At 34.3% G+C, this 70,833-nt stretch overlaps 8 protein-coding genes across 12 annotated transcripts in view; 4 read left to right on the top strand and 4 right to left on the bottom strand.

Annotated features, from left to right (window-relative positions):
* LOC105341207 (uncharacterized) overlaps positions 1-1,445 on the bottom strand; it is a 25,355-nt gene extending 23,910 nt beyond the window's left edge. The window contains exon 1 of the mRNA XM_034480460.2: positions 1,288-1,445. Coding sequence (XP_034336351.2) covers positions 1,288-1,426 — 139 coding nt within the window. The 5' untranslated portion in view covers positions 1,427-1,445. The remainder of the gene's footprint in view (positions 1-1,287) is intronic.
* Positions 1,446-11,143: 9,698 nt separating this feature from the next.
* On the top strand, positions 11,144-15,790 carry LOC105341210 (uncharacterized). 2 transcript variants are annotated; one of them, XM_011447603.4, is made up of 10 exons: positions 11,144-11,290; positions 12,121-12,307; positions 12,594-12,756; positions 12,884-13,768; positions 13,860-14,152; positions 14,242-14,379; positions 14,504-14,602; positions 14,695-14,783; positions 14,908-15,049; positions 15,272-15,790. In XM_011447603.4, exons 2-10 carry the CDS (start codon positions 12,121-12,123, stop codon positions 15,295-15,297), a joined length of 2,022 nt encoding a protein of 673 aa, XP_011445905.1. In that variant the 5' UTR covers positions 11,144-11,290; the 3' UTR covers positions 15,298-15,790. The 2 variants fall into 2 exon arrangements, with proteins under 2 accessions (XP_011445905.1, XP_011445897.1); XM_011447595.4 differs by having other exon boundaries at positions 14,695-14,792.
* Positions 15,791-17,201: 1,411 nt separating this feature from the next.
* On the top strand, positions 17,202-20,010 carry LOC105341222 (uncharacterized). The gene is made up of 5 exons (XM_011447616.4): positions 17,202-17,450; positions 17,938-18,083; positions 18,893-19,000; positions 19,115-19,218; positions 19,695-20,010. Exons 1-5 carry the CDS (start codon positions 17,313-17,315, stop codon positions 19,865-19,867), a joined length of 669 nt encoding a protein of 222 aa, XP_011445918.1. The 5' UTR covers positions 17,202-17,312; the 3' UTR covers positions 19,868-20,010.
* Positions 20,011-20,250: 240 nt separating this feature from the next.
* LOC105341227 (OTU domain-containing protein 3) lies at positions 20,251-28,236 on the bottom strand. 2 transcript variants are annotated; one of them, XM_011447637.4, is made up of 9 exons: positions 28,089-28,236; positions 27,484-27,737; positions 24,343-24,491; positions 24,141-24,253; positions 23,554-23,682; positions 23,277-23,411; positions 23,052-23,148; positions 22,647-22,849; positions 20,251-22,505 (listed from the first exon to the last, which is right to left on the bottom strand). In XM_011447637.4, exons 2-9 carry the CDS (start codon positions 27,711-27,713, stop codon positions 22,332-22,334), a joined length of 1,230 nt encoding a protein of 409 aa, XP_011445939.3. In that variant the 5' UTR covers positions 27,714-27,737; positions 28,089-28,236; the 3' UTR covers positions 20,251-22,331. The 2 variants fall into 2 exon arrangements, with proteins under 2 accessions (XP_011445939.3, XP_034336342.2); XM_034480451.2 differs by lacking the exon at positions 28,089-28,236 and having other exon boundaries at positions 27,484-27,961.
* A 1,372-nt stretch (positions 28,237-29,608) lies between these two features.
* On the top strand, positions 29,609-39,095 carry LOC105341236 (transmembrane and coiled-coil domain-containing protein 4). Of its 2 annotated transcripts, none has more exons than XM_011447661.4 (13): positions 29,609-29,693; positions 30,637-30,753; positions 31,220-31,422; positions 31,538-31,670; positions 34,334-34,431; positions 34,680-34,823; positions 34,978-35,100; positions 36,080-36,241; positions 36,467-36,603; positions 36,704-36,788; positions 36,927-37,044; positions 37,384-37,504; positions 37,727-39,095. In XM_011447661.4, the coding sequence occupies exons 2-13, from the start codon at positions 30,647-30,649 to the stop codon at positions 38,372-38,374; spliced, it is 2,079 nt and encodes a 692-aa protein (XP_011445963.3). In that variant the 5' UTR covers positions 29,609-29,693; positions 30,637-30,646; the 3' UTR covers positions 38,375-39,095. The 2 variants fall into 2 exon arrangements, with proteins under 2 accessions (XP_011445963.3, XP_065936482.1); XM_066080410.1 differs by having other exon boundaries at positions 29,638-29,731.
* A 1,550-nt stretch (positions 39,096-40,645) lies between these two features.
* LOC105341248 (succinate dehydrogenase [ubiquinone] iron-sulfur subunit, mitochondrial) lies at positions 40,646-45,523 on the bottom strand. The gene is made up of 8 exons (XM_011447673.4): positions 45,383-45,523; positions 43,164-43,238; positions 42,703-42,761; positions 42,059-42,202; positions 41,764-41,965; positions 41,400-41,509; positions 41,148-41,262; positions 40,646-41,056 (listed from the first exon to the last, which is right to left on the bottom strand). The coding sequence occupies exons 1-8, from the start codon at positions 45,443-45,445 to the stop codon at positions 40,967-40,969; spliced, it is 858 nt and encodes a 285-aa protein (XP_011445975.2). The 5' UTR covers positions 45,446-45,523; the 3' UTR covers positions 40,646-40,966.
* LOC105341255 (uncharacterized) lies at positions 45,469-49,628 on the top strand. The gene is made up of 4 exons (XM_011447685.4): positions 45,469-45,596; positions 47,350-48,425; positions 48,515-48,637; positions 49,333-49,628. Exons 2-4 carry the CDS (start codon positions 47,361-47,363, stop codon positions 49,525-49,527), a joined length of 1,383 nt encoding a protein of 460 aa, XP_011445987.2. The 5' UTR covers positions 45,469-45,596; positions 47,350-47,360; the 3' UTR covers positions 49,528-49,628.
* A 610-nt stretch (positions 49,629-50,238) lies between these two features.
* LOC105341262 (p53 apoptosis effector related to PMP-22) lies at positions 50,239-57,785 on the bottom strand. Of its 2 annotated transcripts, none has more exons than XM_020072499.3 (5): positions 57,551-57,785; positions 55,588-55,695; positions 54,640-54,805; positions 51,614-51,763; positions 50,239-51,041 (listed from the first exon to the last, which is right to left on the bottom strand). In XM_020072499.3, exons 2-5 carry the CDS (start codon positions 55,681-55,683, stop codon positions 50,815-50,817), a joined length of 639 nt encoding a protein of 212 aa, XP_019928058.1. In that variant the 5' UTR covers positions 55,684-55,695; positions 57,551-57,785; the 3' UTR covers positions 50,239-50,814. The 2 variants fall into 2 exon arrangements, with proteins under 2 accessions (XP_019928058.1, XP_019928059.1); XM_020072500.3 differs by lacking the exon at positions 57,551-57,785 and adding an exon at positions 55,964-56,518.
* Positions 57,786-70,833: the final 13,048 nt, after the last annotated feature.

Raw genomic sequence — 70,833 nt, 5'->3', positions numbered from 1 at the left:
TCTTCCGGAATTTTCAAATGGGTGTTTTTTAACAAGAAAACAACATCTTCAATTATTTTTTGAAGATCGGCCGATTGCATTTGAGGAACTGAAACAAAATAAAATACACATATAAAATTATTTTTACCAAGTTTTAAATTCATTTATTGTATTATTTTAATTGACATGATTTATACTGCCATCCAAACATAACATACATTTCCTATAGATAAAGGCAACTCCACAAACAATTAGATATCCTAGATGCTGGAAATCTTCATCTAAACGTAGCAGAGTTCTCTGTCCTTTCCGTTGGACAATTGGTCCTATGAACTGTATAAACCTTTTACACATATCAGGAGGGTTTGCTGACATCTAAAAAAAGAGGATACATTGAGTTTCCTTGATGTGGAATTATAATAACAAAATCTTTTTGAGGGGTTTGTTAACATGTTTACCTTTGACAAAATTCCAAACGTAACAACCAATTGCTCTGTAATACATCCTTTCTGCGCAATGTCTGACACAACCTTGTCATGTTTCGATAAAGAGAAACTGGCATCTACACATTTGAAGAGATCCTCAAATTGTATTCCAAATTTGAGTTTATTGAGGGTCGCAACAAGAGACATTGCGCCTTTAAGCAATTGATAGCATACTGGATCTTCTGTTTTCACACCTTTTCTAGACACTGCCTTAGTCCAGATTTTATTTATTAATGAAACGCTTTTGCTAATTTTGCTAAAAGAATCTTTCTTTGTTTTTTTATAAGCGCAGTAAAGTATGGCGGATGCAGCACAGCACCTAATCACTGTGTCAATGGTAACAATGTGTGTCTGAAGTGTGTCTTCGTCCTCCGAGTCCTTTAAATGCTGTATAACATAGACCAAGCACCTGTCAATGATATCCACTGTTGTTTCATCCAGGGTCATCTCTAACAATGATTCCTGAATGGCTCTGAACACACATTTTTTGAAGTTCTGGTCATTGATATTTAGTAAGGAAGAAAGAGATTCCAAGTCTTTCCTCATCTGTAACCTTTGAACATGAAGTGTCTCAGCACACCGAAGAAATCTAGTTTTTCCTTCGCCGTTTTGCCCAGCATAACATTTGTCAAAGGCTTCTTCAATTGGGCATTTGAAATTGTTAATATATTCTGTAACAAAAAAATTAAAAATCGGCATCGGTAAATGTATTGAACTTACGAAATGTATGTAGGATAATCTCTCTCTCTCTCTCTCTCTCTCTCTCTCTCTCTCTCTCTCTCTCTCTCTCTCTCTCTCTCTCTCTCTCTCTCTTACAACTCACCTCTTGCTGGTAAAAACTGACTTCTCAGTATCTGTAAATCTTTGGCTTGCGACTCTTTGCCCGTTTTCACGCTGACAAACGGGTCTTTTTCTGTTAGTTCCACCTCCACATTGTCGTAGGGATTTCTACTCGTCGCCATCGTTCACAGGTATACATTGGATGTCACACAATTTTAACATATCAATTACACGACGAAATTCACCAATTATTCAAACCTGGGTTTCTTGAGTTTCTGCATGGAGCATAAAGAAATAAGTTGTTGAACAGAGAAAAGCATACATGTGTATAGTTTGCATCAAAATACGAAATCTATACTATCAATTCTATTACTGAAAGACATACATAACTTGATTCCTATGCAGATTGTATCAAAATTTATGGATTAAAGGTACAGGGTAGAAAGTGTGTAGACCTGGAAAGAATTCTCAGTCATATTCTTTATGATTTATTAAAAGGCATCTTTGTCGTTAGAAATGTGCAAAAGTATATGTCACCCCTGCGAATGTGTTCGGAATGTTTTCTTTATCGTTGCTAAGTATATAATGAATCCAGAGGTGCTCGAATGAAAGTTCACGAGACTTCACGAAGATTTGTTCAGTTCCTGTGAATTTTCGAGCGGAAGTATATGTGTTCGGATGATATTCTAAAAATACGTAAGTAATAGTCGTTTTTCATATCATATCCTACTTTGATTTATGTTAAAACATGAAAACCGTGTTGGATGTATGTTTTATTTCACCATCTAGCGGTTATTTAAATTAAACGATGATATTCAGAACAGAGTTATCGTTCGTGTTCAGCCACGTGTAAAGTGGTTGAAAATCAGGCACGTAGCATCGGGGGGGGGGGGGGGGGGGGCAGGGAGGGGGGGGGCCTGCCCCCCCCCACTTTTTCTTGCAGCAACAAATTTTTTAAAATTTACATATAAAAAAATGAATTATAATGGAGTTGGCCCCCCACTTTTTTGGAAGTAAGTAAAAAATTGATATGAAGATAAGGAAATGAGGAGTCAAATTGAAGTTACCTCCCCCCCCCCCCCCCCCGGATTAGGAATTTCATGATTTGGAGGGAAAAAAAATTTTGGTAGGGATGAAATTTTTTTTTTGAAGTATAGTTTAGTCTACAATTTTTCCAGGGGGGGTCCGAAGGATAATTGTGTTTGCCAGGGGGGGTCCGAGGCATATTTTCGCGATAATTTTACTATGTAAATTTAATAAATTTTCATTTTCCAGGGGGGGTCGGGACCCCCCCGACCCCCCCTCTAGATCCGCGCATGAAAACAATGCACTGTTATGCAGAATATCATTTCTTACCGTCTTCTGTACCCCGAATCAAAAGACCAACCCGATAACGAACCAGGGTTGGCAAAAAAGCGGGAAATACTCATATTTCCCAGGACGGTGGGAAATACTGGTAATTCCCGGGAATTACTGGTATTTCCCGGGAAATACTGGGAAATAAAGTACAACTACATATTATAGTACTTCATACTTAAGACATTAGTCTTAATTAAATCTGTAGGGATGTAGACAATAGTACACCTTGTCAGCAATCATTTATGACATTTTATATTTATAATGTTCTTTGATTTTAACATGTTTTGACTGGTCAGTAATGCATTATTATCTCTTATGAATACTCAAAACATGGTTCATTCTTATACCATTGTAATTTGTTTTTAAGGCTTTAATCAGGTATAGGTGCATCTACACAGTTATCATAAACATGATATCAAAGGTTCCATTTCCTGGTTATTTGGTGAATATGAAAATGGGGCAAGAAAATTGTGAAAAATAAAGTGTGACTGTGTCACTACCTCCGTATGCAACACACCTAAGAAGAAGCCAATTAGCCCCACTCATAGTATATATCTCCCACAAACAGGAGCACAAAACTGTCAAGTGTAATTATTTATTAAAACAACAGGTGTGATTATTGAATTTTTACTTGCAACACCTACACTAATTATAACAGTTTATTTTGTGCTTTGAATTATAAATCTGTAAAACACAAAACTTGAAGTTAAAAAAAACTGGACTAAAATTTGTACATTTGCAGCTATAGAAATCTTTTGGAATAGATGATCTGGTGAATTTTAGATTTATAAACTAACAGTGAAATGGGGAAGTATAATAAATTGGTTTTTGATGCTTACTGTTAATATCTTTTATCATAAACATAAGTTTTACATTGAACAAACTAAAGAAATAAAGATTATAAATTTGTATTTCCCAGTATTCCCCAGTTTAGTGGAAAACAGTAGTATTTACCGGGACGGGAAATACCGGTATTTACCACCGGTAATTCCCAGCACTGGTATTTCCCGGCCAACCCTGTAACGAACCCGATTGTAATAATAAAAACAAGAGGCCCAGGGGCCACATCGCTCACCTGAGCAACAATTGCCTTAATTCTGATCAAATTAGCATTACAGTATCAAAATATCTTGACAAATAAGTACAATAGATCTTGCTAAAAAAAATGAAAATCTGCCAATTTTTATCCACCTCTTTTTTTTTTTGTATCTCTAAGAAGATTTTTCTCTATTCCTATATAGCCCCCCCCCCCCATTTCGTGGCCCCACTTTTCTCTAGGAAATCATGGTTTCATCAAACTTAAATCTGCATAACCTGTGCTTTCATACTAAGTACTGAGTTAAGGACTGAAAACTTTCCCAGAATATTTTGAAAGATTGTCTCTATATATTCCTATATAAAAATTCAAACCGCCAACACGGCCCCGCCCAACCACTAGGGACTGTGATCTTGCAAACTTGTATTTACACTACCCGAGGATGCCTCTACACAAGTTCAAGCTTTTTCTTGCCAACTAGTCTTTAAAAAGAAGATTTTTAAAGATTTTCTCTATATATTCCTATGTAAAAATTCATCCCCCATTGTGGCCTCACCATACCCCTGGACTATTATTTAAACAAACTTGAATCTATACGATCTGGGGATGCTTCCACTCAAATTTGGGCTTTCCTGGCCTAATAGTTTTGAGAAGAAGATTTTTAAAGATTTTCTCTATATATAAAAATTTATCCCCCATTGTGGCCCCGCCCTACCCCCAGGGACCATGATTTGAATAAACTTGACTCTTCATTATCTGAGGATGGTTACACGCCAATTTTAGCTTTCTTGCCCAAATAGTTTTTAAAAGAATTTTTTTTAAAGATTTTCTCTAGATATTCCTATGTAAAAATTGATCCCCCAATTGTGGCCCCACCCTACCCTCGGGGACCATGATTTGAACAAACTTGAATCTACACTATCTGAGGATGCTTCCACTCAAATTTGAGCTTTCCTGGCCTAATAGTTTTTAAGAAGAAGATTTTTAAAGATTTTCTCTTTATATTCCTACGTAAAACTTGATCCCCCTCTTGTGGCCCCTCCCTACCCCTGGTTACCATGATTTGAACAAACTTGAATCTACACTACCTAAGGATGCCTCCACTGAAGTTTAAGCTTTCAGGCCGAATAGTTTTTGAGAAGAAGATTTTTGAAAAATACCAACAAATTTTTAATAATTCTCAATTATCTCCCCTTTAAAGAGGGCGTGGCCCTTCGTTTGAACAAACTTGAATCCCCTTCACATAGTGGTGCTTTGTGCCAAATTTGGTTGAAATCTTCCCAGTGGTTCTTGAGAAGAAGATGAAAATGTGAAAAGTTTACAACGACGACGACAACGACGACGACATCGCCGACAACGACGACAACGACAGACAACAGACAAACTGTGATCAGAAAAGCTCACTTGAGCCTTTGGCCCAGGTGAGCTAAAAAAAAACCTGGCGATTAAATTTACAACACAATGCTTGACACTATTTTACAGAACTTATTTGTTTGTTAGAAACAATGAAAGGAATGGTCCAAGTAATGCACGATATTTTTACTGACTACACACATTCCTCATTTATTCAATACACACCCAACCCAATAACGAACCCGAACATTAAAAAATTTGAATATAAAAATATAATTTTCTCGAAAATATGTAAACCAGACGCTACAAAAGTGTAAACTTGATCTGTAGTTTGACATTTTGAAGCTGTTCAGCAAATTTCATATTATTCCTCAAACGCACAAAGAAAAAAAGTGTGGAAAACTTAAGTGGGACAGACAGACGGACGGACGGACGGACGCAGAGGAAAGCTATAGTCCCCTCCGGTGAAAACCGGTAGGGGACTAATAAAACATGACAGACATGTTTATTCCAGAAACAAAAATATTTCCCCTATCACATCGGAGCTGCTTCTTTAAGGAGATCCAGCTGCAGCGTCCATGAAAAATTCAGAACGCCGAGATGCGCACAGTATAGTCTCCTACAATTTTGCAACAACACAGCGGCATCTGCATTCTTTGCGGCAGGATCGTCTAGAACGCCATGCGACGGCGGCACTTCAGGCTCAAAGTGTAGGCGTCGTGGTTAAGGTCTCCGTTGGCGAACTAGTTCTATGTCCACAATAACAACTTTCGTATCGGCCAGAACTTCATTTTCTCTATTATCATTAACTTTATTTTAGGTATATCTTAATCAATTTCATTTCAAGTACTCTATGTATGTTACATGTAATTGATGCATAATAAATACTCTGGAATCAGCAGTCGCTGTTATATTTTTACTTACGCATTATTTTATTTTTCATCCGCCCCTTTCTAGAATCGCTGATTTTAGCTTATGTTTATGGCTGCTCAGGTCAGTCAGCTCATCGTTACTCCAAAAGGCTTTTTAAAAAACTTTCAAGACACGCAGTTCTGTTAAGAACAAATAAGGACCTCGCGTACGAACCTGGCGTTTTATAGTCCTTTTTAGTAAAGGATCATTAAATTATAAACCATTTGTAAATAAAGCAGACAATAAAACCATAAGGAAGTTAAATGAAATGTGAATTCCATATAGATTTTAGAATCTGCGATGGGGGCTTCTCGCGATTTTACGCGGATATAAATTCCTCGCTAATTAGGAATTTACAGTATCGCCACGCCCAGTATTAAACATCATTTTTATGTTGGTATATTCTATTTTTAAATATGATAAACAAGAATAACAAGTTTTCAATACATGAATAGGGCCGTGAAGAAATATATGATAATCAGGATGTTTAAACAGAATGCATTAAAACCAACCTGCAATAAACGGTTACGTATTCTTGCAGGTAAAAAGACCTATACTTAGAACTGAGAAAATCACTTTAAAAATGATTTCCTTAAACAATTAAAGCAATGTGAGCTGCAATTTTCATGTTGAATTTTTTTTTACGAACGTGTTTTTCTTCTTAAATGACCAAAAAAATCATGGTTTTAAATATCTGTAAGCTGTATTTTTGTGGGTAAAGCCTTTCTTCGTGCAAAATTGAATCATTGTCGTCCTGTACATAAATTGATTTGCTACATATGCCTTATAAGAGAAATCTTTCTTCTGACAAAAACTAATAAATTTTTCAAACTTAATTACCATAAAAGTTTAAATTAAATGCAGACTTATCATACTAGCATGTTTCTGCAACAAAATAAAATTTAAAAAATACAGCTCATATTGCTTTAAGTTTTAAAATGAAATTAGAAATAAAATTTCTGATTCTTAGTTGCAGATATAAAGCAGAGCATTCTCGTCCATTCCATTTCATTACACAACATTTGAAATATTTTAGAATGCACTAAGATTTAAATTTAATGTACTATCTCACGCAACAACAAAAATTACCTAGTACTATATTTTAATAATTTTAAATTTAGTATATGCATATACATGTATGTGTAACACTAAAATAATTCCGCTTATTCGCCCGTAATGATTTTAAATGTTGTACACGAGAATTTTTACATGTATATCTACGCATTAGGTAATTTTGACCGAAAACAAAAATCAAAGCAATTATGTTGTTGTGACATACCTGTTTCTTCGCACCGTACCGTACATCAATGTTCCTGGGTGAAAAACAGACTGGTCCAATTTGGGGATTTCTACTTTTGATTTTCAGTTTACTTCGGAATTATAAAAATATGAATAAGAATATGACTAGTGTAAAGACGATAAGGACACATTTTATATCTTTATGAACTACCATAAAGTCATTTATAAAGACATTTATTCCGTGAACATACCAACATCACAACTATACCGTATTTTCAACACATCTGTTAAATTTGTAAAATAGAAATCATATACATATATACACATGTTATCTGGTAACATTTAAATTGATAGAATATTTATTTCAAATAAAGAATTAATCCATAAAATAACATAGCTTAGTTTGTAAAATCAGGTTAAAGTTATACGCAACAATAAACATTGATAATTTAAATAAGCAAATGACCCACACACATTATGGAACAGGGGGTAATTTTTTATACAAAAAAAAATATTTTAAATAAAGACATGCGCCTGTCCACATCTGGTATCAATCGAAGAAAATCTTGTAAAAATTTAGAAGCTAAAATTAGGGTACTCGTGTGTATTTAGGTGATAAGTTACAGGTTGTTGACAGTTCTCCGTGGGATGTTTTTAAAACCATTCTTTTGTAACCATGAGTTGTTTATAGGTTAACAGGCGCGTAGCATCGGAGGGGAATGGGATGGGGCGGGCCTCCCAATTTTAAACAAATCAACTAAAAGGGGGTTTATTTTTGTTACATGTTGAGTACGTAATCCTGTTAGTTTTTGGAGGCAGACTAAAAGAGTATTTGTGATTGCGCGTAATTAAATAAAGGAGCTATATTTGTTGGATATTGATAATTGATCTACTATAATTTTTTTATTTAATTTCTCTTTCCAAATTTTTCGCTGTAGGATCCTTTTTAACATTAGGTCCTTCGCAATTGTCTTGTTAATTAATATTTTGTATTATATACCTATGAGCCACGTGGCCTCTTTGGTCAATAAAGAACTTGATACAGTGTATATAATGAGCTATATGCATGATGCTAATGTACACATCTTTTTTCATATATCTGTAATCGGGGTTTTTTTTCATAAAATGCAAAAACTCGATCTTTTTTCAATCATTTTGTTTAGAAAACGAATTGTTTGCGGTCCGTTCTGTGAACACTTGTGTCAATTATTTTCTTGTCCTCTCCTAATTTGGTTTTGATATTATTCCAAACTTGATTTCGCTGGCATTTTATCACGAATATACATATACTGTATATCAACTTTGCTCAATCCTTAATCCAGAAGAACGTAAAAAACAAACCCTATCTACCCTATACTTGGATAAATTAAACGAAACTGTCAGAAATATTGAATATTTACAAGGTAAACCCATTGTAGAACAGTACGATATAGACAAAATCACTAGTGAAGTCTGTAATATTTTTATTGCTTCAGCAGGAAAGACATTAAAAAATAAAACTCCCCCGAAGAAAAGACAAGACGATGCTAATAAACCATGCATGGTTCAATAAAACTTGTCGCACAGCCAGAAGAAAATACCACATTGCAAAACGTTTATATAATAAAGAAAAATCAAATGAAACTTTTAATAATTTTAAAATGTATGGCAAAGAATACAAGAAAACATTGGATAAAAGCATCAAGGACTACAATAATAGTATTTCAGACAAGCTTAAGGAACTCCATAAAGGGAAACCTAAAGAATACTGGGATATTTTAAATAGTACCAATAAGAAAGACAAAACTAGTGTAAATATAAATTTAGATAATGTTACACTTCTCAATCAGTCTATAACTTGTGAAGAAATTAGGAATGCTGTAAAAAAAATTAAAAAACAATAAAGCGCCTGGCGGTGACCATGTTATCAACGAATATATTAAGACAACAATGGAAACCTTCTTACCCTTATATGTAAACTTTTTCAATTTGGCTTTTGATAGTGGCCTAGTCCCAGACGATTGGCTATTAGGAATAATTAAGCCAATTTACAAAGGCAAGGGCGACAGGAGTCAGCCTGAAAATTATAGACCTATTACATTACTCAGTTGTTTAGGAAAACTTTTTACTAGTATAATATGTAACCGTTTAAACACCTTTGCTGACGAAATACACTTAATCAATGAAGCGCAAACAGGTTTTAGAAAGGGTTATTGTACATCAGATAATATGTTTGTTATTGATTTTCTTTGTAAATATGCACTAAACAATAAGAGGAAACTATTCTGTGATTTCATTGATTTTAAACAAGCTTTTGATACAGTTTGGCGAGATGGACTATGGACGAAAGTTCTTAAAAGTGGGATAGATGGAAAATGTTTGAGATTTATTATTAACATGTACAAGGGTATTAAATCAAAGGTAAAATTTGGTCAACATTTATCAGATTTTTTTTATGTGTAACATAGGTGTAAGACAAGGAGAAAATTTGTCATTATTTTTATTTTCTCTTTTTATTAACGATTTGGAAGATTATTTATTAAGAAACCAGATAGAGGGTTTTACTTGTCCTTCTCTTCAAATACAGGATGATTTATTTGCTATGTTGAAACTCTGTCTACTTTTTTATGCCGATGACACTGTCTTAATATCCGAATCTGCGCCTGATTTACAAAAGGCTTTAGATGTGTTTGCAAATTATTGTGATGTATGGAAACTTAATGTCAATATAGCCAAAAACAAAAATCCTCATTTTTTCAAAAGGTGCAATGTCAAAGCGTAAATTTTTGTATAAAGGAGTAACTATTGAAAACGTAAAATCATTTTGCTATTTGGGTATTGTTTTATCAAGAAGTGGAAAATTTAATAATGCTAAAAAGCATTTAGTAGAACAAGCGTCAAAGGCATTGTATGGTGTTTTACGTAAAATACGTTATTTTAGCCTACCAATTAATTGTCAGTTAGACCTATTTGACAAGGTCATTAACCCAATTTTACTTTACTCGTGCGAAGTGTGGGGTTACGAAAATTTAGATATTATTGAAAAGGTACATTTAAAATTTTTGAAATTTATTCTTAATCTTAAATCTAGTACTCCAAATTGTATGGTGTATGGAGAAACTGGATGGTATCCATTGTCACTCTTAGTTAAAATTAAAATGATAATGTACTGGGCAAAAGTTTTGACAGCCCACGATTGTAAACTCACTAATGTAATCTATTGTTATTTTTATAGATGTTACAAAAATGGATCTTTTATACATCCATGGATACAATGTATACATGATATACTCAACTCATGCGGGTTGTCATATATATGGGAAAATCAAACAATATGTAGTTATAACTGGCTTAAGTCAATAGTTAAAGAAATATTACAAAATCAATTTGTACAAGATTGGAGAAGTATTGTAGATAACTCACCAAAATGTATTAATTATAGAATTTTTAAAACAAATCTCAATTTAGAAAAGTACTTGTTGATTTTACCTACAGATCTACGGATCACGTTTACAAAATTACGAACATGTAATCATCGATTCCCCCATTGAAACAGGTAGATGGCATAATATTGAAAAACATTTAAGAAAATGTACAATGTGTGATTCTAATAGTATTGGGGATGAATTTCATTATATTTTAGAATGTACATATTTTGTAAACGACAGAAAAATGTTTTTACCCAAGAGATATTATGAAAACCCAAATATTATAAAATTTAACGAGCTCATGAATACTTTTAATGTAGAAAAACTAAAAAACTTGTCAATATTTATTAAGAAAATTTTCAAAGTCTGTTCTTCCAGAAACCAACTTTCACAACCTATTGTATTGTGATTTTAATTTTTTTTTTGCCATTATTACTTCTACTGTACATGTGATCCTTGACTGTATTCGTGTACATTTGTATATACTGATTTTGAACCTCAAATACCAGTGAACTGGTCTTGAGCGAATAAAGAATTGAATTGATCCTCAGAAAAAAGTCGTTCTTGTTAGATATTGTCTTTATCACCCTATTAGGCTATACCGTTTGATTGACTACAATCGACTGCTAATGGTCGTCCATTATAGTCTCATCTTGGCCATTTAGCGCCCTTAGACCCAGGCCCCCGACTCCAGTCTTACTTCAGTCTCCCTAGGATGTGTTAACAGATACAGCGTACAGGCAAGTATAGATCTTCTTTACATTCATTACATTATTCATTATTCATTACATACTTTCTAATACCAGTGCATAGCTTAGAACCAATAATGTTGAGACCCCTGAGTCTCCTGGCAATTTATTTTTGACATGGGTAGTTTGAAATATGTTGAGTAACTTTATGCCAACTATAGTTCTTTCCCCTCTCCTGACATGTATTTTACACGTTTGTGTAAAGCTTTGATTAAGGACTCTAATTAAAAGATCAGGACCTAAAATTCCCATTCCCCAAAAATGAACATCATATTGATACAGAACTAATATGTTTTCTTTTTACATATTTATATGTGAAGTTTTTTCATAACTTTTTTAATCAAGTGTCCTCAAGTCCGTAATTTTTCGGCATTCCATGCCTTTCTTTCAGAAAACGGTTTTTTAAATCACTTTCTCTTTCAAATAACATTGAGCGACGACTTAATCTAACAAAATATTTTCAAAGATTTGTCCATCCAAGACTTATAATTGTAATTTGCTTGTTCAAAGCCGCGCTCTTTATTTTCAATTTGAAGAAAAGATCAGAAAAATGCATTTTTTGATCGATTTTGACTGATTTTGATTAATTTAAACTGATTTTTATTGAAATTAATCTATGCATAGCGTCACTTTTTGACGCCATACTGCCAATGAGTGAAACAAAATTAAATAAATAAAGACATATCTTAATTATACAAACTCTTCCATAAAAATAATATTAGAAACACTTTAAAATTTATATTAAAGCATGAGGGCCAAATTTGACTCTTATCAATACATCTGAAGATTTCCATTTGTATCTTTCTTTTGGTGACAAATAGATGGCGGAAGTAAGCTCAAAGATGACGTGGCTGAAGCGTGGGGGTCGGGTTCGTCCCGGGGACGGCAAGAAGGAGCCCTCACTGGCCAGTTCCATGGAGTCCCTGACTCAGTCCCAACTCAATCTGGCCATTATGGACATGTTGAACCTGGGGCAGAACTGGAACAGGTGTGAGGAGGTGTGCAGAGGTAAGCTGTATATGAAAATTCAAATACACCATCGGCACCTGGCCTGGGGGCCATAAAAGTTAGACGAGCTCACTTTCGATCTCAGTCTCACTTTTCCACTATATCTTCCTTTGATAAAAGTGAGACTTAGATCAAAAGTGAGCTCATCTAACTTTTATGGCCCCCAGGCCTGATGTTAAAAATTGATCTCATACAAAAAAAAATTCATCCATTTCATTACAACCCACGTATTACTTGATAAAGTACACATATCACTAGGAAGGGTTATTTTTTATTTTTCTTTAAGGTAACCCTATCACTGATGCCGGGAAGAGACAGCAGATGGTCAAGATGTTGGCCGTGGTGCTGATCCCTGTGATAGTCCTGACGGGGATGACGGCCAACACGTTCATTGTCTCCCTGGAGAGCTACATCGTCTCCTCCAAAATCAGCAGAATTCTTTACTTCAGGTACCACATAGACTTTTATATATTCACGAACACTTTGTAATCAATACATTGTTGTTTTAAAACTGGTTTCGGGTGGGTTTTCCTATGTCGGTATGTGTCAATCAATCGACAACTGGTTCTTTTGTAGCATTGAGCTGGGTATACTACTGGGCAACATCCAGAGAGAGCGCGACATGAGTGCGCTGTACGTCAGTAATATAGAGCTGGAGACCAAGGACCTCCTCCTACAGCGCTACCCCGACACCGACATCGCCATCCAGAACCTGTCCTCCTGGCCCACCAGCGCCAACATCGTCAGAGACGAGTTTCAGACCCGAGAGAAGTTTCTGTCCTATCTCAACCGACACCGCTACCAGCTGGACTCGTACAACAGAACCATCAAGGAGGAGCTCCAGTTCTATTCCGACAGCATCGAAGTCTTCATCCAGTGGCTGTACGAAGCCATTGTGGAAACACAATCCGGATCGGTTTGGAAAAGTTTGGTGGCGTATCAGGAGATCATAGTTGCCAGCGAGTTTTTCGGGCGGGAGCGAGGACTTGGGGTGTCTTTCTACGCCGTTGGTCGATTCAATACAAGGGATGAGTATCTGTTGTTTGTAGAAAGCCAAGACATTGCCAACATCACGTTCCAGTCCTCCCGTCTCTACTCCGAACTGGCCTATGACATGTACGAAGCACAGTTGATGAGAAATGCAAACATCATAGAACCCATGCAGAAAATGAGAAACGAAATTCGCTCCAACAGAAGTTCGTCGTCACGTGGTTCTGTGGAGCGCGCCAAATGGTGGTTCAATAATATGACGGTGTATATGAATGCTCTCCGGGCCACACAAAGACAACTGGCGACGAAAATAGATCAGCTGTTGTCGGAAAGCTCCAATGACGATCTGAGAAACGTGATCACCATCTGCATCGTGTTCGGAGTGATTCTGATTATCTGTCCTTTGATCGTGTTTGCTGTGTATTCGCTCACATCGGAGATTCAGACGTATTCCATATCTATAGCAAATCGGTTTGTATTTTTTAGTTTCGCCGAATAAAAACGCATTTAAAAAGTTAAAAAAGGATTTAAACGAATGAAACTTGATATTAATTCATTACAGCACAAAAGCTCTCAATAAGGAGAAAAAAAGAACAGACACACTTTTATACCAGATGTTACCAAAGTCGGTTGCAGAGCGACTGAAACAGAACGAAGTCGTTGATGCGGAGCAGTTCAGTGAATCCACCATCTTCTTCAGTGACATCGTGGGGTTCACACAGATCTCTTCCCAGAGTTCCCCGCTGCAGGTGGTCGACATGTTGAACAGTCTGTACCTGTGCTTTGACCAGCGGATAGAGATGTATGACGTCTACAAGGTGGAGACGATCGGCGACGCTTACATGGTGGTGTCCGGTAGGTGGTATATGATACGTCAGTTGTAGTAGTTTGATATTGAATCTACATACACCGTTGGTTATCTTTGCTTCTCTTATCCCTCGTAGGCGTTCCTCGACAGAACGGGCGGCGGCACGCCGCGGAGATCGCCACCATGGCCCTGGATCTGTTGGAACACATCAATCGTCTGGAAATTCCGCACCTCCCCGGTACCAAGTTCAGACTTAGAACGGGTTGCCACTCGGGTATGGATACACATGTTCAAATGATGTTTTAAAAACAGTATGCTCACAGTTTATACATGTATGTTGTAATGTACCGATAACGGTAAAGTGAAGAAAGGTGTCTTGATTGCCTTTTGTATTTTAGGCCCCGTGGTAGCTGGAGTCGTGGGGTCCAAGATGCCCAGGTATTGTCTGTTTGGGGAAACTGTCAGCATTGCGTCCAAGATGGAGTCGCTCGGAAAAGGTAACCTCAGGGTTGAGAACTTATGCAACAACTCTGTAATAAATTTAAGTTCAGTAACTTATAAGTAAATATATATTTTTGAACTTCTTCAGCCAATCGCATTCACATCAGCGAGACGACGTTTGAGCTGTTGGACGGGCTGGGCGGCTTTGTTATAGAGGAGCGGAAGGACAACATTAAGGTAAATGCAGTACGTGTTGACGAATTTATTACTATACTTCAAATTAGCTGAATTCTGTAAAATCGTTCAAACACTGTTTTTTCTGTACTTCCTTTAAATTTGTCGTGTTTTTCATGTTTTACAGAACGACCGTGACCTTCTCCACGCGTTCAAGGGCACGGTACGGACTTACTGGCTGTTACGCCGAGAGGGGTTCCAGTCGGAGATTTCTGATTCCTCCCGAGCCTCCACCCCGGAGTCCGAGGGAACACTGGAGAGGAACGCCGGTAAGTATCATTGAATTTCACAACTGAAATAGGATGGGCTATGATGTCAAACAGTTATCATTATATAATTGTTGAAATCTGTGCGTTTATTTTGTCAAAATACTATGCCTTTATATAGGATGTTGGTAAAAGAAATTCATTGAAAATTTGAAATATAAAAAGCTGAAAATGGTTGAGAAATTATTCTATTTTTATGTTTAATGTTAATGTATATTTTTTTAGGCAAAACCCTGTTACAACGACATTAACTAGAAGGCGTAACTAAGCAACAGAAACAAATACACTACAAATATATTACGTGATAATTTTGTGATAATTTCTTGACGCGTTTATTATCTGTAAATTGTATCCGATATATAGTTAATTTCTTTTTTGATTGTTCGATGTACGTATTTTCAACGAATTAAATCAGTTATTTCCGATGTTGTAAGTACGTGGTGTTGATTTAAATGTACGTTGAAGGATGAAACTTGTTGTTGGAATAAGCTATTATTTATTGAAACAGGTAAATACTGTAAACCAATTATCCTTAACGATAAACGATTATGCTATACTTGTAAGTTATTAGTCAAAAATGAAAAAACATATTGAACTTTACTGTCTTGTGTATCTTTGATTTCAGTATTGTGATATTTTGAATGATAAATTATAGGCATACTGTGGTATTGATCCCATTAAAAAATTGTTATTAAATAATTCATGTGATTATAATACTACAATAACGTCTATGTATCTACTTAAGGATGACGTTTACTCAGAATGAAAAAAAATTCCACTGATGATAATGAAAAACCAACTACTGTGTGTTATAGACCTTATATGGTAGTGTTGTTCTTCACTTTCAAATAAGTAGGTCAATGACCTACTTTTTGAGTTAATGGCCATTGAATATTTTGTGAAAATATAAGAAAAATCCATAAAAAATTTACACTATAATTGAGATTTTCTGAATTGTGAAAATAATACAAATTGCTTAACTCTTTGACAAATGAAATACAGTTTATGAATGGTAGTGACATTAAATAGATACAAAGAATTATGTGTTTTCATTTACAATTTTTTAGGGTATTCTAGTCCGAATTTCCTCTATCAGTTTTCAAATTACTACCCATTTTTGATTCAATATAACAAAAAACTGAATGATGATAATGCCAAAACATTTATAGTATTAAACTAAGTATAATAACCTTTTTCTCCTGGCATAAAATTCATATGAGGTCAATGATCAAAATTTTGAGATATGGTGTCTTTTATCATTTTTAAGCATTTTTCAATATTTTTGTAGTGTGTGCCATACGATTATCTAAACGAAAAAGCAAGATAAAACCAACAGAAAATATGCAAAATTATGTTGACTAACAAATAAAATCTTAACTTTAAATATTATAGTACTATCAAAAATATTTCAGTGGAAAACAAAATCTGAAAAATTTGATCCGAATTTCCTCTGCTTTGCTAAAAGTCAAACTTTATCAGAGCCTAATTCCATAATTTAGTAAAAATATCGATTGTTATGTCAATAATAGTTCATTTCATAAATACTTTTTGTATTTAAAACAAATTTTACTCATTAAATTGAACTTTTTATTAATCCGGATTTGAGAACTTAAACCCTGAGTAAACAACGTCCTTAAATAAAAGCTTTATACAGAAAAAAAACAGTTCCAGGGACTATGAAGAATTGTATTAAATTTTCTTGCATGCTACCGAATATACGGGTTTTTTTTCGCGTGTCACAAAATTTGCGAAAATGGGGAAAATATGTAGCATTTTTTTTTTGCGTCAGTCATTTTTTGGCGATTTTAAAAGTTTCTTATGGAAAATAGTATAGGATATAATTTTTGCGTGTTCAATAAGAGGTCGCGAAAAAAGCGAATAATAGATCATCGCGAAAAGTACCGGATATACGGTATATCCTTTATGTTATAGTATGTCATAGTATGTTATAGTTTTCTTTTGTCTGTCGATCATTTGATTTCACTTTGACTGTATGCCAACATCGTGATGTCAATAAACCATTGACATGAATAGTCAATTAAACATCTGTCATTTTATAAGCATGTAAAAATAAACAACATATAACAATACTTGCTCCGGAATTATTAATCCCTTGGGCTGCTCTAAAACTACAATTCAAAGTATCCAATCAGCGACAACTACGATTGTTACGTCAGAGGGCAACAAAGGTAGCGTCAAAATGGCGGACAACAGGTGCTCTTTGTAAACAAATACCTTACTAGTTTATCACACATTAATCTTTAATATGCCGGGCAAGAAGAAGGGTAAATCGAAGAAAGGAAAGAGCAAGAAGAGTAGCAGTAAATCTCTAAAGGAGAATGCGTCTCCCGCCGACCCAATAGCGCCCGCCTATGTCCCTCCTGCTCCTAAGCCAGGCGAAAGTGTAAGTACCGATACTTTTCCCATTCGGTACAAAAAATCTTTGCAATTCAAAGTGAGCTTAAGGGTTGTATGTGCACAATGACGTACATTAGATAATAAAATCATTGATCAAACTTTATGGAAGTCTTGAAATCCATTTATAAATATATATATATAGTTTATCTGCAATCTTATATAATTCCCTTTACCATTTTGATACCATTGTCTTTTAGAGCCCATTTTTTGCTATAATATTCCAAACAGGATATAAAATCTCAGTGCCAAAATGGGTTTTCTTCTAATATATTTTGCAAAAATATTGTAAATCCTCATTAAAAAAAACCGAAAATGTAACACTCAAATAGTATTTAAGAGATTGATCCTTAAGTTGCCCCCCCCCCCAAAAAAAAGCCCCTGTTAATTAATACCCCACATTCACATTGGGTATAATATATACTGCCATAAACCTGTATGATATTGGAGGCTAATCTTTGATATAATTTTTTTAGCTTGTTAAACTATTGACATCAAATCCAGTTGACGAAAAAGAAGTTCATGGATATAAAATGTCAAATAGAATATTAAAGAACCTGACATCACAGGAAATCAGAGATTTATTGGTTGTGTTTGAACTGTTTGATTCAAACAATGATGGGTAAGACACTTTATATTACAGTATAAGTTTTGGTCATTGTCTTTTCTATAGATTTGAAATCTATCTCGAATATATTTAAAGCTGAACACCGCTCGTAAATAGGCACTGTCCGCCATATTTCTCTCTCACTACCATTATCCCTACAACCCCAATATAAGCTGGAGACCTCTTAGCAGTTTAAAGTATTTTGCTGTAGAGGTCTCACCTGTGTGGACGTACATCTTGCCTCGCCGTGTTACTCGGTCACAATGATATTATCAAGTTTTATGCACTTTTTTCAAGCCAGGAGAATACTAACATCAATTAAACTGGTCAAAATATAATTTACAAACAGAATATGCACATTAAATAAGAATAAAATGCATTAATTCCAAAGACAACGAAAGGAATACTACACGTCGGCCACGAGTTTCGGGTGTGCAATCAGGTGCAACGAAATCGAAGGGTTTATATACCAGGTATCTGTGCGACGTGTCTATTTACGAGCAGTGTTCAGCTTTAAGCATGTCTTCAAAATATATGGTTGACTTGACCTGACCTCAAAACTAATACATGTATTTACATTTTTAAGTTCATATTTACTGATAAATTAAGTGCTTACAATTGCCACGTCAATCTTATATATTACATGAACTGTTGACAGAAAGTGCAACAGCGCCTTCTTAAATGAAAAATGAAAAAAATACTGATCACTTAATCCAACAATTAATTTTTTAGTTTCCTCATCAAATACATCAAAATACTGATATAATATGATTTTAATAATCATTGCTCTATTATTTTTATCAACTTTTGTCGGGACATTTTAGGTATATTACCTCTGCTGAACTTCGGCGTGCAATGAGAGCTCTAGGTTTTAAATGCAGCAGAGAGGATGCCAAACAAATGATTGCTGATGTCAACTTGAAGGGCAAAAGGTTTGATTTTTCACAGATATATCCATAATATATTGCACTGCCAAAAAAATGTACATATTTAAATCATAAAATTTTGAAAAATTAATTTTTTCCATCTTTTTTCATTTTTTTTAGTCAAATAGAATTTACAGAATTTCTGGAAGTGGTCATTGACAGACAGGGAGACTCCAGAGACATGTATGATGAAATCCTCAAAGGATTCAGCATGTTTGACTTTGGTAAGTCTTCTTTTGATGGGAAAGTGTGAGCAGAGTTTTGTCACTTCATATACATGTATGTTACAGGGTTACACAGGTGTGTCACTTCATATACATGTATGTTACAGGGTTACACGGGTGTGTCACTTCATATACATGTATGTTACAGGGTTACACGGGTGTGTCACTTCATATACATGTATGTTACAGGGATACACAGGTGTGTCACCTCATATACATGTATGTTACAGGGATACACAGGTGTGTGCCTGTCAGTCAACATATTGGGTCTCAATAGTTTGGTGGTTAGAGCGCTGGCACTGTATGCCAGAGGCCCTTAAAGTAGAGTCCTGGTCAAGACTGGCATTTTACCCACTCTTTGAATATACTTAGTTGTGTTCCCACTATTGATGACACCTATATTTATCCACATATTATCTAAACCTTTGAACAAAAAAAAAACCAGATAAATTATTAATATTGTCTCTCTCTTACAGATAAATCAGGTTCAATATCATTAGACAATTTGAAAATGGCTTGTGAAGAAGCGGGAATAAAATTTACACAGAAGGAACTAGAGGAAATGATTGAAGAAGCTGACATTAATGGCGATGGTCGGGTGGACCAATCAGAATTCATTCGTATTATGCTCCAAACAAACCTTTTCTAATTGGAGATCAAACTTCTTTCTACAAACAATGCACCGCCTGTGAATCTGTGATGTGTGTGTTATTGTTATTAAATTATGTATTGTTTTATACATGTACTTGCCCTTGCAATTTTTGAGATATTAAAATTGTTCTGAAAATTGAAGTTCACTATTCTGTTTTCAAACATCAAGTAGAATTTATTGTAGTTCCAATCTGTGTAGTTATTCAGTCATCAATGTAAAAATAATTAGATTAAAGCATTTATTCTATACATTTAAAACATGCTACAGATGCAGAAGTGGTATTGATGATATTTGTGTTATAAATAAATATCATAGGCCCCTAATAAACTTCTGAATTAGGGTGGATAGAAAAAGGAGAAAATCTTTGTGTTTTTTATACTGTTTATTTTAATGAAAATATAAATGTAATAATCAAACAAATATAATAATAGAGTCATCAAAATCCTGTATCATTGAAATGGATTTCAAAGCAAGCAAGAGTAAAGTGCAGAGACATTTTTTTGAAAGATATAATGCAAGAAAAAAATGTAACACACTAAACAAGGTATAAGATATAATTTTCATGGCATAACCAGAAGGAAAATCAGAAAAGTTATGTGTCCAAAAATGGTACACAAAACCCGAATCCCTGTGATTAACTAGACAATCTATAAATTGATCTTTACATCTAGGTAATTCACAGAAGTGCCAAACTCCTACAACAGCATTATTGCATTGATTATTATTTACTTAAACAATGAAATGTTTTACTTGGTGATTCGTGTGGATATGAAGGTAGTCACATTGCAGAAAAAATATAAAACCCACTGTATTTTTTCTGCGATGATCACTAGTACCTTCATATTCCTCATGAATCACCAAAGTAACTAAATTATTGTTAATGTACTAGTACATCTGATCAGTAGGTTCCATAAGAAAAATAGCCAAAAAAATCTTTTTTGGGGAAATAGAATCTAACATCATGATGTTTTCAGGCGGTCCCTGATTTCCATAGGTTGCTGAGGGTTTAAACCGATTGATAAACTGGTAAGAGCTGGATCGTGTAGATTTGATCCAGTTCTGTCAGTTTCTAAAGAGCTGTGAATTACAATCACTTTTCATAAGAAATAGAGGGAATCATACTTAGTGGATGTAAATATAATTATATAAATGTATATAAAATCTGAATCTGCCATGGTACATATGATTATATGTGTTTAACAATGAAAGACAATGGAATTGGATCACAGTCACACAATGAACACCAGCTTGTTAACTAGTCAACAGATGAATATCTAGTGTGTCAAGGTTTGCATGAGAACTTCTTAAACAAGTTCTTTGACAAGCAAGATTTTGGTAGACACCATTTTTTTTTATCAACAACAATATAAACCTAACCAATTTCCTGTTACTGTACCTTATTTCTTACATCCAATACAACAAAATTGTGCTTTCTTGAATAATAATTAGGTATTAAACACAAATATGCCAGATTTCAGATACATCTTGTACAATTGTTCAATGGTTTTCATCTTTGACACATATCAATAATTGTCTTGGTTTAAGTATACAAGTAGAAAAAAAACAAGCATATGTATCTATTGTAAGAACCATGCAATTCAAATAATACATTTGCAGTCAATTTAAAACGAAGCAATATAATATTAAGAATATTCCAAGTTTCTTTTTCAAAAGGACTAATTTTAAAACAAATCAATAATCACTACACAGTAAACTCTTTGTCTTTATCCCTTCTAAATGTTGCTGAATGATTCAACATAGTATTTGCATATATATATGGATAACTTTTACACTGAACTAACAACAAGGAAATACTACTGCATCAAAAACTAAAGTCAAGATTGCAGCACAATTATAATATGATAAACTAATTAACAAATTGGATGCTGACTGATCCTTGAGCAAACATTCAAACAAACAAGTGAAGTCGAATGATTTGGGAAAAGTAAATCTTGCTATCTACTTTTTTTTTTATCAGCATCATTTACTGGCCAAACTTTTAAGTGAAAGAACTTATCTTTATTATGATTTTGATTTTATAATTCATAGCTAATAAGTTCTACTTACAAACTCATTACACAATTCTAAATCTCTGTTTTAAAAATTGATGCCACTCAACATTTTTGGAACCACAGTATCTGTACAACATCTATATGTACACGTATACACTACACGGAATCAACAATTGCCCTATTTTTTGGACACTTAATTGGTTATAAAATGTTGATACATCAATATGTACATAAAGGTGTAATGACAGAGTATTTCTTAAAATTTTCATTGCTTAACTGACTGAGGTGTATTGTACGTTAAACTATAAATCTAGAAAGTTAACTTATTTACACACAAATCAAAGATCTCAGGATATATCTCAACAAAGGGAGACAAACAGGAAACACAATATTCAGAGTTGCATTGTTTACATATATTTACTCCTTTTCCTGTCGAATACATGTCAAGCTCAAATCTTCATCATGCCGATATCTTTGGAGATGACAGTGACAGCACTTTCCTCTTCGCTGACAGGAAGTTGAGGAGTCTTCCCTTGTATCCTCATCTTATGCCTCTCTTCAGCTCTCTTCTTCTTTTCCAATTTCTTATTTTCTCTTTTTTCTTTGGCGGTCTCAGGTTTTATCTAATAAATCAACCACAAATGTTACCAATGGCAACCAATTGTAATTATCAGTATAAAAACTCTGCCACTATCAACTTTGACAACTTGAAACGAAGTACCCCCAACAAACCTATCTGAAAGAGATTGGGATAGCTCTCTTACCTGAGGAGGTAGTTTTGGTCTTGCTCCACCGGGGAAGCTGCTCAGTGACCCATACCCAGAGCTTCCCCCGTAGCTGTTCTCCCGTACGTGGGTGGCCCCTTTCTGGAGAGAGGCTGACTCCCCTGATCCCCGAGGGGCCTCAGACCACACCCCACTGTCTGTGGAGGTCAAATGAGAATTCAGGGAAGCTGAGTCCTCAATACCTATATATAATGTGATCCACTGTAAGTCCATGCGTTTTATTTCAAACATGAATATTATGTACATTATCAATCTCAACAGTTTCATATTTATAAAAACAATACATGTAGTCTAACTGATATAAATGAGTCATTGTAAAAAGTTGATTTGGACTGCTTTTGAACAAAATTTCACAATTTGGTAAGTAAGTAAATGTGATGCTACCATTTTCTTTAAGCTCCATGATCTGTAAGAGGGTTACAATAGCCAGCTCAACATCATACCCAGAATCTGTCAATACTTCACGAATCTGATCCACGTCCTACAACAAACTCTCAATATAATACTGTCCCTAATAATGGTGAATATTAAACAATCTGCTACACAGATACATTGTTCCACAGACAGATGCACCAAACAACAGTAACTGTTACACACAGACATACATACCATACAACCAGTGGCCAGCATCACCTCCTCCTCTATGCTCGCCTCGTCTCGGACAGCTGATACCATGCCCCCCGTCACATGACCATTGGTCTTCTTACTTCCCTTATCACCTTTTCCCTCAGACTCCTGACCAACCTGTCAAAATAGAGAACAAAATTGTCAGTATATAGAATTAATAAAAGCTTATAACTTTTTAATCTTGCACTAACATCATTGTTTATGTGTTCATACCTCTCTCTCTCTCTCTCTCTCTCTCTCTCTCTCTGATTTGGCTGACCTTGATTTTAATACTGGCGGGGGACTCAGTGTTGTCATGGATTTTGCGGACGCTGGAGTAATGGTCACCATTGTGGTAAGCTATGTGAATCTGTCTGACCTGGAAGGGACTGCTCTGTTGTCCCTGAATCTACACGGGAAAAGGAAACATCTACATTGGTTTTATGCATAATTGATTCTAATCAAGGATCCAAAAATAAGAAGAGATGTTATCACCATAATGTGACCATGTATGTCTTTCTAGATTTTAGAGTTAAATTTACCAGCATACTGGTAACCTTCATTCAGATATGAAGGTAAGATTGATCTTATTTCGTAAATGAAAAGTGCCTGAATTTTTAAATAATGGTCTTGCATGCAAGTAAAATTTATCTAACTAAAACTTTAAAATAATTTCTTGATTTACAACAAAAAGAAGCTTGATTATAGCTTTGAGTGTACTGATGATTACAGTAATACATATAAAATAACTGACTGCTGAGAGGGGCTTGAATTGTATATTACCGTACATTGTATGATTTCTCTGTTAAAAGTACCCGATAGTTTGCCATACTTTACGGTTTAAAGGTACAAGGGTTTTATCCTTACCAGTAGAAAGGGGGCATTCAGCTGGTGAATCACAACATTAACTTGATGAAAACGAGCGAAGGCCACAATGGCATCGTTTCCTGCATAGGTGCCCAGCTTACGTAGATTGGACACTGCAACAAAGCAAGTACATGTCAGAGACAAACAATCTTGTATCATTAATTAGAATTTGTAATTCATTCTCACAGTAACGAATTCTTACAATGTTTATCAAAGGGAACATCATCCTCTACAAATGGTTCAAAGTCTCCCCGATTGTCTGACATATACGTGACTACGTCAAATCTGTACTTGAAATGATTGCGGCCATGTCCCTCCATCTGGTCCCCGAGGGCTCGAAACAAACAATTCCTGTAATATAAAGGTGTTGTTTACTTGTGTGCATTTGGTATACATGTACCTGATATATTCTTTCCCCCCGATATTTTATTCTATTGTTAAATCTTCAATAAATAACCAATTCAAACTAAGCTGAAAAAATACATCAGTTTCATATTCTTATTTTTTTTATTCACTTCATGTTGGCTGTTTATTATTATCACATGCCCCTGAAGATACGAGGTTAATACAAAATCAGAAAGTAAAACATGATAGGTTAGACAGCATTAATCCAAAAGTAAAGGTCACACTTGAAGTTGCAAGGCTATATTGTAGTGTACAGATAATATAGGAAGTTTTTGGGCTCTCTGAATGTTTTAACACTTTTATACCTCATGCATAAAAGGCACACATGACTCAGTATCTAACTGAGGTAATGAGACTCAGATGAGTCATTAGGATATCTAAAATTTTCCTGAAAATGATTACCAGAGTACCTACAGGAAGATATTTTGATAGTGACATAAGAGTTCGCAAATATAATCAGAGACAGTCCGAGTACCTATAATTGAAACTATACCCATTGTAACTATTATGACCTACATTGTTTATGTACATGTAGTTAGTTGAGTTTTGAAGAAATGAAAAATTATTAATGGTAAAACGTTTTTCAAAAATTGAAACATTTTTACTTTTTGCTTTACAATACTATAATACCATAATGTCACATAAAACTTAAGACCTGTACTAGGTGAAACACAGGTAAGTCCAATAGGATTTGTCAGGTATTTAAACCTTACTATCAGAGGTATAATCAAAATTCAAATTGCCTAGAAGTGGCCCCTGCTGACTCTTAAAGGGACAAGCTGACAGAGAAGTCTTAATCTGCCCAAAGTGGCTTTATATCTATCATTAAGAATATTCATTTAACTGTTTTCACAACAAACAATACATTCCATTAAGAACCAGCTTTACCCGACCTGTAACACCCACCCAGCCCTTTTTAACCAAGCCATATTTAGATATTTTCGTGGAATTAGTTTTAATGTAATGATTTTAGACTTTATGGACTCTAAAATGTAGTAAGATGAAGAGCGAATGGTACACTTCAAGTGCATTAAATTTGATGTACACTGACTTTAACTAATGTACCATGGTCATAGTCTCATAGTGGTTACCTCTGCAGCCAAACTGAACACCCAATGTCAACACTCCTAAGTATAAGTTCACGGTACAATGAATGGTGTTTGCAGGGTCAGTACCAGTCTATTACACAGAGGAATAAAAAACAAAATTAAACCTAGCTACTAGCAAACACTTCTATTCAAACAATGTTCTACATTCACTCCTTACAAAGTGGCCATTCAGCATTGATACTTCTGAATGACTTTTTAAATTTTAAAGAAGTGAACTAGAATAGTTTGAAATGTTTGCTCTTTTCATAATTAAAATTCAGAGAACTCTTGTTGACCTTTCTTCTCAGAGCTTAGCTCTATCAAGTCCAGTAACTACATACCCCTATATACCTATCACTAATTCCTATGTCAACACGCTTCACAGTCTATCAATATGTACGTGTATTTCTGGTATGTCAGCATCAGCATATATATCTGTTATATTGTTCACCTCATATACATGTATTAATAATCTGTCATCCCTGATCAATAAAATTATTTTTATCTAACACCTTATTTTGCTTGTGTAAAATAAATGAGCTAATAAAAGAACAAAATGATAATTCTTGTTTAACGCCTTTTTTTGCTGATGTAAAATAAATGAGCTAATACAAGAACAACATTACGCCCTATAGATAATCTAATTGTTGACTCTCGATGGCTGCAGTAATCACGATATGCTCAGCAGGTGCCCCTACACCTTTCTATTGTGTTCTCACCACAATGACTTCCCACAGACACAGAGACTGCAGCATTCTACTGGAACCGTGTCGATCCCTCAGCATTAATATGCATTGGAGTATTCCATAATGCACTATTGTCAATGATTTGCATAGATATCTCATTGAGGATTGATTATCAGCCAACAGAATACATTAACTGTGAATAAGTGATTCATATTTGGTGATTTACCAGCAAGTACATGCATTCTGCAATTTTTTACTGCCTGGTGTGCTTAAAAAATGAAACAAAAATTATGCTGCAATGTATATCATTGAACATGATGACATAAGTATAGAATAACTGATAAATTGCTATTTAAAATTTGTGTCATACACATGTACATACATGTAATAGACATGTATTGTAACAGGACATTACATTATCTGTATATCAAAATGACACACATGTTAATATGTGTGTTCTACAACCATGACCTAGTGTTTTGTGTGATTCTATCAAACACTAGCCTTGAGAAATATGGGACACATTCCTGTGTTCATGTGGATTCAATGACACAAATTCTTCTGGAGAAGTTACATAACATTACCAGTACACAATTATTGAAATCTGATTTCTGTTAAAAATGTTGGTTAAGCAAAAACTGTTAAATATCTGCCAGAACTGACTACGCTCTTTGTGTATTGGACTTTAATAAATTTTTCCTTTTCATCTTACAATCTCTTTAAAGAACCTGTTAAACAGGTCTCCCATTGATTAGCTGCTACAGGTAAATTTCAAATTTCTACCTGGCCCTCAACCCGGGCCTCACCTGGAACTCCCAGCCCTGCTGTGCTTCCCACGCTTTGATTATTCATCAATGTAAATGTGTGTACAGAATGTTTGCAGAAAACTTTACTTACAAAACATGTCTAACAATATCTCCTTCATAATACATTGAAATTTTCAATTGGTAATTTGAGTCACCTTCAACTATACAGAATAAGAAATCCAATGTGTAAACATTATGTTCATTCTACTGGTAATATAAATGACCAAATTTGTTTTGTTCCTCTCAAAATAATTCAAATCAATTTAAAATTAATGTGAGAAACAACAAAATATAACACCAAGTGGTACATGTATTTATACCAGGATTTATCTTATTGAGAGAATTTATGGATACATACCCATCACCTGGAATGTCTCGAAGTTGTAATCCAAGTTTACCAAGTTGTGCTGAAAAATTTGGAAAGTTTTCATCATCAGCCAAATAGGAGTCTATCTTGCGCTCCCGTTTGTACTGTTCCCTCACGGCTCTCTCCTCGCGCTTCCTTGTCACAGCATCATATCTATTGTGCTGTATTCTCGTCATTTTAGGATCACTGTTACGAACTTTTTGAATCCTCCGAGCAGACATCAATATAAACTGATACAAACTGACCTAAATATTGCAAAAATGTTGGTTTCAGAAAAAAAATTCGTCAATTTCTAAATATTTTTACAACAATTAGTTCTTTGTTTGCATTCCTTTATAAGCTCATCCCTGGGCGATATAAAAACAGCAGCACTTCACTGCCAGGCGCTGTCAGCCAGAGTTAGCCGCCGATCCCAGCCGACTACGAGTTTACCTACCCTAAACCCGGTCATTTGATTAACTTTTTTTCTCATGCATAACGATACATCAGAAGAAAACAGTCTATTCAAAACTACCCAGGTGAAACGGACTGTCGGCGCTTTCGTAAACCTATGAATGGTATAACATAAACGGAAAAAAGCTGATAAGATAACTCACCTCTCATTCAAATAAACACTGTCTTTGGTTATATTGGTTTCACATCTTAATAACTTGATTTTATAACAAAACAATATTCAGACTGTTGTTTTCTGTTGTGAAATCTTGAGTCAATATGGGGGAGTATACCGATCCCGACTTCTTTAAAGTTTCTACAGGTTATAAAACGCGTAAACGACTCATGGATTTTACTTTTTTCACTTTTGTCTAAAAAAAAAAAACGGAAAACAAAGATTGGAAAAAAGTAGATATATAATTGTGGTAATATATTATATATATATATATTTATATAGTCATGGCGGCTCGATCACTGATAATGAAACATTAGAAATTAACCAGCCCACTGCTAAGTTAAACATAGGCTAAAAATGTGAAGCCGGTTCACTCTTTGAGAATAATAGGAACATATTTTACTTATTTTTCTAATGAAATAGCTTACCCTACCCCAACTGCTTCATTTAATACAGCATTTTTGTTTCTATTCAAATATTATTCAAATATTAAAATATATATTTTACTAATAAACGTTGTATCATTCTAGTAGTTAATTTGCAATTATATATATAGGTGTATATGTATGGAATTCATCTCCGTGCAGATTTTTCCATGCATTGCTATATTGGTCCAGCGTCAACTCAGTGGAGATTTGTTCAAGCAGTACATGTTTGATGTCTTCAAAAGTAAATTTTTTTTTGGAAGTTTTAAGGTATTTTTCACACTTGGATTTATCCTTTAACAATTTTGTAATCTGGGCGGTGAAGGGAAAAAAGGACGATTGGCGGTTTTAGTAATCAAAGTGCATGAGGTGAGTTTGACTTTAATTGCTTTCAACCATTTTTTTCATAATGTATAACTTTTTAAAAAATTAAAAGCTATTATTAAAAAGTCCACAATATTCCAAATACCTGTATTAATGCTCTCAAACTATCGAATCTTCCATTTCTAGGTTCATGTACTATATTCATTTTAAGATTTGTTGTACATTTATGTGCCTTTTTTTTTTACCATGCAATTAAGAATCACATGTGTTTTAGTTGAATTTCCAGTAGGTATAAATTTATTCGACTGGACTGACGGCGAACGCAAATCATAAAATATATGGAGTTGTTTGTTTAAAATGAAGTAAAAGTTTCTTTCTCTCAGAGTATGAAATATTTTGATTTTTTTTTTATCACGATGACTCCAAAAAGTTCATAGCCCTTTTCAAGGATTCTATAATTGCTAATTATATAGATTAAGGATAGGTTTAATCATACTTACTGGCTTAAAGGTTTGGGGTGTCTCAAAATCGTAATACTTTTTAAATGAAGGTCAAATAATGAAACACTCGATATATAATTATAATTTCTATACAAACAATATTTATGCTATAAAGTCTTTTTTTGATGTTGATTTTCAGTGTCTTATTTATTCAAATAATATGAATTAAATTGTTTTAAAAAGTCAGACTTTAGAAAATAAAGCAATGAATTCCCATATTTTAGCCTCGACCCCCCCCCCCCTTCCCATAAATTCTAATCGGGTTCGGTGTTCACACAGCAGATGGGGATGACAGTTTATTACGACGAAGTTAACAGAGATTAGTAAATAATTATCAACTGACAGGTATTTTCTCTCTGTCTACTATATTTTCTTAATACTAGGTATGCATTTGTTGTAACTAATGCTTAATATAGGCCGTTCTATACCCAAACGCATCTTATCTGATCATAAGGAAATTAGAAGGATTAGGATTTATGCATGCTTGTACAGTTGTACACTAATGTCGTGTTAAGATCATTGACTTACTCTATCGAAGATGGGTTCAATGTCAGCATCAGAGAAGGAAGTGTACAGTGTATATAGGTCCATGTTCGGGATGTTTTCATAAATGCACTTTAAACTTTTTGTTTTTGTTAAAAATTTTGGTATCACCACAAAATTTCTATTAAATAAAATAATGATCAAGTTCTATCAGAACTTTTTTGTCATTGTTTATGTCATAAATCAAAACATTGTTTACATATTGCAAGGAGTTTCTCAGATATCCCGAATGTGCACAAGCACTTTAAGTATTACAGATTAAAACCTCTCCCACCAAGTTCTCTTACACTTTAGTAAGGACCTCCCCCTTATACATGTAATTGTGTATGGGTTTAAAGAGGGTGTTTTCTTCAATTTAATCAGACAACACAAATTGCCACACAATATCATCTTTGAACTGTCCTGTTTCCCATCTTTTAAATTGATTATTTAGATATAGATTTCCTTATTGCTGCTATTTTTGTGGTTTATGTATAAAATTGATTTTATGCTGAAATCATGAAATGAGTGTACAGGTAATTAAAACCACAATTCTAGAAGGGCACATACATAAAACTAATGTTAAGAATTGTTGTGGATCCAAACTTTTGGTGCACCACATATTACAGAATCACCTGTAATTACTTGTGCAGTGACATATTTTTTATAAATTGGCACCTTATTTCCAGTAAACATAATGCTGCAATTGATTTGAGATCTGAATTTACCTGACATCGATGTCAAACAGATACTTTCATTTTGCTAGAAAAGGAAGCATGGGATCCAAGAGTCTGACAGCCAACCTGACAGACGTAGGGACCTACTCCTTGTCTGCCCTGTGTGCCGTCTCACTGAACCATCTGTTCAGTGAAGAACGAGAGAGGTTAGTGAAAATATTGTACTTAGTTTATCCTTGATTTTATTTCAGCACCATTATCACTGCTAATACATGTATACTAATTCAAGTACATATGTACTCGCTAATTTATTGATAAAACAAATAGATATAGGAAACTTCTCATTACATTTATATATATTTAGTGGGCGATGAAGAAAGCTTTTGATGATGAAGACAACACTTAATTTAGAGTGCTGTATTTTTTTTTCATGTGCATGTACAATGTATTTTAATCTTTTTATATTCAGCATCCTTTTATTATAATTTTTTTGTTAACTAAATTATCATGATCGAGAAGAATTTTGATTGCAGAGATTGTATCTGATATTTTTAGTAAATTGATATACAAGTTTTAGAATAAACAAGAATTACATTGATTTTATTCAAAACTCCATCTTAAAAGTCATCAATATAATGAATAACAATTACATTGAATTTGTCCATTTTTCAGTCCGTTCAAGAAGAAGACTTTGGAGTTGATCCTGAAGCATCTCAGTCTGTCCCATCAGGCCACAGAGTCCATCATAGCGATGATGGAGAACGACTGCTGCGATGATCCTAGAGCATTCGCCGACGCACTGCTGGAAGAAGCTTGCTTAGAGAAAAACGGGTTACCAGTGGTGACGGACCTAGTGACCCTGGCAGTGAGTGATGGTGAGTGGCACTGAGTGCTACAGTTAGCAATGTCCCTGTATCTACTGATTCTGTTTATAATCATCAATTATTTTGGTTTGATGGGCATTCTTCCTTAATGAATGTGTAATTCTAGGAAAGTACGATGCCAGGACGAGAACTCTGATAAAATATGTTGCTTGGCAACTAAGAATTAGTTGGGATCAAGTTGAAGAAATTGAATCCATGTTAGCAGAATCCCTTGAGGCACGGGAATATCAGCTGTCAGAGTAAGTTAATGGGATAATGTATGATCGTAAAAAGTATCCAGAAAAATTTTAATCTGGTTGTAATGTGCTATTTAGTATTTACTTGCTAAAGGTACATCTTATATGTTGCCCTCATCAAAACGGGATTTGCAACGAAAAACATCAATCTACCACACATTTAACATTTTTCAGGTAAAATATATGCAATTACTTTTTAAGGATAAATCATCTTATTTTCTCCATATTTTATCATTAGTTTTTGATTATCTAGCATTTATTTTACTATGTTATATGATATTATAAAGTGGTGTGTTAACTGCTTCAAGATATATATTAAATCAAATACATGTATTGTATCATTTACACTGTCAAAAATTTATCCCAAAAGCTTTGGACTCATATTGTGTCAATTTATCCCAGTAACACCTTATATTAAACAAAACTAGGAATTACTTATTTTAGGAATTACGCGATTGATTACATTTCTATAACATTGCTACATTATTTGATTCTATAACAAATACATTGCTACTATATAAGTAGTGCCTGTTTGGGAGGGTAACTGTTGAAATTGACACCCCTCGAAAACCATTGTCAACCTCAGCTTCGCATTGGTTGACAATGGTTTTCTCGGGGTGTCAATTTCAACAGTTACATTCCCAAACAGGCACTATATATTTTATTATACTGAGTGTCTTATTTTTTTTTAAGAAAATATTACTGCTTTTATATAGAAATGAAGTGAATTCTACGGCAAACCGTACGCGCAAAATTTACGCGCATGTAACATTTCGTTGTGTTACCCGTTGCCAAGTGTGTTTCTAACGCTTAGGGCAATAGAACGGATTAACAACTGAGTCTAAACCAATCAGATTTCAGTTTTTAAAATGAAAGTACCGGGTATAATAAAATGATTTGTTACAGTAAATTAATATTACATTGGGCAAAAATTGTAATCTTTCATAAAAACAGAAAAAGAACAGAAATTTTTAGGTGTGAGCTGTGTTGTAAATTTTATTTTAATGAACTATAAAACTTTCAACAAGGAAAAATTACAAAGAAAAATATCAATGAGATATAATTATCATGCTTTTAAATTTGTTTCATTAACATCTGCTAACCAGAAAACAGAGGTATTAGTTTCATCAAACATGAATGTTGTACTTTGAGAATTTGGGTTTCGTCGTTAGATTTGTCCTATAGTAATTGCACTGTGTTAACATATTTATGTTGTATTGATACATGTAATGATATTTGCCTTTGCAATATATCCATTGCTATATGTACTGTAAATTTTTTTAGTGTCTGATTTGAAATATACTTTTAATTTTCACCGTGTATTTTACTAACTGTAACAATAATTGAATGTTTAAATTTATTTTAGTATTGCTTTATTTTGCATCAATGGTTTTTCAGCATGAATTATGAATGAATAAATTGAATATACTTTCACAAGCATTTGTATGCATGTTATTGTATGCATAGTATTGATTTATCTTCTTTATGAGAACTCAGATTGAAAACACAACACCTCTTTCCAGTATTGTTTTTTTGGAGTTGATTTTAATCAACTCTCCTTTGCAGTTACTCTGGCAAACCGAAAGTGAAACAGTGTTCGGACCAAGGCACAAATCATCACCCCTGACAATACTTAGTTCTTGAATATGATAGAAAAATTCGATGTTATGTATGCTGAAGCATTGTTTTTCAAGGAAACTTATCTATAAACACTTTGAAAATAGTCAGATTTTATATAATACGAACAATTTAGATATATTTGTAGTCTCATGTATACCCACGCCAGAATTTAAAAAGTCTCGTTTAACCAAACACTCTGCTGTCTCTGTAAATCTCCGACAAGCAGAGAGAGGCTCTCTTGCTTGTCAGAGATTAACGGAGACAGCCGAGTGTCTGTTTGAACGAGACTAGAGTTTAATGTCATAGTGTTTGGATCCATAAAATTTTTAGAATTGTTTCAATTACTAATACATAGTTTGAAATCTATCTTTAAATATTACACAACATGAGTCATATGGGGTTTCTTGAAATTCTTGCTGGAAAAGTCTAAAAATTCATATTATAAAAAAGTGCGTAATTCAAATACAGACTACTTTAGGGACTTAATGCCATGCGAGATAATTTGATTTTAAAATAATGATAATCGATTAAATCAACTCCCGTCAGTACTTCAGTAATTTGATTGTCATTTTAGTATCACACTGTATCAGGAGATTTCTGAACATAGATATAATAAAGGATGATTAGGAACAATTTTCTGTGGTTTTCAGGTTTCTTTAAACCCATTGTTTTACATGTACTTCATGAACTTGCAGATTCCTGTTTCTAGCACGCACTGTAGTACGGCTTAGTTATACCACACTGATGAGATTGTTATTAAGATACCTTGTAGATGCAATTGTACCAGTATAAATGTACCAGTATATTAATAAAGGAAACAGTATATCCCAAAAGTCATGGTCATTTACATACAGGGTTTAAATTCATTGATTTGAGTAAAGTTTTATAAAAAAAAAATGGATTGTAAAATGAATTTTAGATTATGAATTGACCTGCTCTTTAAGTCAATGTTTGTTTGTACACCTGGATATATTTGCCTGGGTTTTTTACATCCATTTGAAAGTGTAAAATTTTGACTATGTGTACATGATTGTGTATTTCTGCAGAGAGGAAGAAAAAGAAAAGAAAAAGATTTCAAGAAACAAGAAGATAAAACGATTTGCATTAATTGGTCTGGCCACTGTCGGAGGCGGAACTTTGATTGGTCAGAAACTTAGACTATCATTGTTTTATATATATTAATATCTTGGCTTTTGTGATATTCTATTTAAAACATATTTCATTGTTCTAGTGTGTTTGATTTTGCTTCATCACAGTCAAGTGTTCATGAGGTGTTTCTTTGACTGTGACAATGTGTAGATGTATTATTCTGAAATTATTCATAAAAACTCATTCTATTTAGTGAAATATGAAATTCCTACTAATTAAAAGTTGGATTGTTGTACTTTTCAGGGTTGACTGGTGGCCTGGCGGCCCCTTTAGTGGCAGCTGGTGCTGCCTCTATCATTGGTGGTGCTGGAGCAGCAGCCTTAGGGTCCACAGCTGGGGTGGCCATCATTGGATCCTTGTTCGGGGTAGCAGGGGCAGGATTAGGGGGTAATAATTGGTTAATTCACTTTCAGTTAGTGATGTGTGTGTGTGTGTATAGGGGGAGGGGTATTCATGAATTATTTTAAATTTTCAGTTAAAAGAAACAATCAGAAGTAATTTCAAAATGTTCTAAGCTTAAAAAAGACACTGTGTGCTGTAGGTTTCAAGATGAAGAAGCGGGTGGGGGCAGTGGAGGAGTTTGAGTTTGAGCCCCTGGTGGTGGTCGGTAAGCAGCTCCATGTTACTGTGGCGATCACCGGTTGGCTCTCCAAGGAAATGCCAGGTAACTACCCTCTTAACAGGGAACATATGTTGAGTATTTGTTGATAAATCCTTAAAGAACTGCGAACGCTAACGCCCGTTTCCCGCCTACATTTTACATCCACATATTTCAGAATTTCTGTCAGATATTCAAAAACTAAGTTTTCTACTAAAAAGTATAATCAAATCCTAATCAATTTATATCAAAATAAAATTTGTAATCAAATTAATTGTCTTTAAACAAAAGTTTTGCTAACGTGGGGGTCTTAAAAAATTTCATTGAAATCGGTCTCTATCAGTGAGGAAAATATTTTTTAGCGGCAAATATGTGCATAAAAACTTAATACATAACATATTTACGATATATATTAGAGTAAAAATTCATTTTAATTCTTATCTATTAATACTTTTGCGATAATTTTCAAAGCAAAATTCTTTCTTAGGAATGTATTTCGGTCTGTAGACATATGTCCCCCCCCCCCCCCCCCCCGTAAAACAACAAACCCTGTGGTAAAAATATGCTAAATAACAATAATTGAATCCCCTCAAAAGGAATTTATTATTTTCTATTATGAAATGAGCTGTTTTAACCAAATATACAAAGTTATCTCTCTCTGTTTGGTTTGACCAAATCATTTATATTTAATGAAAATATACATAAATGTTTACATTATAATTAAAAAAATAACTTTGATTCGACAACTTTCAAAAAATGACTTTTAGTTAGGCGGCTAGACAATGCTATCGTTCGCAGTCCTTTTATAATTATAGTGTGTTCTTATGACAGGTATAGTTACCATTAACTGAAACTATCATGATATTAAAGTTGTACACATTACCAAGAATACTGTAGATTAAATACGAATGATTAATATCTGCATAAAATCATGAGAAGCACACCTTATAGATTTTAAAACATCATTTTTTAGACAGATGTAATTAGAACAAAAGTAAGTGTGGTTCAGAATCCATTAAAACAATTAAGCAGTTCCTCTTTGCAGACTTTAAGATGCCTTGGCAGTCACTTGCTGAGTCTAAGGAGCAGTACAGTTTACGCTGGGAGACCAAGTACCTGATGGAACTGGGAGAGGCCTTTGATTACATCCTAAATGGAGCCATTTCCATGGCAACCCAGGAGGCACTCAAATACACCATCATTTCTGGTAACTCTCAGAAAATGGAAAGTTTTTTCTGTAACAGTATGCATGTAAAAATAAATTCAGAATCTGGTTTTGAATAAAATATAATTTATCAGAAAAGAAATCCATGCATTAAAGAAAAAAATTGTACTGGTACATTAAAAGTAGAAGAATATTACTAGAACAAACATACAGGGAAAAAAGGATTTTAACTTTCCCTTTGTCATATATGAATGTGTTCCTGTACAGGTCTGATTGCAGCCATTGCCTGGCCCTCAGCCCTCGTCTCAGCAGCCAATGTACTGGATAATCCTTGGAACGTCTGCACACAGAGAGCCACATCCACTGGGAAAGAACTTGCTGAAGTCCTGCTGTCAAGGCAACAGGTAAGTCAATCTTGACCATCATTATGCAATTTTTATGGTTAGTTAAAAGAGCATTCCATTGTTAAATCTCAGAATGTAGCAAAGTAGTTGTTTTTGACAGGGAAATCGTCCAATCACGTTAATTGGATACAGTCTTGGTGCTCGAGTCATCTTCTCTTGCTTGGAAGAAATGGTCAAGAGGAAAGGTATCATATATTTACATGTATAAGTTTGTATAAGTATAAGTATGTATAAGTCACATTTTAGAATTAATTGATATCAAGATTTGTTGGAAATGAGGGTGTAAGTACCGGTAATTTGCCTTTGGTACTGTTGATCTGCAGGCTGTGAGGGTATCATAGAGGACGTGGTATTACTGGGGGCACCTGTCTCAGGGAGTGTCAAACACTGGGAGAAGCTGAGTCACGTGGTGGCTGGTCGCATCATCAATGGATACTGCAGGTAAGAGAGTCTCACTAACAACTTACCAGTAAACAAAACAAACACTGAGAGTGAACAGAATATTCAGTGTCAATGAAGTAGTGCATCTATGTTCAGAGAGCCTCTTACTTATATATATAAATGTTAAGGTTTTTTTCTTTGCTTAAAGAAACTGTCAGAAATAGAATAAGTTTTACATCTCTAACTGTACATTAAGTTCTTTTATGAACAGACTATTCTTTATTGTAAACTTCAAACTTTTTTGGTACATGTACCCGTAATCTTAATTTGTATTATTACTCCAGTTATTTACAAAGTTTAGACTGTCCAGTGGATATTAAGTTTCTGTGTTGATTGTAGAGGGGATTGGCTGCTCAAGTTCCTATTCAGAACCGCCAATGTCCACTTTACAAATGTTGCAGGGTTAGGGCCAGTCAAGTGGGACAACCGCCGCATGCACAACATAGACCTCAGTGATGTGGTGAGACACTGGCATTCATAAATTTCAAGTTGACCGTAGTTAATGTGACATAAGAGAATTAAAGAAAATTACAGAAGCGCAATTCCCTACCTATTATCAGTTACAAGTTCGAATTTTTCTATAAGGATTCAAACAATTAGTAACCCTATTCAGTTATAGTGGCTTGCTTATTTCAAAGATCATAGTATACTCATCTTTGTAATTTTCCTTGGAATGCATTAGGTTTCTGGTCACAGAGACTACCTGAAGCAGCTGCCCACCATTTTGAAGGTCGTCGGGATACGGACCAAGCCAGATGTGGTGGTTACCAAGATTCCTCCCCACAAACTGTTCCCCAAGACTGACAGCTGTGAGAGCTTCACCAGCAGTGAGGAGGAGGGGGAAACCCAGGGGGAAACTCAGGATAAGGGGGCACACAAAGGGGGAAATGGAAAATCTAGCAAAGGTCACCATGAATCCAGGAGGAAGAAGAAGGAGAAAGACAGAGATAGTAATAAACCAAAGGCGGAAGATAGTCACCAAGATAAAAACGAAGAGGAGAGCACTGAGAGTCCCACAGAGGAGAATGGGGCTAAAACAGGGGGCATCCAGGAGGCAAACTGTGATACTATGGTAAACGGGGACAAAGTAAATGGTCAAGGAATCACAGAGGATTCCTCAATGCAAAATCGGGAGGGAGGGGGTAATGACATAGGCATTAATGCTGAATCTGAGGAAAAACCAATACCCAACAGTAACTGTGATGAAAACGGAAGTAAACAGGAAGACAGCAGTAGTGTGTCAAAGGGAGATAAATCATCAGATATGGAGGACATAAGACATAGCGAAATCACTACAGAGGCAAACAAACTGTCCCTCAAGGATACATGAAGACAACAGACCAACACCAATAAAAAGATGCATTAATTACAAAAAATACAATTCTTGCCTTGAATGCCTATTAATATATGTATTAGATAATGGATTTTATTGGTGCCAAAATATTTGAAGCTTTCATTTTTAACCGATTCCCCCCAAAAACTCAGAAAAAATAACCTGACCCCCGCAAAATACTGTGAAGATTCTATTCTTATTATATTATTAAGAAATGGATGCACCTGTAAATTAAAACTTTTTTTAACGGGATATTTTTTGTACATGCATGATTTATTTTATTTTTAAACATTATATTAACTCTAAATTATTTTCAATCACTGTTACCTGGTGCATGCAGAATGTGCAATTATAATGGTGCTACCTATGGGTATGACACAAATTTTACAGACTATATATTTTACATTTTTGTATTTCATGCTTTTTTTGCTTCCTATTTTTTTTTCAATTTATTCATCAATTCATTCTTGGTTAAAGTCTATTTTCAAAGGTCAGGTACATGTAAATAAAAACTTTTTTTAATCACATTCTGAATTAATAATATATACAGGGAAGTATTCACCCCCGTTTTGTTTTCAACCTTTTTCGTCCTTGTTGTCAGCTAGCAAATTTAAGACAGGGCAAATTCCAATGTCTCAAATGATTTCTAAAAACACAACTGTGTCTGGGCGAATTCAAGATGGGGTGAAACTGTTTGCAAGTGTAGAAGGGTGAAAATTACATGGGACAAAAATAACCCGCATGCAGTAACCACTTTTTGTACTACGGTTGCATTGAGATAGTATATGTTGAACACCAGTTTTCATGGAATTTGTTGTTGAGTTAATCAAATGAAGTATGTGTTCATAGAAAGAAGATTATAAATAAGCAACAAATTGATATAACCGTTGTCCCAAAAACTGTCAATTTTACAATATCCACAAAACTGATTTCCATGAATTTATATGAAAGCAGAGTATTGAAATTTATATATCAAGTCAGTGACTTATAGATATGCTTTAATTTACATTGTTAATAAAGTGTAAATGTATTTCACTCAACTATGTAATCTATTTAGCTAGAGCTTACACTAAATCAAGTACTATTCTAAATGCCAAGCATACATATTCAGTTATTTGTTGAAATTTGTTTTCATCCAAATATAATAAAATTTAGTATTTTTCTTGTATTCAGATTGACTCAAGCTTGTGAACATTTCATATTTTTCAAGTTTTTCAGAATACATGTACGGGTATTTAAAGTGCTATATGCCAGCCTTCTTTCTATCAGCATCTTCAGATATTTCATATTAAAGAGATACTTCATATCAAAGAGATGGTTACATGGTACATGTATGAACATTATGATGCTGTCATAAATTAAATAAATTATAGCTGAAATTCATTTCAATTTGTATACACAATTGTTTATTGTTGAGTTTAAGAACCAATGTTTATTTTGTTCCTGTTATTATTCTCAGGAGAATTCTTTCTCTCTCAGTTTCTTTCTCAGTACCAGCTCAATACTTCAATGATATTGAATTTTGTTTTAATATTTTGCAAAATGTCAAGCACTTTAAGTGTCCATAGGACTGCCTATCCTACCTGTATCTACCAGTGCCTTTGTTTGGTTCCACTACACTTGCATCTTGCGAGATTTGCAGAGCTTTCTGTCTTGAGAGCGGGTTTGTGTATTACTATTTTGTTGATATTTTTAATAAATCATGCAGCCTGCTTATGGTGTTGCTTGTTAATGTCACAACATAGAAATGTATTAAGTTACTGGAGCATTCAGTTATAATGTTGATATTTCCTGCAGATTGAGAAATTTACACACGTATACACAATATGCTGTGTAATCTATGATTTACACAGAACACTTGAGCATCTTGTTGAACATTTGGTAGAAAACCTAGTAGACTGAAATCAACCCTCTGATATAGCCCTTACCTTTCTTCAATTTTTAATTTCATTATGGAACTACAATTATCTTTCTCCGACATCAATATACAAAATGACTCGCATTTGCAATTTCATGAAGTTATGAAGTACCTCAGTAAAAGGAACTGCACTGCTCATTCTTCTAGAAAATTAATGCGCTTCATGAAATATGTAGATGTGAAGTGTAGCTGCAGATCTGTAGCTCTGGTTTGTCTATCCAAATTTTTTCAACAATAGAGCTACAAATCTGCAGTTAATGTGAACGCTGTTGTTCATGACCCTGTGAATCGGCATTCCAGTAAATGAAATTCATGTCAATCACTTTGAAATGATGCAAGTCAACAAAACATTCTAGGTAACAAATTTATTGTCCTTGATACAATAAAAAGATAAACAAGCAAACTCATTGTACACAGAAATAAAATCTTAAACAGGTTATGTGTACAATAGTTAATGAATTAATCAGCTGTGAGGTATATTCTCTGCCACAAACATCGAAGATTTATCAAATATATTAAAAAGTTTCACAAAATTTACCAGAGAAAATGCTAAGATTAAGATATAAAAGCATTACACAAGACATCTCCTTCCGAGTTTTGCTAGTGTTCAAATTGTTTCAGTCAGTTTTGTCTGACTCTGCAGACATTTCCCTACACACAGAGTACAAGAGTTAGGCCTGGGCCAGTTGTTTTGCTTCCTTGCTGTTGTATTTGGCCAACATTTTCTTGATCTCTCCAATGGCAAGTCCTGGATTTAGTCCCTATATAAAGTAGAAAAAAATCAGATCTGAACCTTTTACTGATAAGGAAATAATAATAAAACATTTTTTGAAAATGACAGGTAAAACCAACCTTTGGACAAGTCTTTGTGCAGTTCATAATGGTGTGGCATCGATATACAGAAAATCTGTCCTCCATTTGGAACAACCGTTCGCTGGTGTAGTCGTCACGTGAATCCACCATCCATCTACAAAATATTGAGAGTACTTCAGTATATACAGGTATATATGAACTATAGTGGCACAAGTCACTGACAGGACTATCAACTTCAATAAAGAATCCAGTTAACATTAATTTTAGGTTAGCAAGAGACCTCTTCGTTACCTGTAAGCCTGCATGAGGACCGCTGGCCCGAGGTATTTGTCCGAGTTCCACCAGTAACTGGGACAGGATGTACTACAGCAAGCACACAAGATGCACTCGTATAAACCGTCCTGTCAAACATATACATATTCAATCAATTCTTGTCTGTAAAAAATCCAACATGTAATTAGTTCAATAGATTCAATACCTAGACAGAGAATTTTCAATTTATGTAGTTTTTAATTCAGAAAGTTAATGACCTGTTTGAAGCAAGAAATGTGTGTGACGACAATGTTTTTGAAAACATGCAAGTTTGTAAAAATTGTTCTTGCACACAAATTAAAATTGATTTACAGTACTCAATAGATAAGTATTAGCCCTGTACCAGTTTAGCCCTGTCCCCTGTGGTTTGTAGGTACTGCTTGTCTCCAATGTTCTTGTCACTGCCATCCTTTTTCTTCAGATACGGTTCAATGGATCTGTACTGAGCATAGAAGTTGCTCATGTCGGGAACTAAGTCTTTGATAACATACATGTGAGGAAGGGGATAGATTTTGGTGGCTTTACCGAGATTATCATCAATCTTACTGGAAAGTAAATGAAACAAACTCAATGACAAATTTGTTGTAAGAACAAAACCTAATTTAACATTTCATGAAATGGTGAAAAAAATATCCTACCATAGACAAGCCAATGTGTTGCTTCCACCAATATTCATTGAACAAGAGCCACAAATGCCCTCGCGACAGGATCGTCGAAAAGTTAGAGTGGGGTCCATTTCATTCTTAATTTTGATAAGAGCATCAAGGACCATAGGACCACATCTGTTATAAATAAATTCATACAATGAATCAATATGATGAACATGTATTATCATATGATTGATTAATTCCTAGCTCTCTGATTGGCTCAAATCCAACTATCTCGAAAAAACAGAACATTATATTCACCTGCACATGACCTAGGAGGTCAATATAACATTTGATTTTCCATTGCGTTTCTCAATTTTTTCGGCAATGGCTTCAAACTAAAACATTGCTTGATAACACTCGATTTAATATACCGGTAAGTCTATATCAATTCATCGGTGAATCATATAATAAAATAATTATTTCTATTTTTTTTCGATCAATATGATGATTTAGCTACCCTCAAAGTACAATTGCTTATGGCTCAGTGAATATTGTACTTCTAAGGTAGCTAAATCATCGTAATGACCTCAAAAACAGCAATAATTGTAATTTATACCTAATCTAGGATGGTACAATCTAGACTTTAGATAAATCAATACCTAATAAGTTCAGAATTTGTTACTAATCCTTACGTGTTTAGATCCACTTCATATGTCTGCATCTTGGGTTTATCTCCTGGCTTTTCTGGATCCTGATAAAACAGACGAGTGTAAATATTCTCTTAGTCTATTGATGCAACTGAAATTATCTAGTTTGTAAGACAAGGTTTCTAATGAAGGAATAAACTGTAAACGCATTACAATATAGCATTAGGTATATTTAGCATGTTTGATATTTGGAGGAAATTATTTAACAAGAAAGCATTCATATGATTTAATAAGCAGATTTCTGAATGTACCTTTTTATATAAAAATATGTTTAGCACTTGGTGATGTACTTGATTTAGCGGAAGTTGTATTCCAGCAAAAACGTGAATTAAAATTCATTGATGACAAGCTTTGATACATTTAATAGCATCTGTAAATCATGATGATGAAGATACAATTTGATGATAGAAATGAAAGTTTGATCAAATAGCCTACACAGTACCTACCCATCTGTACACAGCAAACTTCTTCATTCTGGCTGGCTCTGGTGCAGTTGCCGCTGATGTCTGTGCACATCTTGTCTACAAAAATGGGATAAATAAAATTATATGCATCCTGTGTTTCTTTCCAACAAAGTGTAGAAACTTAAGGTTTTCTTATGTTGTCATAAGTTATGTCATCTATTAAAGCAAATTGTTGTTGTTTGCAATGCAAAATCCTTGTAGACTTGATAATGATTAGTTAAGTTCAACATGAAAAGATGGAGGGGTGTCCGGTCAAGTCGTACACAGATGAACTCGTATACAGGTCAACTCGTATACAAAATTTTCCGCATAAAAAAACGAAAGTCAACTCGTATACAAAAAATTCCCGTATACCTAACCGAAAGTCAACTCGTATACAAAAAAATCCCGTTACAAAATCGAAAGTCAACTCATATACAAAAATTCCCGTATATTTAACCGAAAGCCAACTTGTATACAAAAAATCACCATAATTTGAAAGTCAACTTGTATACAGAAGGTTAGAATCAAAACGTAAAAGTAACTTAAAAACACATGGTTTCTAGTAATAAAATTTCTTTATATATTGCCTCCGTAATTCAGCGTAAAAAGGACATATAAGAATGAAATGGATGTTATCAACTATTACAAAGATTGCAAAATTCATACATGTATAATTGTGCATTATCATTAAACTCGCTAACGATGTGAAATTACAAAACAATTAACGATAATTAATTGTGTCAATTCAATCATTATCATTTGGTAATTATTTCTTCACGTCAAAACAATAAATGTTAAAACAACAAACGCAGTGTTTCTAACTTCTCCAAACAGATGACTTCTTAAAGGCTAATTAAGATACTCCTCATTATTTTGTTTGTTATATCCAACTCTCCGGTTTTATATGTCATTTCCCAAACTTCTTTCAACATGGTACGACACCTGTGTGTTTCCTGTCGACGAACTGTACGTAATAAACCACTGATTTATAAGTGAAAAATTTGTTTATTCATATAATGAGTGAAAAATGAAAAGTGAATATAAAAGTCACATATGAAATATTTTTAAATAATTATATATATATATACATATGTGACTTTTGTAATATTCAATAAAAACATATTTAAAATTAAATAGACTGATTTACGGCTAGCAATCTATTGCCTACTTAAAAAAGACAAACTGGTTAATTAAACTAATTAATATTGGAGCTGAATTTGAATTTTTCATATCAATATTTCATTGTATATGAATATAATAAATCCACTAATAGATTTTAGTCTTAATGATTTAGCTACAGCCCCTATGTTTTGTATACGAGTTGACTTTCAGATTTTCAAGCGGAAATTTTTGTATACGAGTTGACTTTCGGTTTTTTATGCGGAAAATTTTGTATACGAGTTGACCTGTATACGAGTTGGTCTGTGTACGACTTGACTGTAAATTGATGGAGGGGGCACTTCAAAGGAAATATTTGGGAATTTTCCTTCATATGGACGGACATTATTTGAAACCTGAGGTAAAAATGAATATTGAAAAATTTACCAAGAGGTGCTACATAAGCCTACATTTACATATTGGGAGTGAGTATTGATACATATTATATACCTTTTTAATGGCAATGAAGATGAAAGCAAGATTACTGTCGCCTGAAACAACAACTATATCATGACAAGAGATGCCAAAGGGAAATGGTTGCTGTTTCAGGGGACAAAAATCTTGCTATCGTCTGAATAATCAGTAAATAGGAATTTTATTATAATGAATACTTTATTTGTTGGCGATGCAAATTTTTTTATGATAAACAAATCAGAGCTTACATCATTCATGATCAATGCAGTAACACAAAGCTAGGCCACAACTAAGATCTTTTACACAAACCAGTAAAATACAATTTCCTTATTGTAATTAAATGGTAGGGGATAGGCATTTGTCCTTCAAACCGATATAAACAGAGTTAATCAATATCAATACATTGATTGAAAGTGTTTAAAGTCGTCCAAATCATAATAACACTTCATTATATTGCAAACAACAATATGGATCTAAATAGCAAAGTAATCATATTTACGCATCTTTTAGCACTGATTACACAACCTTGAAAACTTACGTAAACATTTTTCTCAATCTTATGCGCAAGCAATTTGGTATTTTTTTTAGCAGTAGCCGTGTGTGACATAATAATTTAAAAACTCTTTACAACAAATCAAATTATTTACCTGCATAAGCTGAACTAATGATCTTCTGACAGGACCCAACTTTATGACCGTCGGTGTCGACATCTTGGACAATTATGAAGGCGCATACGCAATGCTTACTTTCGTTTTGTAACGAAACAACACTGTGCGCAGGCGTGTGTATCATAATGGCGGATGAAACAAACACAAAAAATGTTCTTTGATTAATTTTGCAAGTTTATCCAGATACATGAAGGTATGAATAGATATTGATAGTCTAAATACAGTGAAAAGTATGATGTGATTTAGATTTTTTCATTTCTATTTTAAGAAATAAACTTTGTATTTGTATAAACGTACGTTCCTAAATTTGAGCAAGTCAAAACTTGACTTGCACTCATTATAAATTTTTTAATTAGTCATAACTCACGAACAATTATACAATCTTATTATGAAAGCATAAGTGCAATTTGATAAGCATATTGTATAACTTATTTAAGATTATTAAACTGTAAACAATCCTTTGGGTTAAAGTGTAGTTAAGGTCTGACTTCAAAATTAAATATATACTGTATATAAACGTTAACTTATAGATTTTAATTTATAATTTATACTATCATTTATTACAGTGAATCTTGGTTGTTTTTACATTTGTTTTATTTCTGACTGGGTTAATAATATTAAAATTGTACTATTTAGGTTCAATAAATTTAACCACGAATTAACATGATTATGTGTTAGGCCTATATTTTTCTCTCAATGACAAATTTATATAACGATATAATAATTAAACTTCAGTCTTGTCATGTCATTTACACCCTTTTCCCCTTCATCTTCATTTAAACTTTTAAGCATTTACTTGATCTCATACATTATATGTAATGTTTAGATTTACAGTGAATTACTTAGGCCCAAATGAAATTATTGTTTGTTTGGAATTGCCTCCTGCCTCATTTAAGGATAAAATTCAATAAGCAAAAAAATAAAGAACCCTTTTTATATAGAGATTTTGATTTTTACCGATTTTTGATTAGTTAAACTTCAAATTTGAAAAAAAATTCTTTCCTTCCCTCCCGGGTCTTGAAACCCCCCAGGCGGCAATTCCAAACAAATATTTTTCAAAGGATGGCCTTACCAGCAGAAATATCTCCAACTCTTGTTACTATGATAGATACTACACCTATAAAGGGTAGGGAAAGCTTTTGAATTTCGTACTGTATAAGCCAGTATATGAGAGTGTCTTGTATCGAGGGGAAAAGCATACAATATTGGTTTTATTTTAGTGAAACTTTAGTAAAAAGGTAGAAAAGTTAAAAGTATTTAAGATAATATATTAGATTTAAATTTACTTGATTGGCCTACATGCTCAGAGGCGTCTTACCTGCTGTGTTCTCTATGACATATATATGAATAATACACCCTTAAGTATTATTTATCTACATGTCGTAGAGAGCAGAGTGGATAAGTGAAAATATTTGCCATGTTGATAAAACCAGGGACTACAAATTGTAGTACAATATACTTTTCCAGATTATATAGTATGAGGTTATGAGAAATTTTTTGAAAAACTCAACAATGATGTATGTGTTAGTTTATAACAGAATGACCAGGGTATTAAAAGATGTAATACAGTTTATCTTGCATTTAGATGAAATATTGTGCAAGAAAGGTAAAGTATTGCATGATGTGAAAAAATATTGAGTAAAATAACTATGAAAGAAGCATGCAAGAAAGAGCTGGTGTAGAAGTGTTTCAGGAATGGTAATAAGAATGACAGCATGTAGGTTCAATGCTACAATGTATTTGGTTTGGCGGGTTAGTTAGTGATTGGTCAATAAAATATACAGTTCATTCAGAAATTTAAATATTAATGTAGTACCCTTTACTTGAGTTATACATTGCATTTTACAATACATGTTATAATATATGTCTTACAATTTAAAAATATTGTACAAACTGCTCGATTAAATAACTTTGATGATGAATGTATGAAATCTGGTTTTTGACAGCATATAGTGAAATGGCCACACACTTCATCTGTCAGCCTACGGAACCATTAGCCCATCGTTATCCATTGAATCCTGGGCCTGGTAAAGGCCATGGTGCTGTCTCACACTATGAACTGTTGAATACAGCCAGTAAACCTCATGCAGAGTTCCCTCCCCCTGGTTGGGATACCTCGCAGAGTTCGGAGGAGTCTCTTCCGCTGTGTCAGGCACCTGTCCCTACCTGGAGAATCACCAGTGACCTCATTGGTCCAGACCCACAGCTATGTATAACACCAGATAAATCACAAGGAAGAATTAGACCAACAAAACCTGTTCCCGCATCCAGACCTGACTATCCTGTGGGATGTGATCCAGATCTCTGTGTTACCCCAGAAAAAAGCATTGCACAGAAGAAAATACAGGAAAGAAATTATGATAGACAGAATGTGAGGTTTGATGTCAGTGAATCAGATAATTCTATACTGAGTCAGGGTATAGCATCAAGGCCTAGCAAATCTTACAAACCTTGTGATTATTCAGACAATCTTGAGGATTCAGAGCCCCGGAAAGAGTTGAATGCAAAACCAATGAAGTTCACTCTTCAAAACGCAAATAATAAACCAGTGTTTGTCCCACTAGCGGACCACCATAAACTTCACGCACAAGAGATCACTGAGGCAGAGGACACAAGGATTAAACCTGTGCTACCCATTGTATCAACCTCCAGCAACAAAGAGGCGAGAGTCATCACTGTACTTAAAACGGACAACCTCAAGAAAAAGTCCAGAGTGCCACCAGAGACAGCAGATGAGGATCCTACCAAACACATAAAAGATCTAGCCAACAAGAGGAAAGTTCGTGTTACCAGGGAGACCAATGAGAATCCAGCCCTGTCAGATTACACGTACCCATTCTCTGGACCAGCAGCAGACAGTGTTCAGGAGTATGAACATGTGTTCATGCGTCCCGAGTACAACAGTACGCTGAGGATGAGGAAGGAGATAGAAAGCATCAAGGAAAGCCATGTGGATGTAGTGAAAGCTCTGGATAAAAAGTTACAGATCTCAGACACGGTCTCCTCAGATATCAGAGAAAAGGTGAGCTCAGATAGATCACCTGTATACATGTATATCACATCTAGCCTTTAAACATTCTGATTCTAATGCTCTCTGTCCTGATTCTCCAGGCCTCGACTAAAGTGAATGTCAGTAGCCCGCGATTTACTGGACTGGTTAGTCTCAGTGTCCCAGTGGAAGACATCGACAAACCTCAGACATTCAGAGCCAAACCAGTCAAAGCCAGATCACAGGTAAAGCATCTTCCGCAATCTTGCTTTATTGTGTTAGATTATTGTTTGTTTTGTAGCTTTTATTTCTGTTCAAGATTTTGGTCACTTTGGCTTGATATCCCAGGTACATGTATTCACACTTGAGTATGGGACATATATTTTTATTTACAGATAGGACCAAAAAATATTCACTGGGTCAGTTACTACCACATTAGGATAAAAATGTTACCAAATTGATATATAGCAATTATGAAAAGGGAAAATGTATTGCCTTGATTACAGAAAAATAACATATTTTAAAATGCCTTTTTACACAGCAGTTGATGAGGAAAATGAGAAAGAGCAAATTCTTCCCAATTCAAATAAAATTTGTGGACAAATAAAAATGAAAAAAAATCTCCTTTATTTTTAAATTTGTTCGATAAGATGAAGATCCTTACTGTATAAGGTACTTATGATTTGTTTGTTTTTATCCAGCATTTGCATTAAAAGGTTTGTGCATCATTTTCAGAGGTTTGGGAGGATGAGTCAGATCATACCCAAAAGCAAATCATTTTTGGGAATATTTTACTATTTCTTTCTACTTCTTTTTATGTCAAAACAAGACATCACATGAAACATCCACTGGTTTCACATGCATGAACAAATATGTAATTAAATAAAGCTTTCCATTCATCTTTCCCTTGGTGTTATTAAATATTTTTTTTATATTTTAGAGTAAGACTCGGGAACCTGACTTGATGGAGTTTTTCTCCACAGAATTCCAACGAGAGACACCGGAGTTGTCCACCCCTGGGCTCTCCACCCCCTCTGAGCCCCTAGTCACTGCCTCCCCAATGTCGGCCTTTGATCTGTACAGACATAATCGAGTGTGGGAAAGCAATAGTTACCTTAGATCTAGGCAGAAGTGAGGACTTATAGAGCAAATATTTATTATAGACTGTAAATGCCATATATTAATACATGTAATTATGTATGTTTTGATAATAAAATTTAATGATATGCACCAGAATTATTCAATATTTTTTCAAGTCTTGATATTATCTTGCAAATGTTCACCTTTCTATTTGCTGGTTGTTACATATAACTACTGGGTATACTGACTGCATATGAAAATAGATTTGTTATAGAAAATCTCGCTGAAAATTTTTTTTTAAAAAGAACTGTCTGTCTAATTTATATTTTTTAAAACTTTATGTTGTATCTTTAAATTGCTTAAATGGGTCAAAATATGAATTTTTGCCATTGATGCTATAGAAGAACCTTGTGTATGTTATCACCATACTTGTTATCAGTTTAGTTTAAAATAATCAAAATTTTTAAATCTAAGAAAAAAATTATAAGGCATTATATAGTAATATAAATGTAGTTTGTTTGTCATCATTCATTGTTTAATCTGAGTCTAGGATTCAACTCATTGTCTAGTTTATATAGAACTTGGATGAACTCTGGTGTTTTGTTCTATTCTTATTTTACCTCTGTATAATTAAGCGAGTTTGGGATGTGATAGAAGTGTGTCAAAGTTGTATGGCCCCTGAGCCTGCTCTACACAATTGCACAAAAAATGGAAGGAGAATAACTCTGAAAAGGGTTACTTAAATTATTAAAGAAGTATAAATACAGAGGTTTTTAAATAATTTATTTTATAGAGATTTAATACAAAATATAGTTGCTGACCACAAAATACCCATGAAAAAAATATCTACACGAATCACCCAACATTCTGAAATATCAAATCACAATTCACACCAGTTCAATGCAGTGAAACAGTCTTTCCTCATTTCCCAATAATTTAGAACGTCTTTCACCATCATTAAACTCCATATACACGCATACCATCTAGCTACATCCGAGTATGATGGAAGGTGGTAGCATTGCAGTTTTGAACTGTGAAAATGGGTCCTATCCTATTTCAGAGAACGCGGATAAATGAAGGGAACTCTCGTTGATGCGGTGGCACTTGGACATTATATCCTTGTATCTCATTTTATAACAGAAACGTGACATAATATACCTGCGGGTTTACGGGTTCGCACCTGAGTCTGAGGTAGGACAGCGACAGTGACGTCATCTTTGGAAAGGGGAGGAGGAAACCAACCTTAAATGAGTAATCATTCGAACACACGGTTAACGCTCCCGGAACGTATAGATCCGCCCACGGGCGGATAACTGACCTTTTCCTCTGGGTCACGGAGAAATTACTCGAGGGTTTCCTCTATCGACTCGTCATTATAGTAACATGTCTTTTCTCTGATCAGAGATTCGTCCGCTCCTCGATCAATCAACAGTAAAATGGCAGCTATAAGAACCAAAATGGCGGACAAAACAGCGGCCACATAGGACCAACCCACGTACCACTCGGCTCCATTGAGTTCCTCGTTGTATTTAACAGGAAACATGATCACAGCAATCAACTCAGGAATTACTGAAATAAATAAATGAATGAATAAATAAATATATAAATAAATACATACGTGATATATTGCTGGGGAATTTAATTTACCAGTTCTGAAAGATTCATTCCGTCAGATTGAGTGCTTTAATTATAAGTTATGAAAACTGAAACTAGCCTGTTACTGACGATTACAATAGAAATTACTCTCTAACCTGATTACAATAGAAGTTACACCCTAACCCGGTTACAATAGAAGTTATACTCAAACCTGATAATATATAAAAGTTAATACAATAGAAGTTACACTCTAACATTATTAGAATAGGAGTTACACTCTTACCTGATTACAATAAAAGTTTCAATCTTACCTGGTTACAATAGAAATTACACTCTAATCTGATTACAATAGAAGTTACACTCTAACCCGGTTACAATAGAAGTTACACTTTAACCTGATAATACATTATATAAAAGTTACACTCTAACCTGATTACAATAGAATTAACACTTCAACCTGATTACAATAGAAGTTACAATCTTACCTGATTACAATAGAATTTACTCTATTTCCCGATTACAATAGAAGTTACACTGTCTCTTACCTGCGAGAAACAGAACGATAATTGAGATGTTGTAGTATTTGTATTTCATCCCAAAGTTCGTGGTCTGTATTCCGTAAGTAGCCATGATAAATCCAATGAAGTTCAGAGTAAAGGCGACACAGATCAGAATCCGACAGGCATCCAGCCATCCTACAATACGAAATCATTCTTCTTTTAGTGTCCTAAATATGCCGAGGGAAGATATACTTAAGTTTAATTACTGTATACCAAATTAAGGCATACAAAACCTATAACCCTAGATTTATTGAGGTCCGGAGATAACGACGTTTCTTATGCTGAAAATACTGTCTATTTTGATGTTGTACACATATAGTATATACAACTGTAGAGGATAGTAAAAACTAAATGATTCAACTATAATTATGTAATAAAACACCGTACATATCTATATTGGTTTTTGTTTTGGGGGGTTTTTTTGGGTGCCTATTTAGATTATTTGTTTTTTTATCTTTCTGGTATGTATCTATCATTCATATTTCTTCTTCTTTTTATAGGCATAATAGACAGTTTCATGTATTAAGAGACAAGTTTAAAGTTGCATTTATAATTACATAATATGTATTAATTGTATCTACCTTGTACCTTTTGGAGAAAGCTTACACAGGCAATGTCTGCAACTACTTCACTTACGGTTATTTACACAATGAATTATTTTCAAATCAAAAAACAGCTACTCGACCACCTATCGACCACTCTATATAATGAATTGTTACCCCAAAAGTACGTATGGTAATATACGTATACAAACTAAGGGATAGAATTTTGATCGCAGAAACAACGTTTATATTGTGCCTGTAACGTTACGCTGAATACATGTACATACAGAACAAAAGGAAAGCACAATACTCTTCCAACAGTACAATTACAGTTCAATTGTGGTTCTGATATACTTAACTGTTTGTTTTTTCTATGACTTACAACATGAGCACTCAGAGTTATAAAATGAGTTTAAATGCATATCTTAGTAAAGCATTTTTTTTTCATATATCCTAACCCGCCACCACCTTTACCAAAGTGGTTTCTTTCAAACAAGTCCTCAAAGTAAACTTTAAATTACCTTATGCAGCTTCCCATCATGAATATATATACTATATAAGTATGAACAGAAAATAATCTTTACATATTGAAACCATCGTACTCAAATTTTGCTAAACTCTCTATACATGCTTAATCTTTGCGTTTTAACCCGTGTATTTTACTAGTGTTGCCCGTTTATAATTACTAGTAGCTTACAATTCGATTTGGTATCTTGATTTGCTCGGCACCATATCGCATGGTGCCCAAAAATAGGCTTACACCTTAACTGTGTCGAGATGTGGCAAATTGGAGATGCCTCGTAGCCAATATTTCTACAAAAAATACCTATCTAAATACCAAGGATTTGTAAATGCACGTCAACTTCGAAATTCGACAATACTCTTATGTCGTATGGACGTTGATTTAAATTGGTAAGGTTTAGCTCGATGTCCTGTGTTATCTAAAGCGTTTTAATACTACAAGAGCATACATCTAATGCAGGTCTATGCAGGGAATGCTGCTGGAGATGAACGGAGAGTCCAAAGGCTGAAAGCCATGTTTCTATAACAGAGTCTACAGCTTTATAGAAATTCAAAGGAAACTACAAACAGAATATTAACTCCATATTACTTTTAGCGAAATGATGCAGAAATTCTAGAACAAAGATACAAGGTAAATTTCTTGGTTTCGAATCCTTTGAATTTGGCTGCTTCCTTTCCTATGGAATTCGCCTCAGAATTAGGTAATTAGCAATTAGGCATCTCTGAGTTGTTCCTAAATAATGCGATGGAGAAGAAACATGTGTTTGTCATCGCTACTGTCTCCCGCCGCTCTCTGTCTTTCTATGGCAGAGTCGTGGGCTACAGATAAAGTTCCGTCGCGCGCACCAAGACAATAAGTATGTTTTGACATTTCATTGAATGCCATTACTTCTATCACCCATCGACTTGTTTCTTGGAGGAGATACAAATCTTGACTGTAGATACAGTGATTTCATTATGACACATTAACAGCAGTTCTTGAAAACAGAGTGGTTTATATGCTGCCTTAAGCTTACACCAGTCTATATGTTAAAACACCCCGCCCTCACTGCCCCTCTAGAGCCAAATCAGGCACTACAGAGAGAGCAATACATTTTCCTAATTTTGTTTAAATATAGGTTAGATATACTCAGTAATAAACTTGAGACAGGATCCATTGATTTAGATTCCAACAGGATGTGTGGCAGATGTTTTAGACATGCATGTACAGTGTAGCAGAAAACAGCTGCAGTGAATGTTCACATTCTTTTTAAAAATACTATCACACAATATGCATTTTCGATTTTTTTTTAATATACAAGAATCATCTGTAATTGTCAATGTCTCTTCTCTACGGCTTGTACATATACTCAACAAATAATCTTATTCGCATACTATGATAGGACTTTATATCTCTCTTGATTGGTAAAGGAATTTATGTTAGCAAGTCGATATATACTTCTTATTTATTCGCGTAAAATACGGAGACTTCGCTGTCAGAACATTGGCTATTAACATTACGTCAAAAACATCTGTGGTTATGTATCAGTTTGAATAATGTGGAATGTTTTCTTTAGACATCTGTACATTGATCTCCATACAAGGGAGTTAACATTTCAACATGCTTTGCAAAATTTATTTTGTATCAATAAATTTCACGATGAGTTGAAGCACTAGAAATCGATGATTGCTTTTATAGCAATGTAAACTAGCCTATTCGTTTTATCTTTAATGTTAACAATATATACTAGCTTTTAAATACAACCTGTGCATGCATGGTTTAAACGGGGCATCTGACTGATATGTGCACGCAATTTCGTTGGTCTTTAACACAACTCAATAATAGATATCTAAATTTAAAAAAATTGTTTCATGTGGTGAACAAGTAGACATGCTTAATGAACCAGGAGGGGCACCTGCCCAACCCCCCAACCCCCTTCCTACGGCGTATTGACGATGGATACTGACCCCTGGGCTGGTTGGCTCTGCACTCGTAGGACAGGATGTCCCCCGTGGGGGACACGCAGTCTGCCCACAGTCCCTCCTGTCGCCCGTTAGACTTGATCCAGGAGGTGGTGGCGATGGACAGACCACTGCACAGCAGACTAGCGGCCAGCAACATGCTGGAAACCACCTGAAAGACCACACACAGTTATCATTATATATATATCGTGATATACCGTACGACATCTACCGTTACACCAATAATACGACAGAGATGGAGAAATGATAACAATGTTACAGTCCAATATTATACAACTCAATGATGAGTCGCCTAATGGTGAATTATTTATAGAATTATTGACTAAATATTAATGGATACCAATATTTCTATTATAAGAATCCGGTGGACCCAGTCATTAAAATGACAAAACCAATTACAAGTAGCAAAATAGGTTATTCCTGTATAGGAAAATGAATACATATTCATGGTTTCTCGTCTAACTGTTTTAGTAAAGGTCTTGCAATAAATACAAAGCGATGTAGAGTAAATGTACGTGTTTTGGTTTTCCTACAGCTGGGGGTTCACTGTCGACACCGCCCGTTATCTTACACGGGGCGCTGATATTGCTTGATCCAAGTAATACCTTTACTGCACCAACAGGTGGGTTACATTACAATACACCATATTGAAGAACAACTTCAGTTTCTTAACTACACCCCCACCCCCAACAGATCTTAAGCAGCTAAATATAAAGTTCTTACACTGACCAACCGCTGGTTTATCGCGGAATGTCTGCTATATAACGAGCTCTCGTCTGAGATGCAGAAAGCGCGTGCAATAAGCACCAGGTATTATCGCCATTCCGCGCGGGTTATGTAGAGGTGAGGCTAATGGCCATTAATATATAACGTAGACTACAATAACCCAAACATTCACCCACACAAACACACGGACAGGGTAGGAAGGTGTACCTTGATTATCCGGACGACAGCCACTGTTTCCATGGAAGCCGTAGGGGCCATTGGTTCCTGCTCCTCCAGTTTATTTTCAATACTTTCCACTCCCATTTCTGTAGTTTCCTAAAACACAGGAACGATTCCTTGAGAACAAAACAAAGTCAACAAAGCGGCGGATCTAGACTGAAGCAATGAAGTCCGAGACGCCTCCAGAAATCGGAATGAGAGAGAAACTTGGCACGGCGAAGAGAAAAAGCTGCGTTCTATTATATCAACAAGCGTATCAGATTTTCCTCGACAATGACGGGGGAGAAAGCATTTGTTTGGGGGTCTCAGCAGGGGTTGTCTTATCATCTAGACATCTCCGTGCATTAAGACCTAGTATACCTACAACTGCAATAACATGCACCGACCCAACAGCTGGAGAACCGGCTGATGCTAGAATGTAAGGATCACTAGTATTATTTCCTCCATAAACAGATGGTCACTGGAAATTAGCACGTCTTCTTCTGATGGCCGTAGCGAACCTTGATATCCAAATCATTAGCAGAAAATAAATCTAATCGACTACCTGCCGCACTGTCCACTTTTAGCTGCCCAAAATCAACCCTCTCATGTGTACAATCGATCCATTGATAGTTAAATAATCTGAAAGACACCAGTAAAAGTGCACGTCAAGGTCGAGGGGCCAGGAACTGGCAATGAATGAAGAATTTTAGAAGATCGGCTGGTGGTAATTCTGGCTCCCTTGAGATGCCAGGCGTTAAACTAAGAGTTCCGCACACGACTTTATACAATATATATCTGATGACTGGCACGCTCCAACAGGACTGCGGCAGCTGGGTCCCATAGAAATGTAATAACCTATATAACTGGGCCGATAATTGACCGCCCGCATAGATAGAGAGCAAATGTCAACAAAGGTAGAAATTTCTAATTCAGTGTTAAATCCCTGGTAAGCGTCAACATATACAATTAATCATCATTTTTAATTTTGAAACCCAAATTGCATAAATTTGTATATGCTTTGCAAATATCAAGTATAATATGTTTTTACTATAAAAAAAAAATGACCTTGATCCAGCAGCAAGGGATTTAATTTGTACATCAGAGATTGTTGCACAACTTCTTTTAAAAACTAGTTAGTAATAAGACGAAGGGAAAAGCGGTAGTAAGACGAAGGAAACAACGTCAATCCGGTAAAAAGAACGACAATCAGGCAATATGACGAAGGGAAAAACGACAATCAGGTAAAAACGGCAATCCAGTAATAAGACGAAAGGAAAAACGACAATCCGATAATAAAACGAAGGGAAAAAGGGCGATGAAAAGACGAAGGGAAAACGACAATCCGGTAAAAAACGACAATCCGGCAATAAGAAGAGGGGAAAATACGACAATCCGGTAGCGAATAAATAACAAGACTCCACTGGCGTGATGGGAGGGGTGTTAGCCGTGGAAAAACACAAGTTGGCTGTGTACTGAAGTCAGGGGCCAAGTATATCGACAAAACCGTAATGAAGTTTTGTCTGTAGACGCTGATATAAAAGACTTAAACCATCGATTGCAGAGATCAATGCCACTAACATCGGTCTCCCACTTCATTAACGCAACCGTTTTAAATTCCTGTGGTCGTTTTCCTACAGAGATTTGAATTGTTAAGTTGTAAACCCGAGGAGGCGCTGATCTTTATTGAGCAAGTTTTTTTTTTTTTATAAACACCATACAGACAGACAGACAGGATAGATAGATAGATAGATAGATAGATAGATAGATAGATAGATAGATAGATAGATAGATAGATAGATAGATAGTTCTAGCGATGAGTTTTAAGTTTTTCTATATACATTTATTATATAAAGCTTCTATACTCAAAGTTACTCTCTACATATATGGAATTAAATTTATCTGAACATGTTCGTTGTCAAAAAGCACTTTATATATCTTAAAGCAATAAAAAGTAAGTAATCAGACTTACAAAATATGCAGATTCCTTGCATAAGGTACGAAGAACCACTTTATGGCATCAGACTCAAATTTGATTCAACCTCACAATTGTATGCTCATAGAAAACGCTCAAAGCACGCCGGACGTTTGTTAGTCTCTAGATCTGAGACGCCGGGCCCCGTACAGTCTTTGAGAAGGACCGGTTACTGCAGAATAGTGTTGTTGGTCAAGGCAAAGATTGGACACTACTTCTGTTCATGAGGGATTCTCTATAGAACTTCAAAGACAGTTTGTGTATGCAGTTTGAAATTGACGCAAGATTCCTACGCAAATGACTATTAATTCCATTCACAGATTTGTCAATAAGGTTCATCAATATTTGCTCCCATTGAGCACCGTTTAATTCTAAATGTTTACCTTCATTTTTACACATAAACAATGAGCCAATGTTTAGTCTTGGATAACAGCCAAAAAGCTATGTTCAATTAAAATTATTGTGTCTTGCGGGGACTAATAGAATAACGCCTTTGGTACACCCTAATTATTTAAATGATGTATGGGCCAAAAAACTTCTACATGTATATGTGTTTTTGTTTAAAGTTTGTTAACACAAAGAGTCAAGTTACGGGTTGTCTCTTTAAAATGTCCATCTTCATATTAAGACTACCTATGTCGAAATAAAGTACAAAATATTGATTCGTATGGAACGCCATCGCTGCCTTATAGCATAAAACTATAGATACATTATGTCAAATTATCATTACTCTATGTCAAAGTCCATTACGTGGTGTGAATATATCTTTACATTTGGTCAAATCGTTATTACGTGATGTCAAACGCACGTTAGGTGAAGTTAACTTGTCTTTACATGATGTCAACTTTTTACGTTGTGATGTAAAATCATCCTTACGTTATGCCAACATTGTACAACCAAAGGTCAATACATCATGACATTATTTCGACACTGTATTACATGGGGCAAATGTATCCTTACATTATGTCAACATTTTATTACATGCTATCAATATATCCTTACATTATATCAACACTGCAGTACATATTGCGATTCCATCCCTACATTTTATCAACACTTTATTACATGGTGTAAATATATCATTTTATTATGTCAACACTTTATAACTTGATGTCATAAGTTTATTACGTTATGTCTAAACTGAATAACGTGATGTGAACAAGTCTTCGCTGTCGGTCAGTTCTCTGTTCCATGATGTACACGCTCCACTACTTTAAGTTGAAACATCATTTTGTTATGCGAACACGGATACCCTCTGCCTTCATATATACATAGAAACGGTAAGCTTACCCAAATGTATCCATGGGCTATTGAAACTTTGTGGAACAGAACGGAACCAGGAAAGGGTAATCAAATGGGAAAATAGAATTTTTCAAAAAAATGAGCAATTTTGTTTTTATTCATTACATTTCAAAGTAAGATTGATCTTTAATTTTATTGTTTAAATTCGTTATTTAAAGAAAAATATACGTATATATAATACTACTGTAAAATTAACAGATTACAAGTTTTTCACGGCAGAACTTACTAACTAGTTTAAGCTAGCAAATGAATATTCTTTATTAGTTAGAGCTTTAAAACAAACGAAACACATTTCCAAGCATAACATTTTTAAAATTACAATGTCAGCAGTACTAGTACTTGACTTATTTTTAAGATTCAGGTTTCGTTCCGTTCCGCAAACTACCATTACCCGTGTGGATATTGGTATTCAACGGAACAGATTGGAATGGGCGTATATTTCCTTTTTTGTCTATTTTCACGCCAATTCTATACTTACGACGAAAATATATGTAACATGATCATACATGTAATTGTTTACAAAAAACCACTCATGCTGTCGAATTATTTCATTTAATTAAAAATTAGTAAGTTTGGTGTATGAGGAAAACGCTGAAGACAGTGCCAATTCTACTAATAGTGGTTTGCCTTTCTTTATAATAAATTCTAAAATCGGCGAATACATTTCCCCTCTCTTATTTGTGTACGTTTTATTATGACATATTTCTGATTTATACCCTCTGTCCGAAAAATTATATAAAACAAACATTTCATAAAAAAAACCCAATACCATCTATATGAAGATGGAGAAGGCCTTTAAAAGGGTTAAAGATGTATTGTAATTCATTAATATTTGTAGGTTTTATTTCATAATAAGTTATCAAGTGCCATCTTGGATGGAAGAGTAGGAACGTAGCGTACCCCCTCCACAAACACAATTCCCACCCCCTCTGCAATAAGAAAAAGATCATTTTCACAGCATAATAATTTTGTAGTAGAACGGCCATACCCAGTTAGGGTCAATGTCCTTAATTAAGGATAGCAATAGCAACGTTTATTTTTAACTACTAAATACTTTATTTTAACTACTAAATACTTTGAGACTAAATTTTAGAAAATTAAATATGCACTGGGTGACTGTCTGCGTCACGACATACAGGATTTGCAAGGATAAAGAACTCTGATTGCTAAATGACTGAGTGTGTAGTACGAACTTTATGTGCATAGGCGTCGGAACCGGGGGGGGGAGGGGGGGGGGGCTAGGGGGGCTTAGCCCCCCCCCCCCCCACCACACTTTTTTTTGCAAAGTTAGACCTAACCATTAGGCACATAGCATCATAGAGGGTTAAACCCAACCCCCCCCCCCCCCCCCCGGCACTTTTCTCGCCGGAAATGAAATTGTTCCTAAAGAACTATAATGATGAGAGTCAAATTTGGCCCCCATAATTCAACATTTTTAAAAGTGTTTCGGGTACAATAAAATGTTATGTTATAATTTAGAACAGTTTATATAAAATATATTTTTCACATATTTGTTTGATTCATTTGCACTCACTTGCAGTATATGACGTCAGAAGTGACGCTATTTCTATAATTCAATCAAAATCAGTCGAAAATTGACATTTTTCTCATCTTTTTACGAACGGGAAATATAGAGCGCATGCTTGAACCAGGACAAATTTTTTGACACTTATTAGACTTGGCTAGATACATCTCTGATTAAAATATTTTGTTGGTTCAAGCATGCGCTCTGTTTCCTGAAAGAAAAACTGCTTGAAAACAAGCTTTTTTATGCTAAAATGCAAAAATGGCGGGAAAAGGTTGTCTTTACAATGCCGTATTTGTAAATTGTGGGCACTTTAATCAAAACGAACAGTAAGTTAAAACATCACATATATATCTGTACAAAGAAAACAGAGAATTACAGTAAAATAATTTTAGGCCCATACCATATATAGTCCTTTACCTTGAAAGATTGAGAAGTTGGAAGTAATAGGAATACTAGCCTATTTAAATCACTGCTTCTTACTAGTATCTACTGTTGGGGTTTTTCTGGGTCCATTTTGGATAAATCGGCGTATCGTTTCTATGTATTTGTTATGTTGTAAATTTTGAATTTAAAACATTACAAATATATAAAGGCCATGGATTTCGTGTTTGTATACCGGAATGATGTTTCGACTTAAAGTAAATGGAGCGTATACATGACGGAATAGAGAATTGGCCTAATGTAAAGACCTATTCACATCACGTAATGAAGTTTAGACAAAAAGTCAAGACATTTTCGTATCAAGTAATGTACTTTTGACATTAAATGATACAGTGTTGACATAATGAAAGGATGTGTTAACACCATGTATTAAGGTGTTGATCAAATGCAAAAATATATTGATAACATGTTATAAAATGTTGACATAATGTAAAGATAGAATAGCGATACGTAATGCAGTGTTGATATAATGTAAGGATATATTGATAGCATGTAATAAATTGTTGACATAATGTAAGGATACATTTGCCCCATGTAATGCAGTGTCGAAATAATGTAATGATGTATTGACCTTTGGTTGTACAATGTTGGCATAACGTACGGATGATTTTACATCACAACGTAAAAAGCTGACATCATGTAAAGACATGTTAACTTCACCTAACGTGCGTTTGACATCACGTAATAACGATTTGACCAAATGTAAAGATATATTCACACCACGTAATGGACTTTGACATAAAGTAATGATAATTTGACATAATGTACCTATAGTTTTATGCTATAAGGCAGCGATGGCGTTCCATAGATTCGCCGCGAATTGCGACGATTCAACAGTATTGTTAAACGAGCATGATGCAGTGTTTACATGTCAGCATTGTCAACAGGTGTACCTGATACTCTTTAAACGAGTATATATATTTAGAATTGTCTGTGTCCTTGTCTAGGATAACACTACGAATCAAATTTGTAACGTATAGCCCAATACATTTCATCAATGACGTAAATTACGGGTATTTGAAGCCGAATCTGGCAATACTTCTCTTTCAGAGAATTCAGATACCGTAATGAATGAAATCCGTGTAAGTAGATGATATTCAAATAGTTGTAAAGAAATAATCCTAATCAATGTCAATTTTTTTAAATGATAAATACACTGAGAATAAAATGATTCATGCTTAATTATTCGAACAGAATTAATAATTAAACGGTAGTAGTTTTTGATGAAATACTCTTTTATTTGTTTATTGTTTCATTCTTTATTATTTCTAATTTCATTTTATTAACAAACTCATGTTATCAAAATTTGAATACTATTTTACAAACTCATATTATCAAAATTTAAATATTATTTTGAGAAAGAAGTTTGAAGGACTCTGGAAGCGAATAGATTTTGAAGTTCCACTGAAAACGGTTTTTGCATGCCATGAAAAACTTTGTCAAAATGTTCTTGTGGATCTTTCAAAGTTCCAAAACAACTTTCAAGGGCATAAGACTGTATTTCAAACTCAACAACAACATTTCGTCCCCTTACATAATTGTGACTCGTTCTATTTATATATGCAGGGTACAGCATATCCAATGCTGTCGACGCAGTCTAGAAGCTGTGAAATCATATTCTCTTTGCAATATTTTTGTTTACAGTAGATGACCCAAAGCGACTTGTTTTCCAATCTCCTTCTAATAAGGAAAACAAACTTTCTAAATACAGTTTCTGCTCAAGATAAGATTTTGTAGTTACTTTATCCTACTGCTTATGTCAGAAATTGTAATTAGTATTGCGTTCTACGTAACTTTATCTTGCATATCAAGACTTTGCTGATGGTAAAAATCATCAGCAGGTAATGATGATATCACACTGCGCACAACATTAAGTTCAGTCTCTGTTTCTTTCCATTTGATCAAAAAATTTCTTCGTGATCCATCTTTGTCATCAACTCTTCCAAATCCAACAGCAGGTCTAGCAAGTTCCTTCCTATCAAAAGACAATTTAACATCCTTGGACTGGTGTGTTTTTGGTAATGCATCAAGGGTTAAGGCCAAAATTCCTTTTTCTGTAGAGTCGTCTATGTAAGGGCAAAGTTAATTTTACATTCTATTGTGCTTATTCTAACATTTCCCAATTCCTCTAGATCTCCTTTATATCTACGAAAAAAATACCCCTTTTACCTTGGAGAGTTTTTGAACTGTCAACCAAATTGCCATACTGCATTGAAGATACTTGGGGTTTGAAAAGAAAAAAGGCAACATTGAACAACAAATGAAGTGTTATGTTGTCAATAAAATGGTCTTAACAAATGCACTTAACAACCGCGATAAAATCCTAAACAGTGTTGTTTTCTTGCAAAATAGGGGTAACTTCTGATATGAGTTCACGTAGTTCATGCGTGTCTCTCTGACAACTCTGAGAAAAATAATTTCTATCTGTAATTTGATCCAATTCATGTTATTTTCCTCCGATGATCATTTGAAAAAAAAATATTTTGCTCGAATATGTATATACCATTTAAATTTTTTTTTACTATTTGATATTACATTACTAATCAAGATACCAAAGCGTAAGCTTTTGTATAGTAGTGTTCCTACACTTACATATTTTGTCTCATTGTATTATAAATTTAACATTTTTTTCATTTTTCAAGGTATGAGAAGGTACTTTGTTCGGATTTGATGAACTACAACCGCAGGAAAGAGAATACCATATGTAGTTCTCATCTGAAAAAAAAAACTTAATTAATTTGTATATTAGTGTTACGTGTATTTTACTGATGGTATGCATATCCATAAATTCTTATTTGTGTTATGATACGTGCGCTTGTTTGAAACATATTCTCTAGGTTCAGTGAAACGTATTTAAAATTAAAAGTTGAGATTTTGATAGACGTTCGGCATATAACAAATACATGTAAGTCTCAATTTGTTAAAGCCAAATTTGGCAAGAATTTTACCTTTGAAGCCCTTTAAAGTCAACATCACTGACCTCCATGTTTTATTATGCAAAATTACATTGAATACATATATTGATTACATATAGAGTCAAACTGCCTTATTTTTTTTTTTAGAATTTTCATTTTTCAGAGAGCTTTTATTTTGAATCAAATTGTAGTTATTTCAAGTGTAAAATGGTCACGAAAAAAATTATGCAGCTTTATACAAAATGTTTTCTTATTCTCTCTATTCAATCTGATTATTGTTTATACCTTAAAACAATATTTGATGTAATAATTTTATTTCGATTAATTAAAAATATTGGCAACAAATGCCAATCGGATTGAAATTGCACTTTAGGTGCAAAACTGTTAAATTAAATGCACCATAACTAAGAGGTATGAACGCTGACCCCTCCTTTTTATGTCTTTTTGAAGAATGTTTTGTCTCCATATTTCAGTAATTTACTTCTTGAGAAATCATTGATACAATGTTACCAATTTTGAGGAATAAGATTCCTTAATGAATAAAGATAGATCCATGAGTTACAGAGTAAATTAACCAACTTCATTGTCAAGGCAAGAGGCTACCGAATATTTTGAAGTCTTAATTAAGGTTAAACTTAGCATTTAAAAATTGAATATTTGTATATGCTTGTATGACACGCAACATTCACAAAAATGAGTTAAACAAAGTTTCACAGTCGATATTCCTGGTTGATTGGTTGGACAAAAAACTATTAATACTTAACGACGGTAATCTATATTTCACATCTGAAAACCATATATAGTCAACGTGACCATCTATAATCTTGAAGAAATGTAAATCTATCATTAACACTGAAAGCAACTATTTGCAATTACACAAAAAAGATTATCTGATTAATATAGTTTCACGATTGTGAAACTATAATGAACAACTCATAACTATAGTTAACGAATCTAAATAATAGTTTACAGATATGAATATATATTTATCAGCAAAATCTATTGTTTACGTTATCTAACAAGAGGCCAATTGTCCTTAACGGTCACCTGAGTAGCACATAACCCATACACAAACTTGTCGAGGAGTCTCATATATGCATTTAATTAATTAGGTTTCATTCTGGAGTAGAAAAATTATAAATTTGTAATGACGACCACCTCCCTGCCTGAAAACTTTCAAAAAGAACTATGTAACCTATACTTTTGGCGAAAAACTTAAAGATCTGGTTACAATATCATGAATCATGACCCCTAACAAAGGGGTCAAGAATTTCGCAATTTTGGTAGAGGGCCTCATATTCAGGCATTTAGTTTTTAACAAATATATATAGGAGTAGAGAAGAAGATTTTCTAAGATTTAATAGGGCCCCACCCTAGAGCCTGAACCCCTGATACATGGGCCATGAATTTCACAATTTTTGAAGAGGGATTCATGGACATCATAACTATGCAACCAGTTTTTTTCCACACATATGTGAAGAAGATTTTTGAAAATTTGGCTTTTTTTTTTAATATTTAGCCCCACATGTGGCGCCCCAGAGGTGGAAGAGCCATGAATTTCACAATTTAGATTCCTCTTACCATAGAGATGCCTCACACCAAAAATGGTAACAATCAGCCTTGTAGTTTTAAAAAGAAGTTGAAAATGTAAATTGTTAACGAACGACGACGGACGAAAACGGATAGCAATAGGTCACCTGAGTTTACTCAGGTGACCTAAAAATAGAAAAACTTAGGTTACATATAACTAAAGCTTACAACCGTTAAATATGGTTTTACAAATAAAAACTAGAGTTAACGAATTACAGTTTGTTAACTATAGTTAACAGTTGATAAACCTAGTTCATCATCTGTGAAGCTATAGTTAACGTCGTTGATCTATATTTCACATCTGTAGACCAAAGTTAGACCATCTAGGTTTCATAAGTGTATACCATAATTATCACTCAATTGGCGATTGCAAAACATAGTTCATCTGATAAATATAGTTTCGCGATTTGTAAAACTAATACCAACACTTAATTATAATTCACAAATGTAAAATATAGTTTACAAATGTGAATCCATATTTATTAGCAAAATATATCGTTAATGTTTATTTACATTGTATAGACAGAAAACTTAAATTTGTATTTGTAAACTATAGTTTATAACCGTAAAATATGGTTTTACAGATAAAAAAACACAGTTAAACAATTATTACTATAGTTTGCGATTCGTTCCCTATAGTTAACAATATAAAATCAAAGTACTGAAGTACTGACGGGAGTTGATTTTATCGATTATTATTCATTTTAAAATCAACGGCATGTTACTTTGCTTGGCAAGTAGTTTATAACCTGTCTTTGAATTATGCACATTTTTATAATATGAATTCTCGGACTTTTCCGACAAGAATTTTAAGAAAACCCCATATGATTCGTGTTGTGCAATGATTAAAGATAGAATTGATTCCATCAAACTGTGTATTAGTAATCGAAATATTAAAAAAAATTGTATGGATCCAAGCAATAATGAACTCTAGTCTCGTTCAACCAGATGCTCGACTGTCTCCGTTAATCTCCTGTGTACACCAGGTCACGTGATAGCTTGATGACGCGACCTCTAAATATAGAATGACTCTCTGCTTGTCGGAGATTTACGGAGAGAGCCGATGGTTGAACAAAACTTTATTGAACTCTGGCGTATGAATACATACGACTGTAAAATATATCTAAATTGTTCGTACACATCTGACTATTTTCAAGGAATTCATAAATAAGTTTCTTAAAAACCAATGCTTCAAGATATATTACATCGAATTTATCGATTATTTTCAAGAACTAAGATAAATCTTGTCAGCGGTGATGATTTGTCCTTAGGTCCAAACACTGTTTCACTTTCGGTTTGCCAGAATAACTGCAGAGGAGAATTGATTAAAATCAACTCCCAAAAATAGCAGTTTATGAATTTGAGCTCCCCCCTTCCCCAGTTCGTTTAAGTAGGCATAGGCTTACATGTTGTAATCAGTCGAATTATGAAAATATTACAGGTATCTTACCTGTCAGGTTTTAAGTTTATAACACACGTGATGATTCCTTTTAAAATAAGAAGACTTATCGTGTTACCAATCAACAGGGCATTGTAAGTAATCACCTTGTTCCCTTGTCTGGCAAAGACAGAATGCAGAGTAGTAAAAGCTAGACGCAGTGAGATTCAAAATGTAATCACCATTTTATAGATTTCAAAATCTACATATATTTTTAACAGTGAAAAGTATTTCCAAACTTTTTATAAAGGAAAAAATAATTTTATGAAAACCTACAAGTTTAAACTCATTACTTGCAGATCAAAAACTGAGCTATACAACTCGAACGACTGCAAGAAGCCGTTAGACAACATGAAGTCGAAAGGAAACATGAAATAAAAGTATACTTCGATATTATTGTTTTGAAAGACAGTATAATGAATTTGTCCAATTCATCCTTAAGTTCTGTATTTCATTTTTAAAGATATTAAATTACTGTGCTTCCGTTTTTATCATGTGTTAACTTTACTAATATCAACAGAAAGTCATGGCTCAATTGTAACTTTATTTACTGGCTGTTTTCAAAGGTTCGAGAGTTGAACAGATCAAGGTGGTATGGGACATCTGTTGATATTTATGTGGATTAAAGTACATTATAATTAGAATAGAATTTTCAAATTTTGCAATATTTAACCAAAAAATCCGTTTTAAAAATTTTTGAAAATGTAAAACTTATAAAAACTCTAGCGGGATTCGAACTCATGATTTACAGATTCGTTGTGAACCCTCTAACCCACTGCGCTACGCTGTAAGCTGAAAATTTTGGGAAAGAAACTATAAATAGAATTATTCTTGATAATATTGTTTATTTCGATAAATAATCCGTCATAAATAATACGTCATAACATGGAGGTGTCCCATACAACCATACTAATTCACGTCCAGAAATGTGTTGATGAAATAATCTCACCGCGAAGGAAGTCATAAGTAAGAGCAGTTTTTATTTTTATACCCCCGCTCCGAAGGAGAAGAAGTATACTGTTTTACCCTTGTGTGTCTGTCTGTCTGTCCATCTGTCCTTTTGTCTGTCTGTCCATCTGTTACAAAAGTTTCTCTCGCATTTTTCTCAGCAATATTTATCGCAGATGCTTGAAATTTTAACACACTATTTGTTTAGACATGCCATGTCGTTGGATATATTTTTGTACCAATCAAATGCCAACTTCCTGTTAAATGTCGACTTTGCTTATTTTGCGTATTCACATCAGAGCGGGGGTATCACTAGTGAGCATTGGCTCACATATATCTTGTTTCTTTTTTTTATCATTTCTATTAGTTTATAGGTTTGGCCATCAAGAGTACTTTATAGTATTCAGTTTGGAGATACTAGTGGTTCAGTTAATAAATAAATATATCTTTACATAATGAATTTCTTCTTTATGCTGAAATATTAAAAAATCTCAGGATTATTATGGATTATACAAATGTTGCTATTGATTATGAAGATATCGACGGACTGCACAGATAATCGGGATTTGTTTGGATATGCTCATCTCAGCCAAAGATGAAAATGATGACGGGTTGTCTGACCTTGACATTTGCGCTGAAGTTGACACCATTCTCTTTGCAGGTAAAACCACTTTTTGTGTCTCTAAGGGCATAGTTCAAAGGAATGTCCGCTGATTTTTTTTTTGCCAATCGCATCTATCTGTCTATAAACTTAACCTTCTTGTCAGCCATTAACTACATAATCAGACATGTTCAGCGAAGTGAAAGGTCAAGGTCAGCGGTCGATGTCAGAAAGGTTTATTAATAAAGGTCGAATTTAAAAATTGCCTCAATAGACTAAGTATTATATCGTGGGGAACGGAATAAGGAATGTGTATGCATACAATAGTTTGTAAGTTTGTTTTCTACGTATAAAAACATTATGATTTTTTAAAATTGTCTTTTAAGTCACGACACGACTTCTTTATCAATACAGTGGGTCATCTACTGTCTCGCCAAATATCAAGAGGAGCAAACCTTTGTGTATGAAGAGGTTATAAAAGTCCTAAATGATCACAAATAAATAAGAAAATAATATAATTACTCGGGCATTTTTGAGACAAGCTACTTAATTTTTTACGGAACAAACAGGACAGGGAAGCAAATTGTGTTAGATTTGATAGGGCAGACATGCATTGTGAATGGACTAGGCCTGCACACTAAAGGTCGGTGAAATTGCGTTTGCGATTTTAACCTGGATTTGTAGGAAAAGTTAGACATGAACTATAACTGAGTTTTTGCTACTTTGACTAACTGCAAATGTTGAATCCACAGGTGCTTGAGGACAAGACCCCCTCAACTCCATCCCCTACTCTCAAGTGTATAGACCCCCACATCTTCGCCAGCCAAAGGTTTTCGGTCCACTTTGCTCCCCATAAACCCTTGGGCTTATGGGGAGCAAAGAGGACCGAAAACCACTTTGCTCCCCATAAACCCTTGGGCTTATGGGGAGCAACGAGGACCGAAAACCATCGGCTAGCAAAAATGAGACCCCCAGGATTTTTTCTGTAAATTATCTTTTTATGGCATTTCTATAATCTAATGTATACATTCATTGCACAATATTACTTCAAACAAACATTTTTTTTTAAAAAATCGTGTAATATATAAAGGGACTATGTTTTTTTTCTCAAAATGTTTATTTTAAGTCTGTACCTGTGGTAGAATCTTAGGGATCGGTGAGACTTTGTTACGATTCACATGATCTTTCGTGAATCCTAAGCCATAATCGTATTCCTCGTTCCTGGTTTAATATTGTGAATAAAATGAAGGAAGAAAATTTCGTATTAAAAAAAATAAATGTTTTAACCGAGCTTATGTCTATAAGCGATGATGTGTTTTTCAACATTACGATTATTCATGCGCTATTTTGACCTTTTGACCAAGTCTTGCTGTTATGCAGGTGTATTTTTATTTATTTAGAAACATCCTGATACATGAACTACATAAAACTCCACTGAAATATAAACATTAGAAGTATTAGTAATAGACGACCTTTTAATGCGGATACCAACACTTTAAAACTTGTCAACACTTTTCTCTTATCGTGTTGGGTGCACTTTGTAGGGCAAGCTGTATAACCCTAGGTTATTGCAAGCCATTTCAGATTATGTGAAGTGCATTTCCAACGGATTGTGTATATTTTATTGATTTTGTTAAATGGAGTTGTGTTTTGACGAATGCTTACCTGAGCATGTTTCGTAACAACTTAGTTGATGAGTCCAATATCAGAAATTCATATCAAAAATATGTACATAAAATTCAAAAACACAACTAAAATCATTATTAATGATGTTTCATTCTCCCCATATTATTTTCATAACCTTAGGTCTCGATCAATCAGTACATCTTATTAAGTGGATGATACGTCGTATACTGTGGTGAATGTTAATAGGCGCCCAATGGTCTCACAACTCCTGTAGGTAATAAATATATGGGGTTTTTTTTCAAAATGTGTCGATGCTAATGGATAAAAAAGGCTGTAAAACAAGTAAACTAAAGTAAATAAACTACGCCTTCTGCATAAAGAAAGTGGGGGAATAAGCCGAGGTATAAAACCACTTCTGTCCATTTGAAAAACTGACCGATAATTCTTTTTCTTACAAATATCTCTTTTGTTACATTTATTAAACATATGTTATAATTATTTGTATTCAGTATTGCCAAAAACCTTCAGAAATTGACTTCAAATTTGTGTATCAAAATATGTATATGCTATATATATATAATTGAGCAACAAAATGCTAATGAAATCGGATGTTCAGGATGTTTTTTAAGTGGGTTATTATACCTTTTTTTAAAGAACGTATACTTAAGATACAGAGCTCACAGTTCTTTGTCGTTCAAACAAGGCTTGTGTCCTGTTTTTGTTTACAAAGGTTATATACCAGTTAAAAATCATTTTTCAAGATGATTTGTCTACCTTCTTATTCATTTTAACCATAAATAAACAGTTTTAAACGATTTAACTCATTCATTTTAGGTCGAAAACTGAAATTTTCACTTCAACATATAAACAAAAGCTTTGTTTACATAACAA

The sequence above is a fragment of the Magallana gigas genome, chromosome 3, assembly GCF_963853765.1.
Source record: "Magallana gigas chromosome 3, xbMagGiga1.1, whole genome shotgun sequence".
Taxonomy (NCBI): Eukaryota; Metazoa; Mollusca; class Bivalvia; order Ostreida; family Ostreidae; genus Magallana; species Magallana gigas.
Note: the sequence above shows the minus strand (reverse complement) of the source record. Positions and strands in the feature narration are given on the sequence as shown.

What these genes read in the sequence shown, in the direction of transcription:
- LOC105341210 (XM_011447595.4), top strand. Translation starts at nt 12,121, where the DNA reads ATGGCGGAAGTAAGCTCAAAGATGACGTGGCTGAAGCGTGGGGGTCGG. An exon ending in TCCATATCTATAGCAAATCG is followed by an intron (nt 13,769 to 13,859) that starts GTTTGTATTTTT and finishes AATTCATTACAG; the next exon opens with CACAAAAGCTCTCAATAAGG. An exon ending in AACACTGGAGAGGAACGCCG is followed by an intron (nt 15,050 to 15,271) that starts GTAAGTATCATT and finishes ATATTTTTTTAG; the next exon opens with GCAAAACCCTGTTACAACGA.
- LOC105341222 (XM_011447616.4), top strand. Translation starts at nt 17,313, where the DNA reads ATGCCGGGCAAGAAGAAGGGTAAATCGAAGAAAGGAAAGAGCAAGAAG. An exon ending in CTCCTAAGCCAGGCGAAAGT is followed by an intron (nt 17,451 to 17,937) that starts GTAAGTACCGAT and finishes TAATTTTTTTAG; the next exon opens with CTTGTTAAACTATTGACATC. An exon ending in GTCAACTTGAAGGGCAAAAG is followed by an intron (nt 19,001 to 19,114) that starts GTTTGATTTTTC and finishes CATTTTTTTTAG; the next exon opens with TCAAATAGAATTTACAGAAT.
- LOC105341227 (XM_011447637.4), bottom strand. Translation starts at nt 27,713, where the DNA reads ATGTCTGCTCGGAGGATTCAAAAAGTTCGTAACAGTGATCCTAAAATG. An exon ending in CCGCCAGTATTAAAATCAAG is followed by an intron (nt 23,412 to 23,553) that starts GTCAGCCAAATC and finishes CTATTTTGACAG; the next exon opens with GTTGGTCAGGAGTCTGAGGG. An exon ending in GACCAAAACTACCTCCTCAG is followed by an intron (nt 22,506 to 22,646) that starts GTAAGAGAGCTA and finishes TTGATTTATTAG; the next exon opens with ATAAAACCTGAGACCGCCAA.
- LOC105341236 (XM_011447661.4), top strand. Translation starts at nt 30,647, where the DNA reads ATGGGATCCAAGAGTCTGACAGCCAACCTGACAGACGTAGGGACCTAC. An exon ending in GCTCTCCAAGGAAATGCCAG is followed by an intron (nt 35,101 to 36,079) that starts GTAACTACCCTC and finishes TCCTCTTTGCAG; the next exon opens with ACTTTAAGATGCCTTGGCAG. An exon ending in TCCTGCTGTCAAGGCAACAG is followed by an intron (nt 36,604 to 36,703) that starts GTAAGTCAATCT and finishes TGTTTTTGACAG; the next exon opens with GGAAATCGTCCAATCACGTT.
- LOC105341248 (XM_011447673.4), bottom strand. Translation starts at nt 45,445, where the DNA reads ATGTCGACACCGACGGTCATAAAGTTGGGTCCTGTCAGAAGATCATTA. An exon ending in CATTAGTTCAGCTTATGCAG is followed by an intron (nt 43,239 to 45,382) that starts GTAAATAATTTG and finishes CCATTTTTGTAG; the next exon opens with ACAAGATGTGCACAGACATC. An exon ending in CAGGGGACAGGGCTAAACTG is followed by an intron (nt 41,510 to 41,763) that starts GTACAGGGCTAA and finishes TATGTTTGACAG; the next exon opens with GACGGTTTATACGAGTGCAT.
- LOC105341255 (XM_011447685.4), top strand. Translation starts at nt 47,361, where the DNA reads ATGGCCACACACTTCATCTGTCAGCCTACGGAACCATTAGCCCATCGT. An exon ending in CCTCAGATATCAGAGAAAAG is followed by an intron (nt 48,426 to 48,514) that starts GTGAGCTCAGAT and finishes CTGATTCTCCAG; the next exon opens with GCCTCGACTAAAGTGAATGT. An exon ending in CAGTCAAAGCCAGATCACAG is followed by an intron (nt 48,638 to 49,332) that starts GTAAAGCATCTT and finishes TTTATATTTTAG; the next exon opens with AGTAAGACTCGGGAACCTGA.
- LOC105341262 (XM_020072499.3), bottom strand. Translation starts at nt 55,683, where the DNA reads ATGGGAGTGGAAAGTATTGAAAATAAACTGGAGGAGCAGGAACCAATG. An exon ending in CTGTCGTCCGGATAATCAAG is followed by an intron (nt 54,806 to 55,587) that starts GTACACCTTCCT and finishes GTGGTCTTTCAG; the next exon opens with GTGGTTTCCAGCATGTTGCT. An exon ending in TATCGTTCTGTTTCTCGCAG is followed by an intron (nt 51,042 to 51,613) that starts GTAAGAGACAGT and finishes TATTTATTTCAG; the next exon opens with TAATTCCTGAGTTGATTGCT.